Source organism: Odocoileus virginianus, unplaced genomic scaffold (assembly GCF_023699985.2).
Source record: "Odocoileus virginianus isolate 20LAN1187 ecotype Illinois unplaced genomic scaffold, Ovbor_1.2 Unplaced_Contig_23, whole genome shotgun sequence".
NCBI lineage: Eukaryota > Metazoa > Chordata > Mammalia > Artiodactyla > Cervidae > Odocoileus > Odocoileus virginianus.
The window spans coordinates 458,703-521,394 of record NW_027224340.1 but is presented as its reverse complement, the minus strand read 5'-3'; the positions used below and the strand labels follow the sequence as shown (position 1 = coordinate 521,394).

At 61.7% G+C, this 62,692-nt stretch overlaps 7 protein-coding genes across 19 annotated transcripts in view; 2 read left to right on the top strand and 5 right to left on the bottom strand.

The window, feature by feature from the left end:
- The window catches only part of DGAT1 (diacylglycerol O-acyltransferase 1), an 8,815-nt gene extending 947 nt beyond the window's left edge, over positions 1 to 7,868 (bottom strand). The window contains exons 1-13 of one of the 3 annotated variants that reach the window (XR_011486539.1): positions 7,457 to 7,868; positions 3,748 to 3,835; positions 1,778 to 1,818; positions 1,613 to 1,698; positions 1,468 to 1,520; positions 1,145 to 1,250; positions 942 to 1,055; positions 778 to 852; positions 604 to 707; positions 461 to 499; positions 336 to 377; positions 218 to 262; positions 31 to 143 (exon numbers count right to left, since the gene is read on the bottom strand). Coding sequence is in view for 2 of the 3 variants with exons in the window: in XM_070464403.1 (XP_070320504.1) it covers positions 31 to 143; positions 218 to 262; positions 336 to 377; positions 461 to 499; positions 604 to 707; positions 778 to 852; positions 942 to 1,055; positions 1,145 to 1,250; positions 1,468 to 1,520; positions 1,613 to 1,698; positions 1,778 to 1,818; positions 3,748 to 3,835; positions 7,457 to 7,647 (1,097 nt within the window). In the remaining variant the exon portion in view is untranslated. Of the gene's footprint in view, positions 1 to 30; positions 144 to 217; positions 263 to 335; positions 378 to 460; positions 500 to 603; positions 708 to 777; positions 853 to 941; positions 1,056 to 1,144; positions 1,251 to 1,467; positions 1,521 to 1,612; positions 1,699 to 1,777; positions 1,819 to 3,747; positions 3,836 to 4,656; positions 4,799 to 7,456 lie in introns of those variants that run through there. The other 2 variants (XM_070464403.1, XM_070464404.1) reach the window with 2 other exon arrangements.
- A 3,751-nt stretch (positions 7,869 to 11,619) lies between these two features.
- On the bottom strand, positions 11,620 to 18,199 carry SCRT1 (scratch family transcriptional repressor 1). The gene is made up of 2 exons (XM_020884535.2): positions 17,149 to 18,199; positions 11,620 to 15,192 (listed from the first exon to the last, which is right to left on the bottom strand). Exons 1-2 carry the CDS (start codon positions 17,261 to 17,263, stop codon positions 14,249 to 14,251), a joined length of 1,059 nt encoding a protein of 352 aa, XP_020740194.2. The 5' UTR covers positions 17,264 to 18,199; the 3' UTR covers positions 11,620 to 14,248.
- A 7,078-nt stretch (positions 18,200 to 25,277) lies between these two features.
- Positions 25,278 to 27,862, bottom strand: TMEM249 (transmembrane protein 249). The gene is made up of 8 exons (XM_070464287.1): positions 27,848 to 27,862; positions 27,465 to 27,694; positions 27,032 to 27,161; positions 26,807 to 26,957; positions 26,385 to 26,608; positions 26,085 to 26,280; positions 25,842 to 25,927; positions 25,278 to 25,578 (listed from the first exon to the last, which is right to left on the bottom strand). The coding sequence occupies exons 1-8, from the start codon at positions 27,860 to 27,862 to the stop codon at positions 25,393 to 25,395; spliced, it is 1,218 nt and encodes a 405-aa protein (XP_070320388.1). The 3' UTR covers positions 25,278 to 25,392.
- On the bottom strand, positions 27,782 to 31,184 carry FBXL6 (F-box and leucine rich repeat protein 6). 4 transcript variants are annotated; one of them, XM_070464365.1, is made up of 9 exons: positions 30,701 to 31,184; positions 30,280 to 30,438; positions 30,071 to 30,116; positions 29,626 to 29,757; positions 29,444 to 29,551; positions 29,244 to 29,357; positions 28,944 to 29,175; positions 28,615 to 28,856; positions 27,788 to 28,347 (listed from the first exon to the last, which is right to left on the bottom strand). In XM_070464365.1, exons 1-9 carry the CDS (start codon positions 31,096 to 31,098, stop codon positions 27,934 to 27,936), a joined length of 1,845 nt encoding a protein of 614 aa, XP_070320466.1. In that variant the 5' UTR covers positions 31,099 to 31,184; the 3' UTR covers positions 27,788 to 27,933. The 4 variants fall into 4 exon arrangements, with proteins under 4 accessions (XP_070320469.1, XP_070320466.1, XP_020740581.2 ...); XM_020884922.2 differs by having other exon boundaries at positions 28,102 to 28,347; positions 28,610 to 28,856; positions 30,053 to 30,116; XM_070464367.1 differs by having other exon boundaries at positions 28,102 to 28,347; positions 28,610 to 28,856.
- Positions 31,185 to 31,229: 45 nt separating this feature from the next.
- On the top strand, positions 31,230 to 33,849 carry SLC52A2 (solute carrier family 52 member 2). Of its 4 annotated transcripts, none has more exons than XM_070464390.1 (6): positions 31,230 to 31,686; positions 31,857 to 32,095; positions 32,180 to 32,352; positions 32,686 to 33,059; positions 33,153 to 33,276; positions 33,355 to 33,849. In XM_070464390.1, the coding sequence occupies exons 2-6, from the start codon at positions 31,966 to 31,968 to the stop codon at positions 33,826 to 33,828; spliced, it is 1,275 nt and encodes a 424-aa protein (XP_070320491.1). In that variant the 5' UTR covers positions 31,230 to 31,686; positions 31,857 to 31,965; the 3' UTR covers positions 33,829 to 33,849. The 4 variants fall into 4 exon arrangements, with proteins under 4 accessions (XP_070320491.1, XP_070320489.1, XP_020740009.2 ...); XM_070464388.1 differs by having other exon boundaries at positions 31,232 to 31,404; positions 31,577 to 31,686; positions 32,180 to 33,059; XM_020884350.2 differs by having other exon boundaries at positions 31,232 to 31,686; positions 31,870 to 32,095; positions 32,180 to 33,059.
- A 7,650-nt stretch (positions 33,850 to 41,499) lies between these two features.
- On the top strand, positions 41,500 to 55,123 carry ADCK5 (aarF domain containing kinase 5). Of its 4 annotated transcripts, none has more exons than XM_020884315.2 (15): positions 41,500 to 41,589; positions 48,247 to 48,350; positions 48,752 to 48,901; positions 52,537 to 52,612; positions 52,721 to 52,921; positions 53,002 to 53,142; positions 53,217 to 53,330; positions 53,402 to 53,533; positions 53,682 to 53,765; positions 53,877 to 53,958; positions 54,040 to 54,118; positions 54,212 to 54,303; positions 54,365 to 54,617; positions 54,687 to 54,803; positions 54,888 to 55,123. In XM_020884315.2, exons 1-15 carry the CDS (start codon positions 41,578 to 41,580, stop codon positions 54,994 to 54,996), a joined length of 1,746 nt encoding a protein of 581 aa, XP_020739974.2. In that variant the 5' UTR covers positions 41,500 to 41,577; the 3' UTR covers positions 54,997 to 55,123. The 4 variants fall into 4 exon arrangements, with proteins under 4 accessions (XP_020739974.2, XP_070320462.1, XP_070320464.1 ...); XM_070464361.1 differs by lacking the exon at positions 48,247 to 48,350 and adding an exon at positions 51,258 to 51,400 and having other exon boundaries at positions 41,519 to 41,589; XM_070464360.1 differs by lacking the exon at positions 41,500 to 41,589 and adding an exon at positions 51,258 to 51,400 and having other exon boundaries at positions 43,898 to 48,350.
- The window catches only part of CPSF1 (cleavage and polyadenylation specific factor 1), a 13,975-nt gene continuing 6,394 nt past the window's right edge, over positions 55,112 to 62,692 (bottom strand). Inside the window, exons 3-37 of one of the 2 annotated variants that reach the window (XM_020884081.2) lie at positions 62,549 to 62,691; positions 62,389 to 62,469; positions 62,157 to 62,308; positions 61,929 to 62,075; positions 61,699 to 61,838; positions 61,518 to 61,628; positions 61,346 to 61,439; positions 61,176 to 61,263; positions 60,981 to 61,103; positions 60,851 to 60,902; positions 60,662 to 60,756; positions 60,518 to 60,592; positions 60,352 to 60,432; positions 60,192 to 60,281; positions 59,913 to 60,023; positions 59,703 to 59,844; positions 59,441 to 59,619; positions 59,222 to 59,355; positions 58,966 to 59,140; positions 58,685 to 58,891; positions 58,524 to 58,613; positions 58,301 to 58,444; positions 58,060 to 58,212; positions 57,257 to 57,373; positions 57,093 to 57,183; positions 56,937 to 57,021; positions 56,715 to 56,856; positions 56,490 to 56,642; positions 56,229 to 56,405; positions 56,068 to 56,134; positions 55,949 to 55,996; positions 55,712 to 55,867; positions 55,512 to 55,641; positions 55,296 to 55,434; positions 55,112 to 55,224 (exon numbers count right to left, since the gene is read on the bottom strand). In XM_020884081.2, the coding sequence (XP_020739740.1) occupies positions 55,177 to 55,224; positions 55,296 to 55,434; positions 55,512 to 55,641; positions 55,712 to 55,867; positions 55,949 to 55,996; positions 56,068 to 56,134; positions 56,229 to 56,405; positions 56,490 to 56,642; positions 56,715 to 56,856; positions 56,937 to 57,021; positions 57,093 to 57,183; positions 57,257 to 57,373; positions 58,060 to 58,212; positions 58,301 to 58,444; positions 58,524 to 58,613; positions 58,685 to 58,891; positions 58,966 to 59,140; positions 59,222 to 59,355; positions 59,441 to 59,619; positions 59,703 to 59,844; positions 59,913 to 60,023; positions 60,192 to 60,281; positions 60,352 to 60,432; positions 60,518 to 60,592; positions 60,662 to 60,756; positions 60,851 to 60,902; positions 60,981 to 61,103; positions 61,176 to 61,263; positions 61,346 to 61,439; positions 61,518 to 61,628; positions 61,699 to 61,838; positions 61,929 to 62,075; positions 62,157 to 62,308; positions 62,389 to 62,469; positions 62,549 to 62,691 (4,160 nt within the window). In that variant the 3' untranslated portion in view covers positions 55,112 to 55,176. Of the gene's footprint in view, positions 55,225 to 55,295; positions 55,435 to 55,511; positions 55,642 to 55,711; positions 55,868 to 55,948; positions 55,997 to 56,067; positions 56,135 to 56,228; positions 56,406 to 56,489; positions 56,643 to 56,714; positions 56,857 to 56,936; positions 57,022 to 57,092; positions 57,184 to 57,256; positions 57,374 to 58,059; positions 58,213 to 58,300; positions 58,445 to 58,523; positions 58,614 to 58,684; positions 58,892 to 58,965; positions 59,141 to 59,221; positions 59,359 to 59,440; positions 59,620 to 59,702; positions 59,845 to 59,912; positions 60,024 to 60,191; positions 60,282 to 60,351; positions 60,433 to 60,517; positions 60,593 to 60,661; positions 60,757 to 60,850; positions 60,903 to 60,980; positions 61,104 to 61,175; positions 61,264 to 61,345; positions 61,440 to 61,517; positions 61,629 to 61,698; positions 61,839 to 61,928; positions 62,076 to 62,156; positions 62,309 to 62,388; positions 62,470 to 62,548; position 62,692 lie in introns of both variants that reach the window. The other variant, XM_020884073.2, reaches the window with a different exon arrangement.

Here is a 62,692-nt window from a genome sequence, read left to right as displayed (position 1 = left end):
CCGCGCCCCCACCCCGGCGGGGCCACCCACCACCAGTCCCGGTAGAACTCGCGGTCTCCAAACTGCATGAGCTCGGCCACGGCGTTCAGGCAGGAGTGGAAGAGCCAGTAGAAGAAGATGAGCCAGATGAGGTGATTGGGGACCTGTGGGGAACGGGTGCCAGGTGCCAGGACAGCCCCACCCGCTCCCACGCGCCCCCACCCAGCAGGCCACTCACCGCCAGTTTCAGTAGGCGCTCCACGATGCGGGAGTAGTCCATGTCCTGTGGACACAGGGCACAGCTGGCTCCCTCAGCCCTGCCCCCGGAACCCACCCTGCCAGGTCTGCCTGCTCACCTTGAAGGGCTTCATGGAGTTCTGGATGGCTGGGACCATCCACTGCAAAAAGCGCAGTGTCAGCTCCCCGACAGCCCCAGGCCCTGCCCCAACCCCCAGCCCCACCCCCTGCCCGGGCCGCGTACCTGCTGGATCAGCCCCACCTGGAGCTGGGTGAGGAACAGCTGCGTGAGGAAGCAAGCGGCCAGTGAGCTGAGCCCCCGGTGCCGGCAAGCCCACCCACCCTGGCCCGCGAGGCCCCGCGAGGCCCCGCGAGGCCCCGTCTCACCATCTCCAGGAGTCGCCGCAGCAGGAAGCGCTTTCGGATGCGGGGGGAGCGGGGGAAGTTGAGCTCGTAGCACAGGGTGGGGGCGAAGAGGAAGTAGTAGAGATCTGGAAGGGAGGGCGGGGCTAGCAGAGCAGGCCCCCGGGCAGCCCCCCCAGCCCTTGGCAGGGTCCTCACCGCGGTAGGTCAGGTTGTCGGGATAGCTCACGGTGCGCTGGGCAGCTCCCCCGTTGGCCTTCTTACCTGCCAAAGCTACGAGCAAGCGGCAGGGGGCGGGGCGGGGGTGAGCCGAGCCCCTGGCAGGTGGCAGCCCAGTGGCCCCAGCCCGAGGCAGCCCTCACCAGCCTTGGCCTTGGCCCCAGCCCTGCGCTCTCGGCACCAGAGATTGACGTCCCGGTAGGAGAACAGCTTGAGGAAGAGGATGGTGTAGACCATCAGGGCCAGCACGGAGCCCACTGTGGGAGAGGCAAGCTCAGGCCACGCCCCCGCGCTGCCGTGGCAGAGACAGCGGGGGGTGGGGCGGGGGGGGGGGGGGGGGGCCCACCTGGAGTGATGGACTCAAGGAGGAAGGCCACCGCCGCTGGGAAGCAGAGAATGGTGGCCAGGTTGACCCCGTGCAGCAGCAGCCCCACCTGTTCCGTCAGGGCTCCCTGGGGTGGGGGAGCAGAGCGCTCAGCCAGGGCCCCTCTCCCTGGTCAGAGGACCTCCCTGGGGAAGGGCCGCCAGGCCTGAGGTGCAGCCCGTCCCAGAAAGGCCATGCAGGACCCAACACCCTGAAGCACAGTGGGACCAGGTGGTGACCCACCCTAAGCCCGACTGGTAAGGAGCTTGAGGCAGGTCAGGGGCGGGTGTGAGGGCACTGCTTACCACGGCCAGGCGCTTCTCCACCTGGAACGCAGCCACGGCAAAGATATTGGCCACTGAGGACAGAAGCAACCCAGGGCAGGTTCAGGCCCAGGTCAGCCCTGTCCCGCCCACCGCCGGCCTGAGGCCTCCTGCACACCCAGCTCACCAATGACCAGGCACAGGGCTGGCCAGCTGTAAGGGTCCTTCAAGAACAGAGACACCACCTGGATGGGGTCCACCAGGATGCCGTACCTGCAGACGCAGGTGGGTGAGGGTCTGCGTGGGCGAGGGGTGAGGTGGCAGGGGCTGGGGCGGGCTGGGGCCCACTCACTTGATGAGGTTCTCTAGAAATAACCGTGCGTTGCTTAAGATCTGTGATAGAGAGAGAGGGGCACAACGCTGTCAGCCATGGCCCCAGAAAACTCACCCCAGCTCCTGCCAGCACTCGCAGCTCAGGACAGCAGCCTCCATCCTGCAGGCCTAGCCCTGAGGGACCTCACGCCAAGCTCCAAGACTCCCCACCCATGGCCTGGGCACCCACGCAGGGACAGGCAGCCCCTACCCATCTGGAGCCAACCACAACCTCAGGTGCCTGTGCTGCCATGACAGAAGAAACCCACTGCCCAGCGGCTGTCCTCCATCCCACCGAGTGGGTCAGCGCCCGCGGCCACAGCGACAGCCCCAAGCCCCAGCGAAGTCCAAGCCTGCCCAGTGCGCTGCCACCTGCTCAGGGCTCCGCCCTGCCAGCTGGGCCCATCCTCACAGGCGGGGTGTGCCCACGCCCTCAGTGGGGTGGTGGGAAGAGCAGGCCAGTCCTGAGGGGCCAAGGAAGCTGGGCCTGGGTCTCCACCCCTACTCACACCCCCACCCACCTCGGCCACTCCTGCAGCAACAGCAAAGGACGGGTCCCCTGTCACAACAAGCTCTTGCCAGTGGCCTGGAGCCAGATGCCTGGCTGCCCTCTGCAGGGGCAGGGGCCGCCTCCTCCACCCTCAAGGCTCAGGTCCCATGGAGGTTGCAGAAGGCTCTGTGGAAAAGTGATGCTTCTCCAGGCGACACAGGTGGAGTCCCCTACCCGGAAGGCTTCCCAAGGTGACAGGCTCAGAGATGCGGGGGCCACCTGCCACACCGTCCCCCAGCCAAACGCCTAACCATCCAGCTTACCAGGACACACGTGGTCCTGCAATGTCTGCCCACTGGCAGTTGCCTGTCCTGAGAGCCCACCGCAGGCAAGAGCTGGAGCTGCTAAGAGGCCCACCCACCTGGAAGCCCAGGCTGCAGAGAGGACGCAGCAGGCGGCCCCAGCTCCTGGGGGGGGGGGGGGGGGGTGGCGGAGCTTTGTGAGTGCACCAAAGGGCCAGGAGGCCAGGGGCTGCAGGAGAACAGACAGGCTGCTGAGGGCGTGCCCTGCATGACTGCCTTGCCACAGTCCTGGACCAACCGTGGCCTCCAGAGATGCATGGACCACTGGGTCTGGACCGGTGCACGGCCCCCACTGCTCCCCAGGGGACCACCTGAGACCACAAATGGAAGCGTGGGGGCCCCCGGTACACAGGCAGCCTCGGGAGCCACGCCCAGGGCAGGCAGACACGTTGGCTGGAGGGGCGAAGGCCTCGAGCCACATCAGCCCTGAGCAGTGGGGCTGGGCCCAGACGGGCCTCACCCCGCCCCGCCCTGAAGGCTGCCCCTGGGATCCCTGCACTCCAGCTGCTGCTGGACAGGTCTGCTGGGGCCCGGCAGCAGTGGCCTCAGCCAGGTCAGAGCGAGGCGGACACAGGACTCCAGTCCTGCTCCCCCTAGGGCTGAGGAAGGGGCCGGGGTCCCACAGAGTGTGGCCTGGAGCCGGTTCACAACCACCCAGGCACTCCACACCCACGAGGGCAACTTGGAACAGAAGAGGAAGTTCTGCATAGACTCCCAAGACCACTCACCTGTGCTGCCAGGGAGGGCCTGGGCCCACAGAGCAGCCATCCCCCACCCAGGGCCACCAGACCGTCCCTGCCTACCCTCTCCTGCCCTGTGCCCACCACAGAGCGCCTGGGAGACTCCAGTGCCCCCCAGGGCGCAGCCTCCAGCTCAGAGGCTCCCAGGCTGCCCTCTGCAGGCGTCTCCTGGGATTCAGCAGGGACGGGGTGAGCATGCTCCCCATGGGGCCCTGGGATACAGCTGCTCTAGGGACCCCCACGGCCAGCCCAGAGCTCCACTCACCCCAGCTACACGAGCACAGACACCCACCCTGGGAGCAGAGCCCATAGCCCCCCAGCCGTCAGGACCCCAGCTCCAAGGTGCCACTCTACATACCAGCATCACCACACACCAATTCAGGATGCCGCGGTAGTTGCTGAAGCCACTGTCAGAACTAAACAGAGAGTCCTGCAGGCGGTGACACCTGGAGAGCAGAGACGGGCACTTGGAGCAGAGCGTCTGGAGCAAGGCTGCCGCGCTGCGCACACACCCCCTCCCCGGGGAGGGTCACCAGGGGCCCGCCCCTCCCACTGGGGGAAGTGGTGTAGGGGGGCGCCACAGGTGCTGGCGATGCAGGACAGAAGTGGGGAGGGGGCAGACCCCCTGCAGCAGCGGGTCCCTCCTGGCACCCTGGGAGCCCAGGGGCCGCCATTCAAACCACCCATGCCCTCCGTTTGGCCCTTCCAGAGGGGAGGACCCGGCCTTCACGTGAGCCTAGGTGGAGGGCCACGCGAGCCACCCCGGGGGCTCGGCACCTGGAGTCCACTGCAGAAGCCAGCAGGGGACTTTCAGAGCCCACCTCTGACAGCCCCGCACCCAGTGCTGGGTCTGAGGGAGACGGAAGCCAACCCTCAGCTGGAGACAGAGGTGGAAGGGTGCAGCTCAGTCCAGGCCCAGCCCCACTGGCGGGTTCTAAGCGGCAGCCCCACCTCCCACCAACAGGCCCGCCACCAGGAGGCCATCCAGGGTGTTGAGCAAGGCCTCCAGTTTTGAAAGAGGAGAGGCCGGGGCTTCCCTTTCCCTTCTGTGGACACATGTCCCCAGGAATGGGGCACCAGAGAACAGCCAGCCTCCGGGGGCAGCTGGGGTCAGCACTCAGACGGCTGCACCCAGGAGACAGACGGCTGGGGAAGACAAGGTGCCAGCATCCTCAGCCGGGCAGCTCTGAGAGTCTGGCCCTGCCTCCCCACCACACCAGGTCCCCCCACCCCAGGCCCCGTTGCCTGGCCTGGCCTGCCCACACACCTCCTCCAGGTCTGTCCTGGGCTGCACATGCAGTGGGGCTCTGAGCCCCCAGGGTCTCTTCTTCGTGGCTCTCTGCACCTGCCTTTTGGCAAGGCGAGCAGGGCTCCCAGGCCCAACTATCCCCAAAGGACAGTCTGTGGGGGTGTCCACTTGATGGACCTGCCCAGAACCCCCCAGATCCAGCCCATTCACTGTGCCTGGAATCGTCCCAAAGCCACCTCATGCTACAACCTGCCAGTCACCATCTGCATGTCCAGGTCTGGCACCATACACCCAGGGGACGGTTTCACAACAGTGTGACCCCTGCCACCTTGGGGTCACCATGAAGACCACCCTGACCAGATGTGCAGCAGTCTCTAAGATGAGGGGGAGGGGGAAGGGGGGCATTTCCCAATCCTGACAAGTAATGTTATTAAAGCTTTTCCAGATCCCTGCTGTCAAGTTCCTGAGGCCTGCCCCCAGTCACCATACAGACCCCTCAGGTCTCTCCATTGGCCTTCTGACCATCCCACCTGGGCAGCGCCCTGCCCCCAGAGGTCAGAGGCCCCGAGCAGGAAGGAAGCCCACTGCCCACCAATCCCCACAGAGGTCCAGCCCCATGGCACAGTTCACTGCAGTGGACCAAAGGGCAGCAGGCATGGCCAGCGTGGAGGTGGGGCCTCACCCAGAGCTTCTCTGTCACCCTCTCCCTGACTGAGGCGTTGGCTGCGCCTCTGTGCCCCCCAGAGGTCCCCACCTGCTCCCCAGTCCCACCCAGCCAGCAGGGCCATTCTAACTCATCACAGTTGGCACCTCATTTGACCTGCACATCAGCACTGGGAGGCGGGCACATGGGGAAACTGAGGCTCACCAAGCTTCCCAACTTGCCCAGAGACACAGCCCCAAGTGGGGATCACACGTGTGGGACCATACGGTCCAGCTCCAGGGCCGAACAGAACAAAGAGGGACAGGATGCCAGTTCGCCTCCCCACTGCCACCTCCTCAGCACTTCCTGCACCCAGCCTCTAGACCCTGGGAGAGCCTCTGGACTAGAAAGTTGTGCCTGGAGGGCCCATGAACCAATGGCTGGAGGACGCACCAGGCGTCCGGGCAGAGGGGAGTGTGGGGGACCTGGAAGGGACACGCTCAGAGGTGAGGCAACAGCAGTGGCCCTCCTTCCGGCACACAGCCGCACCTCGCTGCCGGAAGGAGTGAGCTCACACCCGGCGCCTGACCGCGCCTGCCCAGGCCTAGGTGAGCAGGAAGTGTCCGGAAGGGCTTGAGGAGGAAGAGAGAGGAACAGGCAGGGAGGCGGGGAGGCAGAGGCGACACCAAGAGTAGCCAGACCAAGGCCCAGCCCTGCCCCAGGAGGCCCCCTGCCCTGTGGCATGTGGCCTGGGGAACAGGCACACACAGCTGCATGTCCTGGAGATCAGGAGGGGCTCTGGTGGCCCATCCCCACCACCAAATGCTCCTCTTCCCAAGGGCCCAGACCTCAAGGGTGGGCCGTCGAGAGGACAGGAGTGGCTCCTGGCCATCTGGCCCGTGTAGAGCAGGCAAGTGACGGCCCATCCAGGGTGACAGCTTGGCCCAAAGCTGGTACCTGCCCCCACCTCATACAAAGTGACCCCAAATTCAGCTCCCCAGGAGTGGGCAGAGGGGCCTCTGGGCCTCCTGGCCTTTGCAGCCGCCCCCTCAGGACCACCCGGGGCCGGTAGGAAGCCAGCGCCACGCGCAGAGCCACCCTCCCTATGGTGTCACCCTGAACTCTGCGACCGACCTTTGCTCTCACTCTCCAGGGCTGAGGCTATCTTATCTCTCAGGTGAACTGTGTGCCCCCCAAGGGCAGGGACAGTGCCTGCACCCCAGCTGCCCTTGTCCCTCCCCACCCCACAGCACCCAATGAAGAAAATAGCAAATCCTTGCTGACTGACTGACCTGTTGCCCACTTTCTCCTTGATAACCTTTAGCTCTGGAGCTGATCCCAAAGCCAGAGCCCCTGAGAGCCCTTGACCAAGATGAGGGTCAGAGCTTGGGGGAGGGGCATGGAGGATGACAAAGGGGGCGCCTGGAGGCAGCCACCAGGAGTTAGCCGACGCCCACATGGGTCAGATCCTCCCCTTCAGTCACAGCTTGCTCCCCCGACTCCTTCCCATCAATCCTTCAGCTAAGCAGGACGCCCACCTGTGGGTGTGCGTACTTCCAACTCCTCCCCTGTACCCCAACCAGGGGTGAGGGTCCCATTACAGGGCCCACTTTGACCCTAGAGCAGGCATTTGTGCTGGTAATAAGCAGGACCCCAGGCCAGTCAACCACCAGGTGACGGATGAGGGACCTTTGTGAAGACCATTCTCTGGAGGGTCTGCAAGGGATGAGAAATCCCCTCGCACTGCCCCTTCCCCTGTTCTCCGCCGGTCTACCCTCCTCCTCCGGGAGCTTTATCAACCTACAAGGCATCCCTCATAGCCCTCAGGAGAGACTCCCGTATCTCCTTCCAGGCAGAGGACACTGTGCATGGTGGGCTCACCCTGGGAAAGCCTCAGAACGCACCTAAGGAAGGCAGAGGGAGGGCGTCTAGAAGCTGAGCCACTGCCCTCCCCTCGGCCCCCGTACCCGGGTGTCCCGGGCAGGAGACCCTCCGCCCCCAACCTCCCGCTAAGTTTCCCCGCGAAGGCCCGAGGGGCACAGCTGTGCACGCAAAGTCCCGGCGCCAGACTCTCGGACTCGAGCCCAAGCTGCCGCCGACAGGCCTGGGGCTACAGGTTGGGTCGCAGGGGCCCCGTATCAGGGGTCAAAGGTTAGGGGTCACGCGCACCGCTACCTCAGGTCCCAGTGGCCGCTGCCCACGTCTACGTCTCCGTCCTTGTCTGTGTCCCGGACCGGCGCGTCCCCTCCGGCGCCCACATCCCGCACCTCCTCTTCCGCTGCCGCGGGCCCACTGCCGCCCTGGATTGAAGGCCGCGACCCCGTCCTCCGGCGCCGGGAGCCGCCCGCGCCGCCGCGGTCGCCCATGGCCTCAGCCCGCACCCCGCCGCGGCCAAGTCGTAGCCCGCCGGGCTGGCAGCACCCGAGACCTGTGGCCCCGCCTCCGGACCCTTGGCCAACTGCCGCCACCGCCTCTACTACGCCACTGCCGTGGTCCGCGCCGCCAATCAGCGCGTGCAAACCCGGGCCCGCCGGCCCCTCCCGAAGTCCTGGGAAGCGTAGCTCCCGGAGTCGCTAACTGGCCCGCGGCCGCGGCTCGCAAGCCTTTGTAGTCCGCTGGCTCGCGGTGCACCCTGGGAGTTGTGGTCGCCGCGGGAGCGCGGGGCACCCTGGGAGTTGTAGTCTCCTGGCAAATGCAACCCTAGACCGACGAGAAAGACGCGGGGCTTCCTGGCAGCTGCAAGCCTCTCCTGACCGCTGCCTGCCCCTTGTCCCGCTCTATAAACACAGGATTTCGTCATTTCTCAGCTCAGGAGCGGAGTGTGGGGTTGCAGTTATTTATGAAACGCCTAGTGCATTTCATAGTCAGGCTGACACCCAACGCGTCAACCGAACGTGCATCCCGTGGCGCGATCGTGCTCAGTGAACCCGCTAATTACCACCGTAGCCACGCGCTTTTCCTCCGCTTAGGCTGTTCAAACACGCGCCAGGTCAGAGGATGGAGGGGGAGAAAGGCCGCAGTCCTCTCATCCCGGGACTTGTGCCATGCCCACCTGTTCCCAAGGTGGCCACCTCTCCCCTGCCCAGGCCCCCACAGTAGACACGCCAGCCCGCTTCTCCACCCGCCCCGCTTCTGCCTTCATCCGCAGACTTGCAGAACTTCCCTCCTTTCCCACTTGGGCCAGTTTTGCCAGGGCGTTGGGATTCTGGGGTGTTGATTCTCAGGAACCCAGAGGTTTCTGTTTCATTGCACAGTCGGCAGTCATCCAGTCGCTGAATGAAGCAACCACTACACCAAAACAACTGCACAGTGCGCGGCAAGACCGATCTTACTTGGTTTCACAAGCATTTGGCAAAGAGCATGGAGTGTGAGCATCCTGGATCTCCAGATGCAAAAGTTCACCGGGAGTGTAGGCCTGGTTTACACAAGAAACACCCCTAGCCACAAAACCCACTCCGTTTACTCCCATGGGGTAAGTAAAGCTGGAAAGACCGCCTCTCTGAAAGCAAATAAACCAAGAGGCTCAGCCTGAGATCAAGCCTCCTTCCTGCCGGACTCGCTCCTAACCCCCTCACCTCAACCAACAGGCACCCGGGACCCTGGTGACATGTTCTCCCACCGGACCATTTTCGGCTGAGGCCAGCCTGACATCCTTACCTGGCAGGCTGGGCTACCTGGCCCGTGTCTTGGAGTAGCGTGCGGAAGGGCCCGCCCTCATCGGGCTGGAGAACCCCTCTTGCCTGCCCACAAAGCCCGGCCTCAGTGGGTCAGGAGCATCCCCTTAGCCAGTGTCCAAGCACCTTTGTCTATTCATAGGCGGAGTTGGGCCACTCAGTGCTACGACTCTCAGTATAGCTCCCAAGGGAGGATGGAAGGAGGAGAGAGTCCTCTCAGGAACCCGCAGCAGGGCTGAGTCCCGGGAGCTCTGCCTTTCCCTCCCCATTCCCTCTCCCAGGCAGCAGGTGGGAAGCCCCCTAACCCGCGCGCACCCGTCCCTGGGCGCCTTCGGGACTTGCCATCCTTCTGTACCGAGCCGTGACTAGAGGGCCGGCCTCCCTGGCACGCTGATTGGTAGAGGAGAAGATTGACGGCTCAGGCTGCCTGTTGGCCTGGAGAGGCAGAGCACAGTAGCCAATGACGAGTGAAGGTACGTGTTGGGGGCGACTCCCTGTGTCCGCGTCCAGGTTCCTTGCCGTCAGCTGACGAAGCAGCCGGAGTGAGGAGACCAGGGTGGGTCTAGGGTAATCAGAGAGAACCGATCTGCCCGGGGACGTGAGGGAACCAAGGCTTCCACCACTGGAGTTGAGCGAGATATCAGGGCCTCAAGTCAATGGGGAGGCACGGACTGTGAAGACACCAATCAGGAAGGGCCTCTGTACGAACGCGGGGCGGGGCCTGTTTGAGGAAGGCGGGGCCCATGGCTGATACAGGGCGGGGCCTCCGGGGAGGGCGGGGCCTATAGCCCTGGCACCTCGGGATCCTGGGTGAGGTGCTGCCAGGGCCACAGCGAAGAGGCACGAGGGGAAAGGTTAAGGTAGGTGGGGTCGTTTGGAGACAAATGTGTGCATGAGGCGTTGTTGAAGAAAGAAATCTCAATGAGGAATCTCCCCTTGGTGGAAGCAACATCTGGCTTGGGACGAGGAATCTGCAGGCTGGCCGAATGAAGAACTGGAAGGGTTTGGGGATTTAGAAACAGCCTTGGGCTGACTCCAGGTTGGAGGCGCCTTGGGCCCGTGAGAGATGACCCTGGACACAGTGGTCAGCAGCCTGCACCACACCACCCATCCTCTGGATTGCAAAGTCCTGTTCATGGACACCTGTGGAGACAAGGCTGGGCCTGTCCCAGGCACTGGGGAGGCAGCCTCTATCCGTCGTCCACCCCGGCCACCCATCAGAGTCCTGAAACAGTCAGTCCAGGCCCCAAAGCCGAGGAGCCTTGGGGAGGAGTGGGCTTCTAGGAGCCTCTCTTCCTGCCAATGGGACCCACTCAGGTATTCAGGTTCAGACGGGTGGGGCACTGGGGCAGAAAAAGTGTTAGTCGCGTCCAATTCTTTGCGACCCCATGGACTGTAGCCCGCCAGGTTCCTCTGTCCGTGGGATTCTCAGGCAAGAACACTGGAGTGGGTTGCCATCCCTTCTCCAGGGGATCTTCCCGTCCCAGGGACTGAACCCAGGTCTCCCACATTGCAGGCAGATTCTTTACGGCCTGAACCACCGAGGAAGCCCCACTTGGGCAGGGCTTTAGTCAAAGGCAGCCCTTAACGAGCTGCTTCTCTCCCTGAGGCTCAGACTCTTAATATGCAGACTGAGCAGTGATGCCTACCTAAGCTCTACCAATAACCAATAACCGGGGCTTTCACCCTGAGGTTGTTAAGCTGACAGTGCTCCCCAGAAGGGGGCGCCACCTCAGGTGGTCTGCCCTGAGCAGGTCTACTGCAGGTCAGGCCCCCCTGCTGTCCACACCAGTGGAGTCTGGTGGGCCTGTCCCCTGCCAGGGTGCAGACAGCTGTGCTGGCCCTGCGCTAATCCAGTTTGACCACATGTCACCAAAGATTTGGAGCCTCTTAGCTCATGCCTATCTACCTGGTTGCCAAGGGCATTTGCTGGGGCAGGGGTCTATGTTCCTTGGTTGTCTGAGCCCAGCACAGCCCTGCCATTCATCTTCTCAACTTGACTCAGCCTGTCTGGAGCCCAAGGGCTGGGGGTGGCCGTGGGAAGTTCTTATTCCTTGGTTATCTCCTCCTCACAACCAGCCTGGTCCAGCTACCAAGGAAGGTCTCCTCAGTGTGGGGACATGTCCCCTGAATCTGGAAGTCAGGATGTGGAGAGCAGGCTGCAGGAAGGGGTCTGCAGTCCCCATTTCTCCAGTGGCATTGAGGAAGGCTTGTTTGGCTGTCAGGCCTGTCGGGGCAGCAGCAGGTCCTACCAAAAGAGTGGGGATACCCTAGGCCACAGGATTTACAGGCCCTGCTGTACCCACTGTGGCAGTTCTAGATCAGTCCTGGGCTAGACTTGACTTAGGCACACTTCCTGGCACAGAGAAGATTCACCTGCCATGGGAGGAAAGCCAGCTGCTTTGCCTTCAGGAATGTCCTCCTGCATTTGGTCTGCTGAGCCGGCCCTCCAGGGTGGAAGACTGTCCCCTTGCCAAAGAAAACACATGTGCAAAAGGCAGCGGTATGACTCTAGGGCTGCGTGGGTAGACTGCCACTCCCAGTGCAGTGCCTGCACCTGCCTGGCCTCTGAGATGCTGCAGGCCCAGAAAGATGCCCCCCAGACTCCTCAGTGTCTCCTACGGCGCGGGCCCAGCCTTGTATACATCAGCCCGACACTCCAAGTTCTATCAAGAGTGGCATTTATTCTCCTCGTGGAGGTGCGGCGCTCCGGGGAGCTGGTGCTATTGTGCTTAGGAAGGAGGTCTGTCCGTCCGTCCGTCTGTCCGGCCGGCCCGGCCCCAAACGGGGGCGGAAGAGGGGCGCGGCCCGAGTAAAAATCCCGGCCTGTTCCGGGTGGGAGTATGTACAAGGCGGCGGGGTGCAGGCGGGGGTGGGGGCAAGGCGGGCCGGCAGCCGCAGCCCCCACCCGAGGGCCCCCGCATCTCGGGCCCTACTCATAGAATCAGTACAAAATAGGTGCTACCTAAACGTTCCTTCTACCTGAATTCGCTAAGTCGGTTATTGTGCTGCTTAGTTATGGGGGCGGGAGGGGGCCCATGGCTTTCCACGGCGGCGGGGTGTGGGGAGAAGCGGGAGACCCTGGCCGGCCCATGGCCCTCCGGCCTTCTCCTTAGGTAGGTAGGTAGATAGGCGTGTAGGTTAGGGTGGGGCACCTGTGTGTGCCCGTGCATGCGGGTGTGCCCAGAACAAGTGGGCAGGCCCCGGTCTGGGAGCTGTGTGAACACTGAGCTGGGATGGAGGGGTCTTGGACATGAGCCCTGCTGTGCCGGGCCCTGAGGCCCGGGTCCACCCCTGTGGGAGCCGCTGGGCCTGGTACCCACTGGGATAGGGCTGGCCAGGTCAAATGCTCCAGCATGCACCTTGTCCTCTGACCCGGGACCCTGGCCTGACGTGACAAAGCTGCCATTGCCAGGAGATGGAAGGAATGGGATTCAGTATGGGTGGCCCTGGTGGCGCTGGGCCTTGGGGCCCGGGTGTGTGCCACCTGAGCTGAGGACCCAGGCCCAAGTCAAAGCAGAGCCCCCTGTGCCTAGCACTGGTCCCACGCTGGGGCGGGGAGGGGTGAGGGCCCACACTTGGGTCTAGGGACCGCGGCTTTCTCTGCACCTGTGACCATCCCTGGCCCACCAAAGCCAGTTGGATTCCTCCACCAACATGCACCTTCCCTCAGGTCGTCGCACTCCTGGCGGACTCAGCAGTGGGCCTGGCACATAGTAGGTGCCTAATGCAGGATGAGTGGGTGATGGACGACTGAAGGAGGGGTCTTGGGGACAAACACCCCGCCCCGCCCCTGAAACCATTACACCCGCCGGCCTCTGCCGTGGGGGGGGGGGGGGGGGGGGAGGGAGGAAGGAGCAGGAGAGGGGGGAGAAAGTCTGCGCGTCCGGCCCCGCGCAGCGTCCCTGATCTAGGGGCCTATGGGGTGGGTAGGGCAGGGGAATACCTGATTCTCAGTAACTCTAGAGGCGGCGGCAGCTTCGCATGCAGTGCGCATTATTGCTCTATAGTCGGCTTCGGACTAACTAAGAGGGACTGGGAGCGGGCAGCTCCGGGAAGGGACGGGAGAGGGGCTGGGGCTGCATGCAGTGACGTCACAAAGGCGGCGGCCAATGGGGCGGGCCCTTGGGGCGGGGTCGTCGCCGAGGCTTTGGCATAGACGGGTGTAAGTTGGCAACAGAGTGAGGGCGGGGTCTGGGGCTCGGGGAGGGGGCCGGCCTCTGAGAGGCGAGGCCTGCTGCTCCCGAGAGGCGGAGCCCAGGTGGGCGGGGTTCGGGGGCGGGGAAAATGATTCTGGACATCCCAAGCCCCCGGCGTCGGCGGGAAGGATAGGGGCCTCTGCGCCCCTTCCCGGACCCGAGTGCAATCCGTTCATAAATAAAACGTACAAATACAGAAAGAAAACCCGACGCATCCGCAACCCCCCTAGGGGGCTTTACCCGCAAAGCGAATACAGAGAGGTGTGTAGAGGGCCGTGCCCAGGCCTGCCTGCCGGGCCCCAGGAATCCGTCCTCCAACACCGAATGCCCGGGTACGAGGGAGGGGGCCCCGGGGCAGGGCGGGAGCGGGGTCTGAGGAGGTCGGATAAGTCCATGCGGTTTGATATGCGTCATTATTATTCATTATGGAGGACAGAGCCTGGGAAGCTGGGCTGGAAGAATTCGGATTTGGCAGAGGATGAGAGACGAGGGTAGGAAAGCGGCTCGGACTGAGGCCCCGGAAGGAACCCAAGGGAGAGAGGTGCCGCCGTCCGCCCCAGTCCCCGATCGGCACGCGTCTAACACTCCAAGGGCTCAGCGGACACCGAGGAGGAGGCGCAGGTAGCCTCTGCGCCCCTCACCCTGCTCCTCCCCCGCTGCTGCTCCCCAACGTCTAGGCCGCAGGCCGGGCTCTGGAAGGCTTGGGAAGGGGTGGGGAAGACCTGAGTCTCTGCCACGCGATCCAGGGGCGCAGAAGAGGGAGGAGGGGGCGCTCCCTACCTCACCCCACCCCGGTCTCAGAGACCTAACTCGGAGATGAGGTTCGGTTCTGGGTCTCCTAGACCCTATTGCTGGGAAAAAGCCTGGGGCACCCTGGAGGGGAAGGGAGGGGGCTCGGGGTGGGTCTCCCCTCGGGACCCTATTGCTTGAAGGGGCCGGGAAGGCCCCTGGCGGGCGGGGCGGGGCCGGGCCCCCTCCCCCTATTGCTGTGAGGAGGGGCCCGCCCTCCGGCCCCTCCGCCTGGTCGCCGGCGGAGACCTCCCTGGGGGCCCGTATTGCTGAGAGCCAACCCGTCTGGCGGAGGTACCGCCGCCCTAGGCCTGCACAGGGCTGAGCTGCGGCGGCGCGGTGGGCGCAGGGGCCGGGGGACCGCCGCCGGCGGCGCCCTTGAAGCAGGCCGACTCGTAGTGCTTGTTGAGATAGGACTTGAGCGCGAAGCTCTTCTTGCAGCGCTTGCACTGGAAGTGCTTGAAGGCGGAGTGCGTCTGCATGTGCGCGCGCAGGTTGGAGCGGTCGGCGAAGGCCTTGCCGCAGTGCGCGCAGCCGAAGGGCTTCTCGCCGGTGTGCGAGCGCATGTGGCCCTGCAGGAGCCAGGGCCGCGAGAAGGCCTTGCCGCACACGCCGCACTTGTGGCGCAGGTTGTGCGTGAGCACATGCATGGCCAGCGCGGGCATGGACACGTACGCCTTGCCGCACGTCGGGCACTTGCGCGCCAGCTGGCTGTCCAGGCTGCGGTGCGTCTGCTTGTGGCGGCTCAGGTTCGACGACGTGGCATACGTTTTGCCGCACTCGCCGCACGCGTGCCGGCCTCCGGAGCTGCCGGCCCCAGGCCCCGCGCGCGCCTCGGTGCCCGCCCCCGCGCGCGCGCCGCCCCGACCCCCAGCCCCCGACCCCGCACCGCGCGTGCCCGCCCCGACCCCGCCTCCGCCGTCGCCGTCCGGGGCAGCCGCCGAGGCTGAGGAGGGGGCGGCGGCGGCGCTGGCGTTGGCTGCCTTACGACGGGAGCGCCCGTCGGTGATGAAGAAGGCGTCAGCTGCGTAGCCCTCGCTGACCGCCGCGTCGCCATTAATGTATCCACCCGCGGCTGTGGCCAGCTCCGGGCGCGGGGTGGGCGGCGGCGCCGAGCCCGCGGCCGCCGGGCCCAGCTCTCCCCGCACGGCCGCAGCGTACATGGGCTCCGGGGATGGCCCTTTGAGCAAGGCCGCCTCGGCATCGCCATCGTAGACGGAGGCGGGCCCCGCGTAGTCGTTGAGGTATCCTAAGGGCCGAGGTGGACAGACAGGCAGACAGCGGGAGGGGAACCGGGCAGCAGGCAAGACACACAGGAGGGTGGCGAGAGACACCGGGGCCGGCAAGAAGGGAACGGGGAGGACAAAGGATAAGGGGCCGAGGGAGAGTGGGGCAGGGAGGATGGCGATGGCAGGGAAGGGAGGAGAGAGAGGAAAGATGAGCCAAGGCCTGGCCGGGCTGCACCCCGCCCTCGCTGGAGGAGGAAAAGACTCGCATCTTCGGGCGCGGCTGGCCCCCCCCCCCCCCCCCCCGCTTCCGCGGAGCTTCAAGGTCAGGGGGGAGGGGCGGCGCTTCCCTCGCCCTTCTTTCCCTCCTCCCCTCCCCCTCTCCCTCCCCCTCGGGTTCTCCCCACTTCAGCAGTTTTTCTTGATTATGCAACACACTGCAGAACCGCAGCGCACAAAGCCAGGACCGCCTGTCCAGGGACCCCGTCGCTCCTGCTCTCACGGTTCCCACTGGCTCATCCACCGTGCCCAGCGCCTGTGTCCAGCCTCGGTGCTGCCCTGTTCTGGTGCTCCGGGTCTCCCAACAAGCCTCGGAGAATTCTACCTCCCTTTCATCTTCCAGGTCTCCCACTGCTCACTAGATTTGACCACCTTCCATTCCAGCTCTGTCTCCCTCCATCCACTCTGTTTCTCCCCACTCCACTCCTTTCCGTCATCCTGCACCGTTGGGTACCACCTTGTTCCACATTACCCCCTCCCCCCAGGCCCTAATCCTTTGTGGGGCCTTCCTGAACCCCAGGAAAGGTGACCAGGGAGACACTGTGTTGGAGGCGGTGCCAGGGCATGCACCAGTGGACACCTTCACAGGGACAAGCTGCAGGCAGGCAGCATTATTCATGCCTGCAACTGCAGTTGTTCTCAAGGCATGAGATGGATCTCACAACCTCAAAGTCTCAAATACACGCCCCACACGACCAAAGAGTCTGGCTTCTTCAGAGTTACCCTCAGCCTCTCAGACTCTGTCAATTCTGGAGTCCCCTCAGGGTGGGCCGCACCCTGAGCCAGGCCTGCACCACCTACTCACGCAGGGTCAGACATGCAGCCAACCAGACACACTCTCAGCTGGGGTTGCCAGTCACATGGGCACATAGCGGCCTCAGAGTCACATGGTCCCATGTAGTGGCACACAAGACAGGCACACACTCATACAGGGTCACACACAAGTGAACATAGTCACATGGCCACACGCAGTCACATGGGTGCACACAGGCTCGCACACAGGCTTATGTTCCTGCAGGTCACACTTGTTTTACCACCCCAGGCTGCTGGCACTCCCAGCCCCCTTGCCCACTTGCTAGCAATTGTCCTTGGATTTGGGCGCCCTGACACAAAGAGCCTCCCCCTGCCTCCAGCACTTGGACTTCCCTGCCCACAGCCCACCTGCCCACACCCTTCTCCCTGACCCTGCTCCAGGGACAGGGGCACTGCTGCTGCCTCTGCCCCGACAGGTGGGCGGCCCCCACTGGACCACATGGCTATTCCCTGGAGCTCCTAGCACTTCCTAGCAGGGGAGGCTAGAGGTGCAGCCAAAGAAAAGAAGAGGGCTCTGAGACAGGCTGTTTTCTGAGTGTGGTCTGCATACATTGCTGGGTCCTGTCATGTCAGCAGGGTCCATTCTGTGTTGGTCAGGGCGTGGGTCAGTGTGTTCTTCCTGTTCCTGACCCCTGTTCCCCTCGTTCTCTCCTGCATCCATGCTCTCCCTGCCCAGCCTTGGCTCCGTTCTGGCCTGCCTCTGCGTTCCCCTCTCCCTACCCCCATCCCCTCCCAGGTCCTCTTCAGCCACTGCCTCCTGCTGGTTCTGGTTCCTCCCGAGCCTATTGCCTGGGGTTCCTGGTCCCTCCAGCCCCACTCTATGACCCTCTACCCCTTCCAGCACTGAGCCCCTTGCCCGCCACCCCCAGCCCCATCCCAGCTCGCACCTTTCTCCTGCAGTCGCACGCCGAGGTCGCTCCGGGCGCGCCCGTAGGAGCTCTCGAGGTCTGCCGAGGAGAATGTGTCAAGTTTGACCTTCTTGACCAGGAAGGATCTGGGCATGATTCCTGCGGGGCTCCGGCGCTGTGGGCCTGCGGAGCCGGGACGCGGGGGGGCTGCGGCCGCGGCGGGGCCCTGTCACCATCCGAGGAGCGGCTGAGGCAGCGCGGGTCCCCACTCTGGCCTCTGGATGCTGCCGCGCGGTGCCGTCCTCTCTCCTGCCTGCCCGTCCTGCGTTTCCTCCTCTGCTGCTCCGGACCCCTTTTTCTCCTTCCTTCCTTTTCTTCTATTCTTCACTGCTCTTCTCTTCTCTCTTCTCTTCCTTCGTTCCTTCCTTTCCTCCTCTGGTCCCGGCTTCCCAGCCCGCAGTGCCGCCCCTGGACAGGCGGGGGAGGAGGCTGGGGGGGGGCGGGGAGGGGGGGAGCGGCTCCGTCCCGGGCCCGGAGGCTGCGAGTGGGTGCAGGGCTGGCCCGGCTCCGCGGCCCCCTTCCCCTCCCCCCCGCCGCCGCGGCGGAGCCTCAGTCAGCGACCCCCCATGCCCCCGGAGGTAGCGGCGCGGGGCCTGGAGAAGGCGGCGGCGGCGGTAGTGCCGGCAGCTTCAGCACCGCGGCCAGCGCCGGCCCAGCCAGCACCTCGGCCAGCGACCGGGCGCGCACAGCCCGAGCGAGCGGCGAAGGGCGGGCCGCGGGGGCTCGGCCGCCGGGCGGGGGTCCTCGGCGGGGGTCTCTGGGAGGCTTGCTTTATTGTTCTGCAGCCGGAGCGAGCGGCGGCGGCGACGGCGGCGGGCGGGGGGCGGGGGTCCTGGGGGGGAGGGGTGCTCGGGGAGGGCGGGACGAGGGAAGGTGGGAGGGAGGGATGGGGGCTCCGGGGGCGGGGCTCGGCGCTCGGACAGCTCCCGGGCCCAGCCTCCTGCGCCCGCGGCCGCCTCTGCCTGCGGCCCGGCCCAGCCTCCGGCTTTTAAAGCCCAGGAGCGACGGCAGGGGGAGGGAGGGGTGGGGGAGAGGACGGCGGAAACGGCTGCGCGGGGCCTGGCCCCCGCCAGGGTCTCCTGGGAGGGGTCTTGGGGATGCCACGGTCCCAGCTCGTGTGGAGTTCCCCCGAGAGGCTCCGGGAACGGAGGCCCAGACGTCTGCAGCATTGTGCGGCGTGGGAGGAAAGGTGGGAGCAGACCTAGGGCCCACGAGCCCGGACTCGGGATCTTTGAGGGAAGAACACAGGGCGGACCCCAGAATGGTCGGTCCGGCCAGCCCAGCTGTCGGGTGTGGAGGCGAGGGATCTGCGGGGGCAGGTGGGGGAGGCGAGCGAAGAAGCAGCGAATGCTGAGGCAGTGAAAGCGCTGTGTGGAAGTGCTGCGCGCACCCTGTGCCGCAGTGTGTCCCTGCCCCTCGGTCACCCGGGCTGACCCCGTGCCTGCTGGAGAGGCCTTCTGCACCCCCGCCCTTCCCCCAAGGGGCGGAGGTCGAGTGCAGCTGCGACGCAGCGAGCGGAGTGTGAAGGCGGAGAGGGGGGCTGTTGTGCCCTTGCTCCAGAAATTCGGTTTCACTTGTGGTTTTCCGCCCTCCCGCGCGCCTGCAGCTCCCCCACGCGGCCCCGCAACCAGGCGGATAACCCTTCCCCCGGCCGCCCGCCCAGAGTTTACAGCCCGCATGACGTCTGGCCCAGCGACCAATGGCTGGCGCGGGGGTGCGGGGAGTTCCGGGCCGCACAATGGCCGCGCGCGGGGACATATGTCCCCAATTAGGGCCTGGCGCCGCCATTGTCCCCTCACGCGCCCCCGCCCTTGGCTCGGGTCTCCCTGCTCCGAGCGCGCCCCCAAGCGGCCGGCTGTCTCTGGGGGCCAAGGTCGCAGGGGCGGCCTCGGGACTGTGCGGGCGCGCCGCGGCCGGGAGCGCGTGCGAGACGGGGGCGCGCGCACCTGTCGCGGCGCGCGGTGACCTTGTGCGGGGCTGCTCGGCGGGCCCGCGGACCCGGCCGGACGCGCGGCTAGAGGGCTGCTCCGGAGGCGCGCTTTCGGCGGCGCGCCGCCACCCGCCGATCTCTCGGCTTCACCTAGCGTCGCAACACAGGAGCCGAGCGAGCGTGGCTGTGAGCGAACCGGCCCGGCGCAGGGCGCGGGGCGTGGCAGGGACCGCAGACCCGCTTTGTGGCGGCGGCGGGATATTCATCTTGCGTGGCTGGTGCTCCCGAGGGGCGGGAACGGGACGCGGCCGCCCCCTTATCGCGGAGCCGCAGCCGGCGGGGTCCGCAGTGGGGGCGGGGGCAGGGATCCCGCTTGGCCGAGCGGCTCATCCCTGCGCCTTCCCGGGGGGCCCGGCGGAGGCGCAGCCGGAGGCGCAAGTCCAATTAGCATTTTGATTGCGGGACTGGGGGCCCATCTGGACCGAGGCCTAATTACCGGGCGAACCCTCGGGGCGCCAGCGGGACGTGCCAGGCGCAGTCCCTTCAGCCGGAGCTCCCCACCTCCCGCAAAGTCCGCCCCGACACTGCGGTCGGACCGCGTCCCTGTCCACCTCTGTTGGTCCCATCGCCCCGTCGTCTGTCGTGCGCTTTTGTTCCTCCACCTCGTCCTCTTTCACTCCCTTTACCCGTCCTTGGCCCCACTCCGCACCTCTTTCCTCAGTCACATTCCTCCATCGCCCTCCACTTTCCCCTCATCTCTGTCTTCATTCAGGCTTTCTTCAGCCAACTTCTCTGTTTCTCCTTCCCCGGCTCCTGGTGCCAGTTCCTGCCTCTCTGTCAATTTCCCATCCCCTGGCTCCCAACGCTCTTGATGACAGGGCAGTGTCAGAGCACGACACATGTGTCCCCCCGCCAGGCGCCCCCAAGGGGATCATCTGGGCCGCCCTTGCTTGCCCTCGCGTGGGTAGAGCCTGCAGCCCCTGGGGCGCTCAGCAGGGAGGGGCAGCTGGGCCTAGGCCCTGGCCATCAGTCCAGAACAGTCAGAGTGTGGAGTGCACATGGGGCCCGTGAGCAATTACTCAGTCCTCCTCGCCTGCCTCCTTTCAGGCACCCTGAGGTCGAGGTCACTGTGTCCCACGATGGGGTCCAGCCCACCAGGGAGAAGCTCGGAAAGGACAGTTGGAGATACTAACGCTTTTGGAAAGTTGCAGCCCCTTCCCCTCGGGCCACCATGAGTCTTCCACTGGGGCCTTTCTGCGGAAGAGGAGACCGGGGTCTCAGTGGCAGACCCAGTGGTTCCGAGCACTCCAGCATCCCAGGTGTGTGCACGCACTGCACCCCGAGGAGCCTCTCAGCCTGAAGGTCTCAGTTGCCCCATCCTGCTTCACATTGCAGCAGCAGCTCCTCATCCATGTCAGATGGGAAGGATTTGGTGTTGGTTCTGTGTTTCTCTGCCTGCCTCTGCTTCTAGGTGTGTGCGGCCTGGCAGGTCCCAGGTAACCAAAAAGTCAGACTTTAGGGGGAGACTCGCAGGTATTTTACTACACAAGAAATGAGGCTTCACCAGAAAAGACATTAAACAACAAATATGCAAATTCAGATTTTGGGGTTTGTTTTGGGTTTTTTTACATTTCATTATAGAAAATATCAAATATGCACAAAAGTGTAGAGCGTCAGACTGTGTGCCTGTCACCACCATCACCTAAGACCAGTTCACAACCAATCTGGGCTCATCTCTGTCCCTCCCCCCATCACAAACTGCCACTTTTCTCTTAGGAAATAAAGACATGAGAGCAGGTGGGCCTGGCTGTTGTATCAGAGACCCCCAGCCTCCTGCTCTGAGTTGATCTAGCCCTGCCTGGGGATACCAGGAAGTCCCACTAGGCTCTGCCTGCTTCCTTTTTGGGGAGGAGCATCCCCTTAGCCTGCTGTGTCCAGGGTCTCCAGCTGGCTATTGGTGAGGCCAGCCTCCCCAAAGTGGCCCAGGTCCCTCCTCAGTCCAAGGGATCCAGCTGCCAGAACCACTCACAGTCTCCGTCTCTCATCTTCAGCCTAAGCTGTAACTCGCAGAGAATTGAAACACCTTTGTGCCCGAGTTCCACGTGTTAACATGGAGTCTGCCCGATCAAGTCACCAGGGACTTGAGTCCAGGAGTGTTCTTTAGGGAGTTTTAGAGGAGACTCCAGAGCAGGGACAAAGTGAGCCCTGGGGAGGAGGGAGAAGGTGACCAGAGAAAGGCCAGCGCCAAGGTCGGCTCTGGCAGAGGGCAGCCGGCTGCCATCCTGCCTGCACTGCAGAGAGGCTTGATGGGTGGTGGCCTGGCAGCCTGTACTTCCTGATATAGTGTGGGCCCCGTATGCTCGTTTCCCTGACCTTGCCACGGGGTTGCCACTTTCATTCAACATCTGCTCTGGAACTTGGTGCCCATGGCCTGGAGCAGGCTCCTCCCCTGGTCTCCCCAGACCGAGGACAGGCTTGCGGCCCCCTCTCTGCTGCCCATTTAACCTTCTCACTCTCACAGGAACCTGAGACCACACTTCCTCACCAAGGGCACTGGTCAGTCTTCTAAACACTTGCTGGCCTACGTCCCACCCTCCATTGCCACTCCTGGGACTTTTCTGTGGGGTACACACATGACACATGGCCTCTATTGTCCTCCTGGGAAGGACTCTGGTTCCATTGCCTACAGGGGACACCTTCAGCTGTCAGAGGCTCCAGGGGTTGCTCCTGGCCCCACATTCCAGCCTTCTAGTGGTGACCAGCACCCAACGGCTGATCAATGCAGAAGGCAAAGACCTGGGGTCTCAGCCTGATGCGTGATGTCTCTGGTAAGCCATCCTGACACTGGAGCCCTCGAAGGTGCTAGGCTGGCCTTGGCCCTCCTGCTTTCTCTCTTTCCTCCTCGGGGTTGACCAAAGGGCATGTCCTCACACTGCTGCCTCAGTGGCTCCCTTTTGGAGAACCTAGACAGGCGTCAGGAACAAACGGTCCAAGAAGGCAGGCAGCAGGAACTTGGGCAGACTCACCCACTGCCTGGCTGGCAGTGAGGACCCATCAGTGGTACAGGCAGAACTCAGGCCGAAGCTGAAGGCCGAGGTCTGATGGTTAGACCTTTGGCCAGCGGTGAGCAGGGATCACACAGCAGGGAGGAAACGTGGCAGCAGGCCCAGGACCTGGTGTTTGGGAAGTGCAGGAGCAGCAATCACCGAAGGGACTAGGGGTGGGATGGCTGTGGTTCAGCTCTATTGATGCCCCAGAGGGAGGACAGCAAGAGGCGGAGAGCTTTGTCTAGCTGCTGAAGGCCCAGCCCCTTGGTCACATGTACTGAGGCAGGCTCCCAACTCTGCAGCCAAAGTGCAGAGGGTAGTGAGGGTCAGGCCTTGACTTAAGCATCAAACTAGTTGAACTCCAGAGAAACTGAGGTGGATGTCACTTCCAGCACAGAGTGCAGTTACAGGAACCAGATTTACCACCCTACCTGGAACAACTAGAGAACTGGACAAAATAGGGCTTCCCTGGTGGTCCAGTAGTTAGGAATCTGCCTTGCATGGGACATGGGGTCGATCCCTGGTCCAAAAGGATCCCATGCGCCACAGAGCAACTAAGTCCATGCAACACAACCACTGAGCCTGTGCTCTGTAGCTCACAAGGCACAACTACTGGAGTCTGGCACCCTAGAGCCCATACTCTGCAACAAGAGAAGCCACCGCAATGAGAAGCCTGAGCACTGCAACTAGAGAGTAGCCCCTGCTCTCCACAACTAGAGAAAGCCCACACACAGCAACAAAGACCCAATGCAGCCAAAAATAAATAGCTTTTTAAACTGGACAAAATAGATGAAACAATGGGCCTCAAGACATTGGTACTGGACAGCAAAGGACAGTGACCCCTGAGAGGGCCATACCCAAGAAAGGACACCTGAGGAACCTCATTTGTATGTGGACTTGACTTAGAAGCAAGATCCTGGACTTGCAGTCTGAGCTGAGTTCTGGGATGGGAAGAGACGCTGGAGGTCTTGGGAGGAGCCAGATGGTGGACTGTGGTGGGCTACTTACATTCGTGGCTCCCAGGATCCTGCTGGTACTCACACATTTGGTAGATCCTTCCCATTCTGGCTCTGGGTTTGGCCACATGACTTACTTATCCATTGGGATATAGTATGAATGATGCATGCAGATGGTGCACACTGTAGCCCCTGGATCTTGTCCTCTTAAAACACTCCCTCTTGCAAGCCAGCAGCAAGATAGTCTGCTGAATATTGAGACACTTGAAAAGCGGCCCTGGAGGATGGGGGTCATCTTGGACATTCTGGCCCCAACTGAGATCCCAGCTGATGTAGTCATATGAGCAATTCCAGCTACACATATGGAGTGGAACCACACAGCTGAGCCCAGCCAGCCCACAAAACCATGACAACAAGTACATCATTGCTGTTTGAAGCACTGGAGATCAGGGTGCTTCTTTGTATCCACTTGTCTTCCACCCTTGAGTCCTTCCTTCACTGTTCTGCCTGCCCAACTCAAGTCCCACCCTGGATTCCTTTCCAGCCTGCATCCAGCCCACCTGCAAATCCTGTCTGCTATGGCCTCAATGGGGCTCAGACCTGCCCACGATCCTCTCTGTTCCCCTGTGCCCTTCTCTCCCTGCACAATTCCGGCAGCCTTCCTTCCGGTCCTTCCCCACACCCTCCTCAGATGGCAGTACATCTGTGCTTACAACTCCCCAGAGATTTCCCGAGGCCCCGGTCCCCTTCCTCAGCCCAGCCTGTCTTCTCATGTCTTCTCCTACACGTCCAGTTCCACCCTGCATCACACCTTCACACTCCCTCTTCCCAGAAGTCTCTCCCCAAGAGCTCCACACGATCGCAACTTCTCATATCAGCTCAAATGCTGAATCCTTGCAAAGCCCCAATCCCCTAGCTGGAGGAACCCCACCCTCCTCCAGCCACTTTGCCAGCAAAGAAGTATGCGCTTCAACCTGGGTCACCCTTAGGTCATCAGCTCCAAGTAGGTAGAGGCTTTGGGTCACTGGGTGGAAACAAAGCCCACCCTAAAGCCTCACTGACTGACCGAGTGGAGCCCAAGCTTCTGGAGCCCAGGCAGCTGGCATGCCTTTCTAACCCCTGTCCACATCTGACAGACAGCCTGGGCATCCCAGGCCTGGCTTGGTCACAGGCACTCACCCAGGCAGCTGAGCCCCTGGCTCACATTCCACACTCCATACCTCCCTGCTGCACTGACCCCCAAACTAACCCAGTACCTCCACAGCTGGGCTCTGCCCAACTTCTTGAGCCCATCTCCTGGTAGAACCCCTCCTGAGAGGTAGGGGTTCCTAGCCTTGAGCCATGAACAACAGTTGCTCCCTGGGATTGCCTAAAGCCATCCGCCTAGCCTCCAGACTCCACTCCAGAGACGGGCAGAGATGCTGGAAGCCAAAAAGTGAGCAACACTGAGCCAGGGGTCCAGGCAGTGTCTGGGAGCCAGTGCTTGGTTTAATGCTCTAGTGCTGCCATCTGGAAATTAATAACTTTTTAACAAGGACCTCTGCATTTTCATTTTGCATGGGGCCCTGCAAATAATGCAGGTGGTCCTGGTTCCAGGGACACTAAGCTGGCATGAAGCACAAAGACCAGACTGGGGTCATGGACATGGCCCTGAGGAAAAACCCTGACAGGAAACCGAGGTGACTTCTCTGCTCCCACAGCAGCCTCCAGCACCCAGGAAGCAAAAACACCCGCTGCTCAGAGAACGTGGGACTGGGGCCCCACAACTCAGGCAGGAGCATGCTCCAGGGGCACTGTGGGTCTGTCCCCAGCAGGCCTTGAGCTCTGGCCCGGGTGCAGCAGCAACAACTCTGGGGAGTGGAGAACACCAGAAGACACAGGGCTTGACTTTTGGCTGTGCCCTTGTCTCATTTCTGATTGGACTAGAAAAGGCATCTGGCCCAGACTGGACCAATCAGATTCTGACTCATTGGTCAGCACTTCTGAACATGGAAGGCAGTGTGTCCCACACGTGTCCTAGATGCCTGGCTGCTTGTCAGGCTCAGTCCCACTACTACCATCTTCCAACCCAAACTCCCCGCTGCTGCCTGGAAGCCTCCCTGAGGCCCTGTAGGCTGTGCAGGAGGGAAGGATCCTGGAGAGGCAGCCCCTACTCGCACAAAGAAAACAACCTGCTCGAAGCAAGAGGTTGCTTTATTGAGAAGGCCAGTGGTAGGGTGGAGGCGGGGGATTGGAGGGGAAGGCAGAACGCCTCTTGGGGTGGGAGAGGGGTGGGTGCCTGCTGGCAGCATCACACGTCTGGGTCCCACTGAGGGTTCCCCCCGTCGTAGGCCCCGGTCTTGCGCAGCACGATGCCTGGGCTGAAGGCGGTCCCCAGCGGCCAGTGGCGGACCACGTGCCGGTATGACATGGCCAGGCAGTCAAAGTAGTTAATGTTGAGCTTCCTGGCAATGTACCGGCCCAGGTATTCCATTTGCTGCGTGAGCAGGTGGCGAGTGGAGGTCAGGTCAACTCTTGCTCGTCCCTCCCCTTGCCAAACCGCACCTCCAGCCCTGCCCATCAGCCCTGGCACCCTTTCTGCTGGCTACCAGCTTGAGGGCCCGGGCCAGGAGCCCACTGTATGCACCATCCAACTGCGAAATGGCCTCATCTTAAGAGCCTAAACAGTGGTCGGCGTCCCGTTGGACCGAGAGGGGAGAGAAGCGTATCTGCGCCCGCGGCGGGTTGGGTCGGACGCACCTCGTAGCGCTCCGACAGCTGCACCAGCACTAGAGGCTCCAGCTTGTGCCCGCACAGAACCAGCTGGAAGAAGCACCTTCGGTAGGCTAGTAAGGGGCAAGTTGCTCAGCCCCGGGACTCTGGGGAGCGGGAGCGGAGCTCCGGGGGCGGGGCGTGGGCCCGCGTGTCCACCCCTCCCCACTCCACGTGACTTCCCGTCCCTTGCGCTCCCTCCCGTAGTCCGCGGCCCTTCCCTCGCATCACCGTCCGAGTTGAGCGCCAGGCGCACGTAGACCAGGTGCATGGGGCCCTGACACACGGTGCGGCCCTGGATGGAGAAGTGGTACACGCCGCGCGCGTGGTTCAGCACTAGGCGGCGCCGCGGCAGCGACGAGATCATAAGCCACAGGCCCACGCCCACGCCGTAGGCAGGGAAGCCCCAGGTCTCCTGCTTCTGCACCTGCGGGCGCCGCAGGGACTCCCTGAGCCGCCGCGGGTCCGGGCGCAGGGTGGGGCCGGGTCCCCGGGGTAGGAAGGTCGTGGGGCGCGCCTGGGAGCTCAGACCTCGCTCACGAGGCCGAAGCTGATGAGCAAGATGCAGACTATGAAGAGCAGCGTCCCCTTCCACAGTGTGTCCAGGTAGTACTCGAGCACGAAGACTGGGGGCGGCGCGGCGAGGACGCGTGAGGACACCGGGCTCCTGCTCGCTGCCCGAGGTGGCAGCGCCAGGGCTCGGGCCCGGAACAGCCCGCCCCACGTAGGGCCCGGGCTCGAGGTCAGGGTCCAGCCTGCGGTTCCAGCGCTTAATCGGGCCGCAGCAGGCCGGGCCCGGGGCTCTGGCCCGGCCCCGCCCCGCCCCGCCCTATTCAGATTTCAGGCCCCGCCCCGCGTCACCCCCCGCCCCCCCCCACCCCCCGCCCCCGCCCCGACCCCCCGCCCCAGTTTCAGCGTTGGAGTCCCGGTCCCTGACTTCGGTCCGCGCGCACCGTTGGGCTGCTGCTGCGTGAACGGGTAGAAACTGTTGTTCTTGAGGCGCCTGGCGAGGCTGCGCTCGGTGCAGAAGAGTCCTTGGGCCCAGAGCTGGAAGGGCTTACCGCTAGAGGTCGTAGGCAGGCCGCTGATCCGGCCCTTCGGGGCCTGGGTCGGGTACGGACAGTCAGATGGGCGGCTCATCTGTTGCCACTGCCCACTGCCCACAGCTACGCTCATACCTGGGAGAATAATGCCTCCAGGGCCGCGGTCAGGAAGGAGCAGGAGCTCTGAGACGAAGACAGGGGAGCGACACCAGGTGGCCGTCTAGGCTGCGCGGCGCCGGGTTCTAGAAGCTCTGGGTAGTTGGTTCTAGAAGGGACCTTTCTGTTGTGGTGGGCGTGAACTTCTCGGCTAGCCCCTGCCCCACTGGAGGCCCCCCTATACAGCCTGGCTCACATTACGTGCTCGGATCATGCCTGCTGGCCTGCACGATGTGCCATGTCAGGGTCAGTGCTTTATGGGTGGTAGGTGGGCAGGCAGGATACAGGGATCCTTGCCCACCCAAAGCTCATGCTCACTGCTCTCACCTCCAGAGCTGGAGCGGCTTCACCTGGGCCTGTACGGCATGTCAGACCGGCTGACTCTAGCCAAGGAAGGCAGCCCTCTGCTCACCCAGAAGTGGTGTCACAGTCTGCGGGAGCTGGACTTGAGTGGCCAGGGCTTCGGTGAGAAGGACCTGGAGCAGGCCTTAGCTGCCTTCTCAGGCACCCCTGGGTGCTCCCAGCTGGCCTGTGCTCCCTCAGGGCTCCGGCCCAGAACGGCCCGCCCCACGCAGGGCTCGGGGCGCCTTCGGGCGGGTTCAGCCTGGATTCCAGCGCCAAATCTGGCCGCAGCCGGCCAGGCTAGGGGCCCCTCGCTTCGGCCCCGCCCCCACCCCCGCCGGATTCCAGTCCCCGCCCTGCGTCCCGGCCCTTTAGTCCCTGACTGAGGTCCAAGTCAGCCTTAACAGTGAGGCATCCCAGGCCTAAGTTGGAGAGAAATCGGCAGGCAAGTGCCCACAAGGAGCCCATAACTGAGCGTGATCACCCTCTCTCCATTGCTAGCTCTGTCCTAGTCAGCCTCACATACTATCAGAGGCAGCTCACCTTAGTGCCCTAGGGTGGGTCACACATGCACACACACTCAGTCCAGGAGGTAACTGGCAAGGCACAGCCACAGGCAAACTCAGGAACTCTGGGGGATAACCCCAAGTAGTTCCCTCAGGGACAACCCCTGTCCCCTCACTCTGATCCCAAAGACCACACAAGAGTTCCAGAAAAGGTTTTATTATAACAAAACACTCAAATATCCAAAACTGGGAAAAGAGGCAGGGCAGGGCTGGCTGGCAGAGGGGCCTGGAGCTGCCTAGCTGGGGGAGGGGAGGCTGGTGAGCAGCTGCTCCAGGCACCATTGGACTTCCTCTGGGCCTCTGTAGGCCTGCTTCAGGCCCCGGGGAAGGCAGCGGCAGGATTCCAAGTTGAGGTACAGCAGACCTGGGCAGCTGCTTATCACAGAGCTGTGGAGGCAGGGCAGGCCATGGCAGGTTAAGCACTGGCAGGGCTGAGCCAGTCTAGGGAACCCTTGCTACCCTTGCACCAAAGCTGGCTACGCCCCCTACACCCATTGAGGCCCACCCTGAGTACCCTGGGTGTCCCTAAGGCCAACCCCAAGCAGGGGCTTGGCCTGTATGGGCTCCCTTTTCTGACCCCTGGAGCTGGCAAGCCATGCAGGACGGGAGCTAAGCTATACTGGCTCCAAGGAACTAGGGGGTTGCTAACCTAACTGTGCCCGGTGTGACTCGAGTGCCCCTGAGGTTGAGGGAGCACAGGGCCAGCTGGGAGCACCCAGGGGTGCCTGAGAAGACAGCTAAGGCCTGCTCCAGGTCCTTCTCACTGAAGCCCTGGCCACTCAAGTCCAGCTCCCGCAGACTGTGACACCACTTCTGGGTGAGCAGAGGGCTGCCTTCCTTGGCTAGAGTCAGCCGGTCTGACATGCCATACAGGCCCAGGTAAAGCTGCTCCAGCTCTGGAGGTGAGAAGAGCGGGTATGAGCTTTGGGTGGGCAAGGATCCCCGCATCCTGCCTGCCCACCTGCCACCCAGGAAGCACTGACTCTGACACGGCAGATCATGTAGGCCAGCAGGCGTGATCCGAGCACAGCCGCGCAGATCCAGCAAGCGCAGGTGAGGGGAGCCGTGGAGCAGGCGGCCCAGGACTTCGTTGCTCACAAAGTTACAGGTGGAGCTAGCAAGGCAGAGCTCCTCAAGGCTGGGGAAACCTGGGCCAGGAGTTATCACTCGCCCGGAAGGCTTGGGCAGCCATGTCAGGTTCAACAGCCGCAGCACCTGGGAGCAAGGCCCAGGCTGCAGATGGGGAGGGGGATGACAGGTGCAAGAGATGGGGCGTCAGGTACCTGCAGCTGGGGGCAGCCTTTCTGCAGGGCCTCGACAGGCAGCTGGAAGGGAGTGATGTTGTGGCTGAGGCCAGTGCTCACCTCCAGGACCTGGAGCTGTGGGCAGCAGCTGCCCTGTAGAGGTGGGGAAAACACGAGGTCGGGTGTTTGGCAGTCCCTGGCTTGGCATCCAGCTCTGCTCCTGACTGTCACCAACCTACCAGCAGTGCACCCAAGATGGCTGTTGTCTGGGGGTTGTAGGTCAGCCACAGCTTCCGCATTCGGGGTCCAGCTTCCTCCAAGAAGCTTACCACAGCCGTGGACTTCACCTAGGGACCCAGCACAGGGGTACCTGCCACCTCAGCCCAGGCTTCCTTGGGGCCCCTGGGGACATAGGGCTCACCATTGAGTGCTGTATGTCCAGGCTGTGGAGCTGAGGGCAGGCTTTGGCTAGCATGATAAGAGCTTCAAGGGTCACACCATGACAGTCAGAAAGCTTGAGGAAGGTGAGCCGAGGACAGGACTCACTAACCAGCTGTGGAAGACAGAGGGCCAGCTGGGGGTTGGAGAAAGGCAAGGGAAAGAGACCAACGGCTGGTGCCAGCGCCACTTCACTGTCTCAGCAATGAGCTCCTTTCTGGCCATACCAGGCCTACCTGGGTGCTCCCACTTTTCACTCCTCCCTCCTGGAGGAGATGCCAGGAAAAGAAAACCAAGCAGGCATCCTCATGGGGCATCACTGGGCCCCCACGGTACCTGACTCACTTCCTGGAAGTACTGGGCAACCCAGAGTGTCATGGCTGATGTGCAGGGCAGCCTCCCGCTCTCACCTTCAACACAGGGTGTACCTGGGACTTCCAATGGATGAGAGTCAGCCTCTGGAGCTGTGAGAACCTGGGCGGACCGCAGAGGCAGAGCTGCAGGCTGTTTCCTTGCTTCCCTTCTGCCAGCGTTCTCCCCGCCCATCCCCTTGGTGCAGGGATGCAGGAAGGGGCCTGGGGCTTTCAAACAACACAAAAGTGACGTGAGGGAGTAAGAAAAACATGGATTTCCTCACCGATTAGGCATAAGCCACTCCAGGGAAGAAAGGAGCTTCTTCTCAGCCTTGGCCCCACTCTTGGCAGGGCGGCCAGCCAGCGGGGGAGACAGGGTCAGGGTGTGCCAGAGTGCAGGCTGGGAGGCGGCCTCGTTCCAGCGGCGGCACACGCGGGCAGCCCTGGGAGAAAGGATCTGCTGAGGGGCCGGGCCTTCTGCGGCCGACGCTCGCCCTCATTGGCTGCCGCTATGGGGTTACGTAAGAGGGACCTGCCCCCCGCAACTCTCACAGCGCCGCGGTCAGTTCAAAGTGTGGCCCCGGGGGTTCCAATTAGACCCTGAGAGACTGCTGCCGCGGACGCGTTTGTGGGCGCTAGGGCCCCCGCTGCGTGCCTATTCGGTCGGCCTGAGCTACGGCGCTGCGCGCAAAGGGCCTAGGATACCTGCCGAGAAAGGGTATAGGCCCATCCGCCGCCACCAGCAACCCGAAAATCTGCAGCAGGATTTCCAGGGGAACGCGGTCGCCCCAGCCCGGGTCGGGCTCCTGCAGCGGCGTGGGCGCGGGCGCGGAACTGGGCTTGGCCTCGGCCGCGCGGGACCCCGGGGACCGCAGCCGCCGAGCTTGGCGGGCGACGCGTCTCTGCGCGCGGAGGCGGGCGGGCCCCGGACCTGGCAGCACCAGCAGCATGCTGTCCGACTGCAGCAAGTGGTACCCTGAGCCGCTCGGAGCAAGTCGGTCCCACCACCAGTCTTCCGCCGAGCGGGTCTGCGCCGCGGCCGGGTGCACGAGCCGGACTCGGCGCCGGGCCGGGCGGGCCAGGCCTGCAGCCCCTGAAGCCATAACCGTTCGCCGGGATCCAGGTTCCACCGGGGGGCGGAAGAGGCGGGCCCCATGGCGGAAGGGCGGGACCTGGGCGGGGCCTGGAACTCGGGTCGGCCCTTCGCTATTGTTAGTACCTGACTTCCGGGGCAGGGCTTCCGGCGCTGGGCCGGGTCGGCAAAGCGCGTTCGCAGAGGTCCGGCGGGTGAGTTGCGGCTCTCGCTCCGGCTCAGCTGCGTCTTACCTCTACTGTCGTGGCCCGGGGCGGAGGCGGCGCCCTCAGACTGTGGCTGGACGGACGGCAGCGCTCAGGATCAGGACCGGGAGGTGCGGGACCTGGGCGCACCGGTCGGCACTCCGCCGCTCCCCGACGTAGGGCGGGGCGCTTCCCGCCGCGGTCACACCCCTAGCCCCGACTCGGCTCCGACTGTCCCGCGGCTTGCAGAAGCCGCAGCGGTGTGCGGCGCCCTGTCCCGGAGTCCTTGTTCCGTGTCCGTAGGTGCGAGTGTGGTGGCGGCGGTCTCGGCCACTCAGACCCGAAGGTCATCTCTCTCTTTACTCCTTCTGCCCTGGGCTTCGACGCTTCCCGCTACCCTGCCTGTCTGCGGGGTACGTGTATCCTGGTGTGTCCCGGGTTTGCCTGACCCCTCCTACCTCCCATACCCCACCCCTGGCACCCCACTCAGTATCCCTGGTCTTGGCCGCCTGGTGCTCTCCTTACTCCGGTTTTGTGTTTTTCTGTTGTGATCCTGCATGAGAGTCTGTTCCCTTCCAACCAGACCAGGTTTTCAGTTCCCAGAGCCGAAACATCTTCTTTGGACCTTGGTGGGGAAAAGAAGAGCTGGCTGTGACCTTTGCCCTGTCCTGGAGGCTCCAGCCTTGGCCTGAATGGCAGCACCCCCGCTGGGCCGTCTGGTGCTGACCCACCTGCTGGTAGCCCTCTTTGGCATGGGCTCATGGGCTGCAGTCAATGGTATCTGGGTGGAGCTGCCTGTGGTGGTGAAAGACCTACCCGAGGGTGAGTTGGGGGGCGAGGCTGCAGCTGCTCTCCTTCCCTGGGCGTCCTGCCCCTGACACGGCTGCCTTCTTTCTTTGCTTGCAGGTTGGAGTCTGCCCTCCTACCTCTCTGTGCTTGTGGCTCTGGGGAACCTGGGCCTCCTGGTGGTGACCATGTGGCGGCGGCTGGCCCCGGGCAAGGGCGAGCGGGTTCCCATCCAGGTGGTGCAGGCGATGAGCGTGGTGGGCACGGCCCTGCTGGCCCCCCTGTGGCTGCAGGTGACCACAGTGGCAGGGCAGGAGCACTCTGTGGCCTTCCTGGCTCTGGCCTTCGTGCTGGCGCTGGCCTGCTGTGCTTCTAACGTCACTTTCCTGCCCTTCCTGAGCCACCTGCCGCCTCCCTTCTTGCGGTCCTTCTTTCTGGGCCAAGGCCTCAGCGCTTTGCTGCCCTGTGTCCTGGCTCTAGTGCAGGGTGTAGGCCGCCTCGAGTGCCCACCAACCCCCACCAATGGCACCCCTGGGCCCCCCCTCGACTTCCCAGAGCGTTTTCCCGCCAGCACCTTCTTTGGGATCTTGTCCACCTTATTGGTCATTTCAGCTGCCGCCTTTCAGGGTCTCCTGCTGCTGTTGCCATCGCCACCGTCTTTACCCACGGGTGGCCCAGGGCCTGGCCTGCGGGTGGGAGCCCCAGGAGTGCAGGAGGAGGAAGAGGAAGAGGAAGAAGCCTCACCCCTGCAGGAACCCCCCAGCCCAGCTGCAGACGCCACCCCCAGCCCAGAACCTGCGGCCCCCAGGCTGCTCTCCGCCCACGGTGCCTTCCTGCTGGGCCTGCTGGCCGTCACCAACGCTCTGACCAACGGTGTGTTGCCCGCTGTGCAGAGCTATTCCTGCTTGCCTTACGGGCGCCTCGCCTACCACTTGGCTGTGGTGCTGGGCAGTGCTGCCAATCCACTCGCCTGCTTTCTGGCCATGTGTGTTCTGTGCAGGTACACAGGGAGCCCAGGCCCCTCGGGACGGGATTTAGGGGTGAGGGCTGGGCGAGGCACAGCCAGCTCTGAGTTTTGACTTACCCTTGTCAGGTCCCTGGCAGGGCTGGGCGGTCTTTCTCTGCTGGGCATGTTCTTTGGGGCCTACCTGATGGTGCTGGCAGTCCTGAGCCCCTGCCCACCACTGGTGGGCACCTCCGCAGGGGTGGTCCTTGTGGTGAGTAGTCTGGGAACAGGGCAACAAAAAGGGTGGCAGTCGGGAGGGGTTTGCTCAGAGCGGGGCATCTCCGCTCAGCCTGCTGCTGTGTCCACCCTCCTAGGTGGTGTCGTGGGTTCTGTGCCTGGGCGTGTTCTCGTACGTGAAGGTGGCTGCCAGCTCGCTCCTGCATGGTGGGGGCCAGCCGGCGTTGCTGGCCGCTGGCGTGGCCATCCAGGTGGGCTCCCTGCTCGGCGCCGTGGCCATGTTTCCTCCCACCAGCATCTACCAAGTGTTCCGCAGCGGGAAGGACTGCGTGGACCCCTGTGGCCCCTAAGCCTAGTGTGGGGGACGCACTTTGCTCCCCCCACCTGTCTTCAGGGTGCGGCTGCCACAGAGACTGCTTGTCCACTGCTTGGGGAGGCCCGCCTCACATGCGGCCTGCTTATGGACAGTTGCACACTTCATAGGCGAACCTGGCACTGCAGGCCAGGTGGGGGACACAGCAGGCTCAGAGCCAGGGCCCAGCTGGGGACGTGGACTTGGCCCAGGACCTGTGTGAGATTTGTATAATAAAGCATTTTTATTCCATGAGTTGGAGTCTATCCCAGGAACAACTTCTGCTGTGCCAATAGACCTCCTCTGATTTGGAGCCATAGTCTGACCTATTCAGGAGGGGCTGCCGCCCCCTGGGGCAGTGTCTGGAGATCCCAGGTTCATGGAACCCTGTCCTCTGCACACAGAGAAGTGCCCAGAGGGACAGAGAAGACCTGCTCCCAGGACCTGGGGTCCGGGCCAAGGACCCACACAGGTTGCAGCAGCCAGAGGCTGTGTGGTGGGCCAGGCCAGCCAGACACGAGGGTCTGGCTGCATGGGCTGCCTGCTGGTTGCCGGGTCTGTGGCCCAGGTGTGGCAGCATTTCCCTGCTGCTTTATGGAGGATCCTGCGGGGGGCGGGGGCGGGGGGGGGGGGGGTTGTGGATTTACACCAGGGGCTTGTTGCCAGGTCCCTATGTGGAAAGGGCTCTGTGAGTGGGACTCAGAAGACTGGGGTGTGAGGGTTCGGCCAGTCTTGGGATCCTTCTGCCCAAGGATGTTGCCCACTCCCCCAAGCCACCTGTCTTGTTTTTAGCTCCTGTGATCAAAGCTGCCAGGCCCCAAGCCGTTATTCAGGTGGACGTGACAGCGGCTGCCTTCTCTCTGGGCTGCTGGCAGATGGCCCTGGCTCTGCACAACCCACACTGCCCCCAAGGCCCCAGGACAGCGGTCCGGGTCTCTGCTTATTGGCGTCTGTAGGGAGCCATGCTGTCCCGGACTGGCGGGCTCCCCTACTGAGGGCTGGCACAGCCTGCAGAGAGCCCCGAGCCGGGAGGGGCTGGGCCTGGGCTTCTGCTGTCTCCTCTGTGCCTCCTGGGCAGTTGGGGAGCAGAGAGAGGCCTGTTGAGGACAGGCTCCCAGCGGGGCCCTGAGCTGTGGTCCAGTGGGACCAGCCTGGTACAGAGACCCTGTTCTCACAGACAAGGCACCTGCTTCCACAGGGGGCCGAGGCCCATGGTGTGGACTCTGGGGGCAGTGGTGCCTGCCTGCCTTGCCACCCAGCCCCCTCTGGATGCCCTTTCTTAACTTCAGACGCCGGCTGTCCTTGGCTTAGGGAGCATGTGGGCCTCTCAAGGCCTTCCGCCCTGGCCTTGGCCGGATCAGCTGAGCAGGAGGAACTTCCTGGCGGGAGAGAAGGATTTCCAGGCCTTGACCATCCAACAAGCATTCAGCTGAGCCAGGCTCCTGCAGGACTCAGACAGCCCAGCCCTGAAGGCGGGCCCCAGTGGCGCCAACTGCCGGGCCACTTGACCTGACGGGATGGGGGAAGAGGGTAGCAGCAGCTTGACTTTCTTGCATTTGGGAAGCAAGGTGACAGGCAGCTGTGAGTTAGGAACATTGCCTTTGGTTGCAGTGAGCAGAGGCTGAGGGCATGAAATGGGTGGTGTATCCCACCCCGCACTCCCTGACACTGCCCTTGTCCCTCCCTTGCCCACCCTGGGGTGGCTCCCTGTTCCTTCCTGCCCCCTTCTCCTCGCGTTGGGAGTCCAGGGAGCCTCTGCTCTGCCTGCCTGTGTGTCTGCCAGGTGTGCCAGGCTCCGTGGAATGTGCATGGTCTGAAGGCAGGGCGGGCAGGGGGACTGGAGGGGGTTTGAGGAAGCTGCCGCCTTTTGAAGTCTCCAGGACATTCCGGTCAGCCTCCCCAAAGGAAACAAGCGGGGGCCCAGATGACAAGGGGAGGAAAGGCCACGGGGCCAAATCCTGGAGGGCCACTCGCTCGGCACGCCCTTCCCGCTCTCAGCCGCCCAGCGATGAGGCCGGGAAGCGGGGCAGCCCACCATGCCAGCCCCTCAGAGCACAGTGTCCCCCAGGACTGCACCCGGGTGCCATGCCTCCAGCTAGATGGCATGTGGCCAGCCATTTGGCCTCCCAGCCCTGCCCAAAGGGTCTCTCTTTAAAGGAGACCCCCCCAAAAAAAAAAAAAATAAATAAAGGAGACCCCAGACATTCTGTCCACTGCACTTTCCAGGGGTCTCAGAAGCATCTGTCGTTCTAGTGGGTTATTAATCACAGACCCCTCTGGCCCCCACCCTGTGGCTGGGTGCTTGACCCAGCTGATCCAGCCGTGGTGCCCACACCAATCGAAATGAGGGAGGAGAGGTGGCCCTGTGGAGCACATGACAACCCAGTAGATTGGTACTGGGTGTGTCAGTTGTCCCAAGAGTTATAAAAACTACCCAAACTACTTGGTGCACACCAGACGGTGAAGACACCAGATAGGGAACAGGGCAAGGGGTAGAGAGAGCCAGACCCTGACAGCATCCTGCAGTCACCTGGATCCAGCTGTACCTGAAGCTAAACCCCTTGGCCTTCCAAGTTAGTCAGCCCACAATTTTGTGCTTATTTGAGTTGGTTTCTATCTGTCACAGTTGCAAGAGTTGTGAGGTCCTCTTTCGTCTCTGAGCATCTGGACCATTCAGAAGTTAGCACGCCAAGCACTGGCTGACATTACCATGCCTGGAGGTGGATCAGTCACCGTCCTGCAGATTCTCCCATCCTACTCTCCATGTCAAGAGCCCTAGGCTTTCCTAGGCGCTCCCACCAGCTCCTGAGCAGGATGCTTCACTGACCACTTCCACCCTGCAAAGGAGAGTTTCCTGGAGGTCAGACCCTCTCAGAACACCTCGAGCCAGGCTAGGTGGGGAAGGAGGCAGGACCTTCAGCTGGACTATCCAGACAAAGCCCTGGAGGAGGTTTCTGTCTTCATATTTCCTCTCCTTTTGAAAGCGTGGCAGGAGAACTGAGCTCATTAGAAAGCAGATTGCAAAAGAGCCCCTACCTGACCCCTCACAGGTGTCCTGCTACCCATGTCCCCCCCAAGCGCCCACGCCACCCCACATGGACTTAGGTCAGAGGGATGTGAAGAGATGCATACACCAGGGTACTCAGGCATCCAGAGGAGAAGCAGGCAGATCCACACATGAAGGTGTTTGCTCTCTGTTTCTATTCAATGTTGCACTGCGGGTCCTGGCAAGGGTTGTTACACAGGAAAAAGAAATAAAACTATCCTCAGATGACATGATTCTATGTATAGAAAATCATAAGAGTCCACAAAGAACTTGTTAGGACCAAAAACAAATGCAACCAAAATTTGCAGAATACAACATCAATATACAGAAATCAGTTGTATGTTTATATGTGGTCAGCCAATGAGCTGAAAGTGAAATTAAGGAAAATTTTTTTCACAGTAGCATCAAAAAAATAAAATACCTTAAAATGAATTTAACAAAGGAAATGCTAAACTTGTACATGGAAAACTACAAAATGTTGACAACAATGAAAGACATGAGTAACTATTCCTAGATCAGAAGACTTCTGTTGTTAACTTGGCAATGCTAATCTACAGATTCAAGTAATCCCTATCAAAATTCCATCCAGCTTTTTTTGAAAAATCAACAAAAAACCAAAAAACTAATCCTAATATTCATAACAAAACAAAACTCAGGAGACACAGAATAGCCAAAACAATCCTTTTTGTGTGTGTGCCATGCCACAGGGCTTGCAGGATCTTAGTTCCCTGACCAGAGATTGAACCTGGATCTTTGGCAGTAAAAGTGCTGAGTTTTAACCACTGGACCATCAGGGAATTCCCCAAAACAATCTTTAAAAGAATATAGTTGGCTACAAAACTACAGTAATCAAGACAGACATAGATCAATGAAACAGAATAGAGAGCCCAGAAATAAACCCACACACTTAACGATCAATTAATCTACAAGAAAAAGAGACAAGAATATTCAAAGGAGAGGCGGGGCTTCCCAGGGGGCAATAGCTGTAAAGAATCTGCCAGCCAATGCAGGAGAATATACAAAGGGGAAAAGACAACCTCTTCAATATATGCTGTTGGGAAAATTAGATGCTACAAATATTAAGACTCAAAACTGGAGTACTTTCCCACTCCAGATACAAAATAAACCAAAAATGGATTAAAGACTTAATGTAAGACCTGAAACCATTAATCTCTTAGAAGAAAACATTGTCATCGGCCTTGGCAATTTTTTTGAATATGTCTCCTCAAGCAAGAGAAACAAAAGTAAAAATAAATAAATGGGACTACATCAACCTAAAAAGCATTTGTACAGTAAAGGAAACTATCAACAAAATTAAAAACCAGACTACTGAATGGACAAAGATATTTGCAATGGATATATCCAATAAGAGATTAATATCCAAAACATTCAAAGAACTTACATGATGCAACCTCAGTAAAACAAACAAGGCAGTTAAAAAATGGGCAGAAGACCAAAATAGACAAAAAGAAGACATACATATGGAGAGCAGGCACATGAAACGATGCTCAACATTATCAGTCATGAGAAAAATCAAAGCCACAGTGAGATTTCACCTCACACTCATCAACAAGAAAACAAATAAGTATTGGAGAGGGTGTGTAGAAAAATGAACCCTTGTGTGCTGTTGGCGGTTATGTAAACTGGTGCAGCCACTGTGGACAACAATATGGAGTTTCCTCAAAAAGTTAAAAATAGAGTTACCACATGATCTAGCAATTTCACTTCTGAGTATAACAAGAACACTCATTAGAAAACATAAATGAACCCCTATGTTAATTGCAGCATTACTTACAATAGCCAAGATACAGAAACAATCTAATTGCCCACTGGCAGATACATGGATAAAGAAGATGTGCCACATACATTACACACACAATGGAGTGTCAGCCACAGAACACTGTCCTTGGGCTTCCCTGGTAGCAGAGTGGTAAAGAACCTGCCTTCTGATGGAGGAGACACAAGAGGCGCAGGTTTGATCCCTGGGTCGGGAGGATCCCCTGGAATAGGAAATGCCAACCCACTCTCATATTCTTTGTTTTTTCCACTCCAGAATTTTTGCCTGGAAAATCCCATGGACAGAGGAGCTTGGCGGGCTACAATCCATGAGGTCACAAGGAGTTGGACACAGCTGAGCAACTGAGCATGATTAGCCACAGAACAGAATGGAATCTTGCCATTTTGACAACATAGATGGACGTAGAGGTTATTTTGCCGAGTAGAGTGAGTCAGACAGTGAAAGACATACCGTATGACTTTTCTTATAAGTGGGATTAAAAAGTATAACAAATGAACAAACATATGAAAACAGAAACAGACTCATAGATGCAGAGAACAAACAGGTAGTTGCCAGAGGGGAGAGGTATGTGGGATGAGTGAGATAGGTGAGGGAGATTAATAAGAGGTACAAGCTTCCAGTTACAAAATAAGTGAGTCAACAGGTATGAAATGTACAGTGGGGAATATAATCAATAATATAGTAGTAACTTTGTGCAGTGACAGATGGTAACTAGATTTACCCTGGGGATCGTTTTATAATGTACAGAAATATTGAGTCACTACATTGTTCACCTGGAACTACTGGTATTGTAGGTCAATTATACATTGAGAATAAACTCATAGAAAAGGAGATCTGATTGGTGGTTACCAGAAGCAAGGGGTGGGGGGAGGCAGAATTGGATAAAGGTGGGTAAAAGGTACAAATTTCCAGTTATAAGACAAATACTAAAAAAAAAAAAAAAAAGACAAGTACTAGGGGGACTTTCCTGGAAGTCCAGTGGTTAGGGCACCATGTTTGACTGCAGGGGGTATGTGTTCGATCCTGAATTAAGATTTTGTATGCCAAGCGGCAGGCTTGTCAGGTGACACTAGTGGTAAAGAACCCTCCTGCCAATGCAGGAGACCTAAGAGACATGGGTTTGATCCCTGGGTCAGGAAGATCCCCTGGAGAAGGGCATGGCAACCCACTCCAGCATTCTTGCCTGGAGAATCCCATGAACAGAGGAGCTTGGTGGGCTACAGTCCATAGGGTCGCAAAGAGCTGGACATGAGTGAAGTGACTTAACATGCACACATGCCGAGTGGCACAGCCAAAAAAGGTAAGTATTAATACTAGGGATGTAATGTATAACATAATTAATTAACTGCTGAATGTTATATATGAAAGTTTGTCAGAGTAAATCCTAAGAGATCTCAACATAAGGAAAAATTTTTTTAAACTTTTATTTTGTGTTTATACAAGATGATGGATGTTCAGTAAATGTATTGTAGTGACCATCTCATGATGCATGTGAGTCTAATCATGCTGCACACCTTAAACTTACACAGTGCAGCATCAGTTACATCTCAATAAAATTGGAAGGAAAAAAAGCATTTATATATATATATGTGTGTGTGTGTGTGTATACATATGGGCTTCCCTGGTGGCTAAGACAGTAAAGAATATGCCTGCAATGCAGGAGACTGGGGCTCGATCCCTTGGTTGGGATTTACAAGATAATGTAAAAATACGTAGTCATATATTTCACATAATATATATAGATGCAATAAAATTTTAAAAGCACTAAAAAAAAAGGAATAAAGTTGCAAGAATCTCTCACACTTCCCAATTACAAAACTTACTACAAAGTTATACTAGCAAAGCCTTCCCTGATGGTCCAGTGGTTAACACTGTACTTCCAAGCAAGGGGCAGGTTCGATCCCTGTCTGGGGAACTAAGATCCCACATGCCACAGGGCAATGGAAACACTCCGGCTGCAATGAAGACCCGACTCAGCCAAAAAAATGGAATCAATCAATAAATAACAGTTGCTTCTCACCAACTCACCTCCCTGATTCTGATACTGAGACTTTTACTGAGTCTTACTCTTCGCAGCAGCATAGATATTTGCACAAGTTCCGTTAGAGTCAATCTTCCTTTTTACCAAGACAGAATTGGAGAAATTTGCTGTGTGCTGGAGGCCTTGTAAATGGCCACACCGAGAGGGTGGCTCATTAACAGGTGTGAACCACTTCTAGGGAATGTGGGTCGACCTCCTGGAGTGAATGCTTACAGAACACTCCCAGGGTTTCACACTCCATGCCTTACAGGCAGTCGGGAAGGCCTCTTCCTAGCAGGCTCACAAACAGAAATTCCCTCATATGATATACATTATGTTTCTCACCTGGGATAACAAATAACGGAGGCCTTTGAAAGTCCAATCTGAGAGTTTTTATAATAACTTCTAGCAAAGCAAACTTACGGCGGCCTGCGTGGTATCTTAGAACCCTTAACTTGTGAGCCAGGACTTCATTTTGCAGCAAGAAAAGCGAGACTTGAGCAGTCAGTCACCCTAATCCATCGCATGGAAGTGCTGGGCTGGAAAGGCTGCCCCTTCCCCGCCCTGGGTTCCGCTCCAGCTGTCGGCGCTGACCCCCTAGTGGGGTCTCTTCTCCATCCCGGCTTCTGCCCTTGCTGTGAAGTCCTGGGGGAAGAGCTGAGCTGACCTCCCCAAGCCTCAGCTTCCACTGGGGGTGGGAAAAGACCCCAGCAGCAGATTCTGGGGACGACAGAGGAGGAGATGGTTGATGGCATCACCAACTCGATGGACGTGAGTTTGAGCAAGCTCCGGGAGTTGGTGATGGACAGGGAAGCCTGGCGTGCTGCAGTCCATGGGGTCGCAAAGACTCAGACACGACTGAGCGACGGAACTGAACCGAGCGGTGTCTGACCGCGTGCCTCGACGGAGCGCCGGTCCTGGCCCTAAATCTAGTGGGTCGGGAGCCGCCAGGGGGCGCCGCTCCACTGCGGCAGCGGGACTACTCGGGGCGTGGCCTCCAGTCCCCGCCCGCCCGTCGGGACGGCAAGCGCGTGCGCACTGCACCCCTCCCGCAGGGCCTGCTGGGCCGGCGGCGGGTGTGCGGCGTGTGTCGAGCGGGAGCCGAGCGGCGGACAGAAAATGTGGAGACCTGTGAGACCCCGCGCGCTCGCGCCCTTGCCGCGGCTCGGGTTACCCGGCCGGGACCCGCAGGGCCCGAGACTCTCCCCCCCGGGATCCTCCCGCCTGGTCGGCACCCACAGGGCTCTAGGAGGAGCCCGTCACAGCCCTCAGGCAGCCTGTCCTCGGGTTCCCGCTTCAGCCCCCAGGCCCTGTGGGGGGGACGTCGGGCCTTCCCCGCCGCACGCCGCAGCTCCGCTTCTCAGAGGCTGCTTCTTGGTGCGGGAGTCTTGTCTCAGAGGCGGCTCTCCACAGCCTCCTTCGCCGCGAGGGACGACCCTCTTGTCCCTTACGGATGCCCTTCCCCAGGGAGACGCCCTTTCCCGAGGCGGCTGCCTGGCGCCCATCGCCTCCGTCTGCCCCATGTCTGCCTCAGACCCCTCGCCGCTGCAGGCTCTGCCCGACTCGCAGAGCGGATCCCCCGCCCTTTCTTCACCTGCTCCCTTGGGCACCCTTTTCCCCTTGTCACCAACCCAGCCCGGGTCATCCCGGACTGACCGCTGCCCCCCGGCTCTGAGGAGACAGGACTTGCGGGGGCGGCAGGTGGGCTGACAGCTGCTGCGGCCCGCCTCTGTCTCAGGGTCACCCCTCCTCCCGCCCTGTCTCAGAAAGCCCCTCCTCTCAGGCCTTCCTAGGTTTCTGCTTGGCCCTGGGCTGCCCTCCTAACTCAGCTTCTTTTGATCCTGAACACGGCACCTGCCTTTCCAGTCCCCCCCCCCCTCCCGTTTTATTGTCTCTCCGCCCTTTGAATTAGTACCTTTCAAATTGGGTGTCATGGTGGTTGACCCTAGTCTTAGCCACTCCCTCTCCAAAAACCTAGCCCTTCTCTTGTGTGGTTTGTTTAGAGGTGAGGAGACTGAGTGGGGCTCATCACCATTTTCAACATGGAATATTCTGTACACCTCGTAGTTTTCTAATAAGCCTAGCCTTGTGGGTTTAGGTGTTAGTTCAAATGAATGTCCATTAGCTTCTGTGGCTTGTAGAGCGGCTCCATTACACAGAGGTGTTTTGTGGGTGAGATGATGAAGCAGTGTTAGTCTGAGAGTCAGGCAGAGACAGTGAGTTGGTCTTTTATAGTTTATAAAGCTGCTTCACTCATTCAGGTCACTCAGTCCTCTAGGCAGCCCTCGGGAGTGGGCAGGCAGGCTTTGGCTCTTGAGCAGGAGATGCTCATGACCAGTAAGTAGAGCAAGGCCCAGTAGGCTTCTGAGTCCTGAGTAGTGCTGAGAGTGTCAGAGACCCTAGAAAAGCAAAGGACAGGGTGTTGAGGGTCATCTCCACTACCTTTCCTGGGCCCAGATGCCCAGTCTCTCTTCCTAACCTTGAGAACAATTCAGGCCCAGTGCTTTGGTTTACTATCCTGCTATGTGTGCAGGGCTGTTGACCTGCCGTTACATCGCCCAGATTCTTGTCACCTCTTTGTAGTTTCAGGTCTCATGAGATTCAGCAGTTGCTTCTTTCTCTTGGGGCCTGGCTTATCTGCAGTGACTTTTCAAATCTGCTGTGTTTAATCTACACTGTGTTAGAAAAACCAACAGCTCAGCTTGTGCCTAAAACATGAATGCAGGTGTTCATGGTTCTGTGTTGATGTGCACACGGAGTTTGTGAGCTCTGTAGTGTCTGTCTGAGTGACACTGCTTGATAGATTGTTAGCTGAGTTCCAGATGAGCACAGTGCACCCGGGCTGAGAAAAGGCCCCCGTCATCTTGTCCCAAAGCAGGAGGCTTCAGGAGTGAGAGGACCATCCCAGGAGGGCCTCGCGTGCCGAGGAGGCAGCCTCTCTGTACCTGTTTGCTGCCGCTCTGGGTGTGGTGCGGGTCACATGTGATGCATAGGTATTGCCCTGGACTGGTTCCTGGAAGGTCTGGCTGCTGGCTCTGCCGCATTTATAGCTCTGTGACCCCCGGGTGTCTCCTGGGTGGTGGGGATATTTGGGGAGTTGCCGGCATCCAGCTGGCATGAGCCAGCACGCTGGGCCCTGTGAGGGCTCTGGTGTCGTCAGCAGAGGCCTCCTTCTCTCTCCCGACTGTGGCCTTCCACCTGTTGCTCAGCAGCATGGCCTAGGCCATGTGGGATTCTGGCTTTTTCTCCACTTAGCCACTCCACTTATCTCAGTTCAACAAGTGTTTGTGATAAAGAATTTCTGCTGTATCTCGGAGATGATTAAGAGATGGCCCTGCCCAGCCTGATGGGGAGAAAGCTTGCAGGCTAACCTGGGCTCCTGTGATAAGGACAGTGGAGTGGGGTGGGGTGGAGTGGGGGAACAAGGAACCCTGAGAATGGGGGGGGGGGCAGTTCAGGCAGAACAGCGGCCTGGAGAGTAGGCCTGGGCCAGGCTCCTCACGGCTGTGCAGGGTCTGCCAGAGGGACATTCGTCCCAGGCGATTGAGTGAGGGGTCAGGGCTGGGAATGAGGCAGTGTGGCCAGAGCACCTGCTGCGGTGCTGACTTCTCAGAAAATGACAGCTGCTCTGGGGGCTGTGTTCAGGGGCCGTTACTTTTCTGGCTGTGCCCCCTTGGCATCGGCCATGTGTCCGGAGGCTATGGACACTGGTCTTCAGCTTCCCTTCCAGCCCCAGCCGGTGGTGGACAGTGGTCAGGAGGCTATGGGAGCAGCCAGGGCCCTGAGCTTTAGAGTCAGTAATTCAGGTTCAGCCTTCTCCTGTGAAGAGAACTGTGTGTTTAATACGAACATGATGTGTAAACTTACTTGTTAGGTGACTTGCCTTTTTCTCACTGGACTCTCCTACTAACGGCTCCAGGGACGGTGTGCTCCGCCCGATGGCTGGTTTGGGGATGGGAAGGGTGCGGGCTGGGGAAGCGGTTCGGTGTCCCAGCCTCTGGCTTCTCTGCTGTGCTGTGGGCCATGTGAGGAAACAAGCCCCACCATCAGAAGTGTCTGTCTTTTGTTGAGCACCTGTTAGGTGCCAGGGTCTGAGCAAGGCACTTTATTTCTGCCATCTTTCACCTTTCCAGCTTGGCAGGGGTCAGCAGGGAGTCGCCCCCCAGGCACCGAGTGAGGTCGGTGAGGCGGGTAGACAGGCCCGTGTTGCGGTGCAGGGTTCAGCCCTCAGGGACTCGGCCCCGCTCTGCAGCACCTGTCGGCCCAGGGGTGCCGTTCCCCTGGAGAAGGACCGACTAGGGCTGCACATGCTTCTCCTTTGGCAGTGTCCTCGCCGTGTGACCCGCTGAGTCTCCCTGATGGACTCTGGGCCTTCCTCAGGTGGAGGCCTTGATGGCAGTGCCTTCTCGGGGCACCCTCCTCGCTCGCAGTCTCCTGCCGCCCCTGAAACACACCCGGAGCCCATGTGTGGGGTCCCTGGCGGAGGAGGTGTGACGCTGGGCTCAGCTGTGGTCTTGGAGCCGCTGTGCCTGCCCTCTGGTGTGGCAGCCCCTTCAGGCCTCACCTCAGCCTTGGTGCCGGCAGCCTTGGACCTGCAGGTCGTTGGCATGCTGGCTAGAATAACTTGTGGATCTGTCCTTTCCTTCTCTCTGAATGGCAGCGTCTCTGGGTAATCATTAGCAGTCAGCTTTGGCCATTTTCCTTCACTGTCTCAGGTGTGTCCCCACTGGGACTTGGCAGTGGCCATCGCTCCAGAGCTGAGTGTTTCTTTATCTGCGTATATAATCTGCTCCATGCTTTCTACGTGTTGATCCCTGACTCATGATGGTGTGGAAGTGATACATGTTCAGTAGAAAGTCTACATCCAGCTTTGAGTCTGACCTTTTTCTGGACCAGCGGCAGGAGGTGGATGCCCTTTTGATGTTGGGCTGCAGCTGCAGCAGCTCCCCGTCAGCCTACAATCGCCAGGGTGCCCTGGCAGTGTCCTGTTTTCACTGTTAGTGCCATGTGCAGTCAGTTACAGAAGATGGTCCATGCTTCAGTGTAAACAGGCTTTGTGCTAGATGGTTTTGCCCACATGTGAGTGTTCTGAGCAGGTTTCAGAAAGACCAGGCTAAACTTCAGTATGTTCAGTGTTTTAAATGCATTTTCGACTTCTGACATTCTCAACTTACAATGGGTTTAACCCTAACCCCATCATAAATAAAGAAGATCTGTATTCTGTTTTCTCAGTTTAGTTCAACCCAGCAAATAAGTCCTTGTTTGTGTTAGGGGTGGCCTGCGGAGCTGGGAGGGCAGGGTCGCTGGGAGGAGGGTCCCCAGGAGGGCACTGGGGACCAGCAGGCAGTTTGGCGCAGTGAGGAGCACCTGGAAGGGCCTGCCCACTCCTCGACCACAGGCTGGCCTTGGCGGTGCTTCACCTGCCCCCACACTGGGCACTGCCCAAGGGCTTTCCAGATGTCAGTTCATTCACCCGCACTGCAGCAGTGCCATGGTCCCAACCCTGCAGACAGGAAAACTGAGGCACAGAGGGAAGGAACTTACCCACACGGCATGGCTGGCAAGTGCTGGAGCCCAGATTCAAAGTCTGCCCCAGCCAGCTGGCTCTACCCGCGGCCTCGGCCTCAGCTCAGCCTGAGGCTCTGGGGAGCCCACGCGGTGGCTGGTGGCGAGCGGCCCCCTCGATGCCGGGAGCGCCTCCGCCCCGGGTTGTGGCCACTCAGCGTCTCCAGGTGGTTCCAGGTCTGCCTGGACCCACTGCAGCTGCCTTGCCTTCCCGGTCGGGCTGGAGAGTGCGGCAGATGCACTGTCCCTGCGACTGCGAAAATGGTCACGTGTAGGTCCCCCAGAGTTACTTACCCAGGTGCTATCACCTCGGTCTACCAGTGTTAGCATCTGGCTCCAACTGATCTGGGTCTATTTGAAACCATACGTATTTTGTTGTCGTTGCACCATTTGAAAGTAAGTCACAGACCTTGACGCATAATCTCGACACTTCATCATGCACCCCTAGAGGAGGAGGGTATCCTCTGATGTAACCACAGAAGCCATCTCACCTCAAAATCCTGACTGTGGCTCTCTGCTGTCTGTGGTCCCACAGGTGTTTCATAGGCGTTTTCTTTCAGACTGAGGTTCAGTCAGTGTTCTTGCTTTGTATGTGGTGCAAGTCCACCCAGGTTTTTTCTTGCGACTCTATAAACTTCTAATGAAAAACAGGCAGTTATTTACAGGAAGGAGAGAGAATTGACAAGGGCCGGTACTGAGTACCTGTGATTCTCAACGCGTGGACCTGAGCAGCTTTCCGGAGAGGCCAGAGTGCTGTGTGAAGAGTGCCCCACGCTCAGGAATTCTCCCGGTCACAGAAGCCCCAGGGCTGCAGGCTGTCGTCATTTCTTTTTCTGTGGGTTTATAGTCTCTTTGAGAAGACTGAGCCGCAGCAGACCGCTCCCTGGCCGGAGGCGCAGCCGGCTGGTGTGAGGGGAGTGGCGGCCTCTCGACTTGGGCACTGGCCTTGGCCCACATGCTGGCTCCTCATGCCGCCCCCCTGAGCGCCCCCGAGCTCTGCCTTGGGCTGCAGCCGGTCTTGCTGGGCATCTGGCCCTGCCTGCTCCTGCGCCCTCCCTGCACGAAACCCCTGGGTTCCCTTGGGACACCCCACCTGGCTGCAGCTCCAGTGTCCCAGGACTCGGCTTCACAGCCGGGCCAGCGCAACACACGTGGGGCCCGCGCCTCCTGCTGCAGGACAGTGGCGGTGGGAGGGCCTGGAGGAGCCTGCAGCCAGTGTGTCTCCACTGGGCCTGGCGCAGAGGGCACTGCTGGGGAGGACACGGGCTCGTGTTGTCAGCCGGCTGGGGGCGGGGGCTCGGAAAGGGTGGGCCCCGTCTCTGGCGGCCGGCCCTCACTGCCCATCTGCCCGAGGCTCCCTCTGTGGCCCCTGTGGGGTTTCCTTAAGGATCTACACTCACTGAGGGTGGCCTGGGGGAGCAGAGCTCTCTGTCAACCCCTGGTCTCCTCTGAGCACAGTGGGTCATGGACCTTTTCCTTTGACTTTGGTGTTGTTTTGTATCCTTGAAATTGTCTCCAGGGCTGTGTGCTTTGGCCAGAAAGTGATTGGAAAGTCGGTTCCTTGTTTGGCTCAGATTTCATTAGAATAATGTTAACATCTGTGCTCTGGGCTATGATTTAGTTTGCGAAATCTTTTTTTGTCCCCGAAACTGAGACTGTTTACAGTTGGGGAACCTGAGGTTGAGAACCCTTCAGGTCTTACTCCAGTAAGATCGGGAGACCGAGGATGACTGTGGGCTTGGCAGTGCCATGGTTTCTTCCGTGCCCCTCAGCCAGGGCAGCTCATGGGGCCTTGACTTCTCTGCCTGCCCCTGGCTGTGCCCCACCCCAGCCCCCCACCCCAGGTCTCACCATGGGGGGCTCAGAGACACATGTTCTTGTGTTTGTTTACTTGCCCAGTGCCAGCCCCCGAGGCCCTGCCTCCTTTCTGATCCTGACTCTTCCCTGGGAAGCTGCTGGTCTCAGAAGGGGAAATAGGCAGTGAGGGCGCCCAGGACCCCACAGGGAGCCGGGGGCAGGGCCTGTTGGGGGCGGCCTCCGGGGGCGGCCTCCTGGTGCGGACGCGGCCTTGCTTCCCTCGTGCAACACCTGGCCCTCGCCCGCGCTCTGAACCTGGAGCCATCGCTGCTCTCGAGTCAGACGCACGGGCCCAAGAAGCACGGATGCTCTGCAGGGGGCGGGGCGGGTTCCTGCCGCCAGCCCTGTGCCCTCTGCTCCTTGCAGGCACAGCTCTGCCGCTTCCACTCAGCCCTGCTGCGGGGCAGGGCCAAGCCCTGGCCGTCCCCTGCCACCTTCTTCCAGAGGAACCTTGCAGCCCTGCCAGCAAGGTGGGGAGCTCGCCACAGGCACCCTCTGGCACGTGCCCCTCACCATACAGGGCGCCCTCCGTTGGGGGTCGTGAGGCTGGACCTTCTCTGCGCGTCTCCCCACAACAGGCTGTGCCGGCCCCCCACCGCCAGGGCCCCGGTCTGGGACCTGACGGGGGCTGTGGGCTGAGAGTGGTGGGTGGCGTGCCTGTTGGAGACCCAGGGGCAGCGAGGGTGCAGGTGGGAGGGTCCAAGACCCGGTGGACAGTGGGCAGGATGGAGCCCACGTGGGGTCCAGGCCTCTGTGGGGCTCAGTGGGGTGACCTGGACCTGAAGTCGGTGCCGCCTGCCGAGGTCCTAGTGCAACCATGGTGCCAGGGGCAGAGCCACCTGGTGACTGGACCGCACCCGTGTCCCTGCAGGCCCCTGAGGCCCCAGCCACTGTGGAGGAAGGTGCTGTCAGCCGCAGCCCTGGGGGCGCCCCTGCTGCTCGGGGCACGGTACCTGATGGCGGGAGCCCAGGAGAGGAGGAGGATGCGGCTGGTGGTGGACGGCGTCGGGCGCTTCAGCAGGTAGGGCGGGCACGGCCGAGTTGGGGGCTGGGGCTGCAGGGTTCTGCTGGGAGCTCTGGCGCTGCACGGGGTGTGGCCCCCACAGACCCACCTCTGGCCACTGTCTTGTCTCCCTTCTGACTGCCCCTGCGGAGAGCTCGGGGTGCGGGGAGCTTCCTCCTCGCCTCCACTAGCAGTGGCCTGGACCAGCACCACGCCCTGCTGGTCACTAGAGACTGGGGCTCCTTAAACTGAAGGCTGCCTCACGCTCCTGCATCTTCCAGGCAGGATTCTGGGGGCAGCGGGGGCGGTCTTCCTTCTGAGAAGCCTGGGCAGGCGTCTTGCTCCTGTCAGGTCCAAGACTCCTGGTCACAGAGGCCTGAGAGCCAGCTCCCGTAGTGGGAGACCTCACCCCACCCATCCCTGCCGAGGGGCTGGGAGGCGATGGCCCGAGGCGGCTCTTGGGCGGCAGTGGGTTGGTGCCCAGTGGAGGATTAGGATGCCTAGGAAGTGGGGCGTTTGGTTGCCGCTTCATTGAGATTTACCCCAGCGGCAGCTACAGGTGGGTGGACAGACAAGCACCTCACCTCCTTCCACCTGTGGGTTTGCCTGGAGCTCCTGGTCGCCCTTCTGGGCAGGTTCCAGGCAGCGGCCTCTGTGTCCTGCCATGTTTCCCAGTCTCCACAGCCCAGAGGTGGGTGGGGCCAGCTCTCCCCTGAGTGGCCCACAGGATGGCGGGGACCGTCCCCGCAGCCTCAGTGGGTCTGGGCCGTTTCCCCTTCCAATTCGTGTGCTGCTGTCCCCCGCGTTAAGTGTAGGTTTGGCACACTCACCCACTCCTCCTCCCACCTTCAGGGGGTTTTCACAGCCAGTTTTCAGAAGCCGAGCTGGGACTGAGTGGCGGGGTGCTAGAGCAGTTACCTTCCCGACCAGCTGCGCGGCCTCCTCAGCCTTCAGCCTGGACAGTTGCCAGAATGGGTGGGCTTGGGCGAGCCCTGGTGGGTGCAGAGCCACCACGGGGCCCCTGGAGAGCTGGGAGCCTGCAGCGTGCTGGCAGGAGCCCAGGATGTCGGGCCCAGCTCTCCCGAGGGCGGCGGGCTCGTCCTGCTGTGGCAGGGAGACTGGGATGCAGCGCACACGCCAGGCCTGCTCACGGGGCCAGGATGCTTGAGGGTGGTTTCTGACCCCACCTCTTCCTTAATTTTAACTTTACAAATTCTGTGGGGTTTTGGTTTTGGTTTTTTTGGACACAGTTTTAAACGTCCAAAGAAGTTAGACTAATAATACAACTTTTTTCTTTTTGAAACATGGACAAGTATGTTGTCAACGTGCCCCATTATTCCTGAAACCTTGAGTATTTCCTAAACAAGGACATTCTCCTCCACAGCCACAGTCAGGGAGCTGACAGACACATTGTGACCCTCTAGCCCTCAGACCCTGTCCTGTGTCATCAGGCCTTCCAGTAACAGCCTTTTCCACATGAGAATCTGTCTGGACCCATATCTAGCCTCCTCCAGCCTGGAACAGCCCTGAGTTTCCACGGCTCTCGTGGCTAAACTCAGGCTCAGGGCATGGTCCCCAGACCCCGCCTTGCCCAGGGTGTCTGACGGCAGCTGAGTCCCAGCGTCCCCGTGGGTTCCCTCCTCTCAAACCACAGGCTATACATGGGGCGGTCCCCACCCTCCCTCAGTTTTGATAGTTTTCCTAGGATGGCTCAGAAAATGCCATATTGATTTTGGTGTTTTTACTGAAAAAAGGTTAAGTTAGACTCCACAAGAACGAGGTGCCCCGAAGAGGTCTGGGCAGCCCTGCCTCAGAGTTTCCGCACTCTTGCCTCTGGCCCCCGACTGTGGTGTCCAGAGTCTCTGCCGGGGCTGCGTTCCATAGGCCTGACTGAACGAAGACCCTGAGTTCTATGCCGCGGTTGTCCTTTCTGGCCAGCATCAACTGCCTCACTCAGGAAACCTCTGGGTTTATAGGAACGGGGTCACGTTAGTTCTGCATCATATGATGACCTTGACCTGTCTGTGGGCCATCAGGCCTTACCACACCCTGGCCCTGTGCCATATACACGGTCCGAGGTGCTGTCCACTCTAGAGTGAGCTCCTTGGAGGACAGCCCCGCCCCCTCCCCTGCTCAGGCTGCCCCCCGAGGCCCAGTGTTCGCTGTCTGACCTTTCCAAGAAAAGCTTTGCTGAGCCCCGACGTGCGTGTGTCTGATGTGTGCTCGTGGTTTGTCTCACATTTGGCTTTTGGCTTCCCTCGTGCTTTGACGCGGGTGCCCTGCCCCCTCCTGTGGCTGCTGGTTTAGGGCCTTCCCTTCTGGTGTTTCTCCAGTGAGCTCGTCCTCCCGGTTCAGCCGTCCCATCCACCCCTAGGGGCTGTTCCTCCATCAGGGAGCTCTGTCCTCCCGTGTGTTCCCCCAAACCTGGTCGCATCAGCCTGGACTGGACACATGGTGTCACTGCCGTCTCGCTCTGACTCTTCAGGCTTGGTTCCTAGGAGCCCCTGCACCTGACTTGTGAGCCTCTATTTTAATCTCTACAATTTTATTGTAAATAATTCAAATGTACAGCATTTTATCTCTGACATTTCTGAATCCTTCCAATGTGATCCATCCTTCGAGCATTTTACTCCCGCTGGCGCCACAGTCACTCCAGGCTCAGCCTTGCAACCATCCACCCTCAGGACAGGCCCGGACCCTGGCGTGGCGCCAGTGTGTGTGCTGCTCCTTGCTGCGTGTGCACTCCAGCTTCTGTAGCCCGTTGTCAGTGGTCAACGTGCTGTTCCATTTTCAACACAAGTCCTCCGGGTTTCTGCTCTTTCTTGTCTGTAACCTCTTCTTTACCTGGGAGACACCCGGCTGCCCTTGTCCCTAAAGTAGTGACTTATTAGGTCACCTCCCTGAGTGTAGACGTCACCCCACCGCCTGCACCACACCGTCAGCCCCTGTGCAGACCTTGCGTTAGCTTTTGGACCGAGTACTCAGGAAGGAGGGCAGCTCCCTCAGGTCCTGGGAGCTCAGAGAAACCTGTGTCCTTGCTCACCCGGCTGTGTTCAGACAGTCCTTTTTGCTGGAGTGGCTGGGTGGACCTGGTTTGTGGTGCTCAGTGAGGGTCTGGAGCCTGGTTTCGGATCCTCCCCTCTCCAGATCCAGGGCTCCCGTGTCCACAGCCTGGGTTGCAGAAGGGAGCGATGACCCCAGCCTGCACCAGAAGGCCGGGGCCTGTGGGACTGCTTGAGGTGCGCCCGCGGCTCCGGGGCTTGACCCAGGGCTCCAGTCCACAGAGCGCAGCTAAGTGCCGAGGAGGCCAGGCTGCTGTGCAAGGGCTGAGTCAGCATGTTCACAGACAGGGCGGCTTTGCTCAAGGCTGGGCTTTCCAGTGTAACAGGTGCTATCAAAGAATGAAGGAACATGCCTGCTCATTGGGGTCTGCACTGCCCTGCTGTCCTGGGCCCTCCTCATCTGTGTGCAGGGACCGCGGGGTGGCATGCGTGCAGGCTGCCCAGTGTCCAGCCCAGGCGCTGAGACGGACCTGCTAGCCGCGCAGTCCCGAGAACCCCATGGCACCCCCCAGGTGCTCACAGCTGCCCGAGGCGCTGGTGGGGTGCCTGCTCCGTGGGCCAGCTGGGGCTGAGGGCACCCTCTGCCTGCAGGTCTCTGCGGGTCGGCCTGCAGATCTCGCTGGACTACTGGTGGTGCACGAACGTCATCCTGCGTGGGGTGGAGGAGGTTTGTGCCTGCGTCCTGGCCAGCCCATCCTGTGCCTGCGGGGTGGGCATGCCTGGGGGCAGCAGGGGCCTGCCTGCCCCCATCCCTGCCCTCTCTACCTGTGGTCAGAACAGCCCGAGGTACTTGGAAGTGATGTCTGCGTGTCATCAGCGGGCAGCTGACGCCCTGGTGGCGGGGGCCATCAGCAACGGGGGCTTGTACGTGAAGCTGGGCCAGGGGCTCTGCTCCTTCAACCACCTGCTGCCCCCCGAGTACATCAGGACGCTGCGGGTGCTGGAGGACAGGGCCCTCACACGGGGCTTCCGGGAGGTGAGCCCACCCCCCACGGCGCGAGGCGGGCAGTGTGGCCCCATGGCGTCCCACATGCTGCTCAAGGCCCGTGCCTCCAGGTGGACCAGCTGTTCCTCGAAGACTTCCAGGCCCCGCCCCATGAGCTTTTCCAGGAGTTTGACTACCAGCCCATTGCCGCAGCAAGCCTGGCCCAGGTGCACCGTGCCAGGCTGCACGATGGTACCGAGGTGGCCGTGAAGGTACGAGGGATCCCTGGGGCGTGTCGGGGGTGTGGGGTGCCGGCGGCCGGCCCTCCCTGAAGCCTCCCATGCAGGTGCAGTACATCGATCTGCGGGACCGCTTTGACGGCGACATCCACACCCTGGAGCTCCTGCTGCACCTCGTGGAGCTCATGCACCCCAGTTTCGGCTTCAGCTGGGTCCTCCAGGTACTGCGGGCCAGGGGGCTGGGGTGGGCTGGCTCCCAGGATGGAACCCCAACTGCCCATATGGTCCCCAGGACCTCAAGGGGACCCTGGCCCAGGAGCTGGACTTTGAGAACGAGGGCCGCAACGCTGAGCGCTGTGCACGGGAGCTGCAACACTTTCGCCATGTGGTGGTTCCCCGCGTGCACTGGGGCATGTCCAGTAAGGTGGGCTGGGCCCCCGCGTGCACTGGGGCGCGTCCAGTAAGGTGGGCTGGGCCCCCGCGTGCCCTGGGACACATCCAGTAAGGTGGGCTGGGCCCCCCTGGGTAGGGGTGTGGAGGCCCACGGAGCTCTGACAGCTGATCTCTCCCAGCGCGTGCTGACGGCAGAGTTCTATGAGGGCTGCAAGGTCAATGACGTGGAGGCCATCAAGAGCATGGGGCTGGCGGTGCAGGACGTGAGTGCTGTGTGTCCCGGGCTGTGGGGCTGGACTGGAGCGTGTGGCCCGAGTCTGGGGTGATGGCGTGTGGTCTGACCCCATCCCCACCCCGGCCTGTCCTCGGCCCAGATTGCAGAGAAGCTGATCAAGGCTTTTGCCGAACAGATATTTTACACGGGTTTCATCCACTCTGACCCCCACCCTGGCAATGGTAAGGAGAGCCCCAGGGCTAGGGGTGGGGCGCTGGGGGCCGCACCCCAGAAACAGGGAACTAGAGCCCACCCATCCCCAGTTCTGGTGCGGAAAGGCCCAGACGGGAAGGCTCAGCTGGTGCTGCTGGACCACGGGCTCTACCAGTTCCTGGACGAGAAGTAAGCTGGGTCTGTGGGCTGGGTGGGCACGCCCCCCGCCCCCCGACTGCGCCCCCCCCCCCCCCCCCCCCCCGCTCACTGCTGGGCCCGCAGGGACCGGCTCGCCCTGTGCCAGCTGTGGCGGGCCATCATCCTGAGGGACGAGGCGGCCATGAAGGTGCACGCGGCCAAGCTGGGAGTGCAAGGTGAGGCCGGGGGGTGGGTGTGTGGCCCGGAGGGGGCACAGCCTGGCTCAGGCCCCCCCAGACTACCTCCTGTTCTCCGAGGTGCTCATGCAGCGGCCCGTGCGCCTGGGGCAGCTGTGGCGCTCGCGCCTGCTGAGCCGTGAGGAGACGGCCTACATGCAGGACATGGCCCGTGAGCACTTCGAGGAGGTCATGGCCGTGCTCAAGGCCCTGCCGCGCTCCATGCTGCTCGTGCTGCGCAACGTCAACACTGTGCGCGCCATCAACAACGCCCTGGGTGCCCCGGTGGACCGCTACTTCCTCATGGCCAAGAGGTAGGGCCGCGCACCCCGGGATGGGGGGGGCGGGCGGCTGTGCTGACCTCACGCGTGGTCTCCATGCAGCGCGGTCCGGGGCTGGAGCCGCCTGGTGGGTGCCATGTATCAGAGCGCCTACGGCGCCAGCATCCTGCGCCATGTCAGGATCATCTGGGAGACGTTCAAGTTTGAAGTGGCCCTGAGGTGAGCTGGCATGTGGGGGCTGGAGGACGGGAGGCCAGGGCCCATTCCCCACCTACCTGCCCCACCCCGACCCTCCCCCCACAGGCTGGAGACCCTGTCGATGCGGCTCACTGCCCTCCTGGTTCGAGTTCTGGTCTACCTGGGCATCGTGCCTGACACCAAGGAGGGGCTGTCAAAGTACCTGGAGACCTAGGGCATCCCGGGCAGGACCAGAGAGCTCGTCCCACCACGTGCCCGGCCAGGGCCAAGTGACTGTGATTTGTTGGAGTACCGGATGCCCTGGGGCCCCCGAAATAATCACAACACTCTTCTGAAAACAAGTGTTTTTATTTTGTACAAAAAGGGGGTGGGGAGAGTGGCCGTATCCAGGGGTCTAGAAATGGGCAGTGACTCGGTCCGTCTCCAACAGGTCGTCCAGGATCTGTAGAGAGAGAACTGGGTGAGGGCGGGAGGCTGGCTGAGGGCAGGCGGGGGTGGGTGGGGGTGGCTCACAATGTCGGGCGTGGTGCCGATCTTCTTGGCCAGCTCCCCGCGCTCCATGGTGCTCAAGTACAGGTAGCGGTTGAGCAGCTCCCCGTCCAGCACATTGCGCACGGCGTTTTGTAGGACGCGCCTGTCCACGTGCAGCATCCTGGGGGTGCGGAGGGCATAGGCCGTGAGGGGTCTGGGCTGACCCAGGCGGTCTGGTCGGGTTGGGGGTGCGCTCACCGGAAGGCGCGGGGGTTGAGGCCAGCATGGTGGGGCAGCATGGTGGTCAGGGCGTTCTGCAGCATCAGTAGCCGCCGGTAGGTCTTCTCCTGCATGGGCAGCAGCAGCCCGATGCCACCGTCCAGTGTGGCTGAGGAGACAGGGAATGAGCCCAGTGCCCCCGCCACGGCCCGCTGCCCCCACCCCGGCCCTGTGCTCACCGAACCACGTGATGTGCTTGTTTTCCCACACGACAGACTTCTTGCTGGGCCCCTCAGCGGCCCCCCGGCACGGGGTCCTCCAGAACGTGTTCACGTGGGCACCCACGTGGAAGTCCGCCCGGCGCAGCAGTCGCATGCCCCCAAAGCTCTCCTTGGCTGGGCCACAGGGGACCTCAGGTCACTGCCTGCCTGGCCCCTGCCTGACCCCGCCCAGCACAGGAGGGAGGGAGCACTCACCTTCCGGCAGGTACATGTAGACCATGAGGTTGCGGTCACGGTCGGACACTGGGGAATCAGAGCCAAGTCAGCCCCTGTGCACACCCAGGGGTTTCAGGTACCCCAGGTCCCAAACTCACCCAGGAAGCCCAGCTGCGCGTTGTCCACCATGAAGTCCACACTGTACACTTCCAGGGGCTTGGCATCCTGAGGACAGGAGGGCCGGGGAAGGTGGCCATCAGGACGGCCTGGGCCTGGGCCAGCCCCCAGCCCCTAGGGTGTGCCACGGCCCCCTCCGCACCCGAGAAACGAGGCTCAGCGTCTTGCTCTCCTCCTGGTAGCGCAGCAGCGAGATGCTCTTCATGACATCTGCAGCCAGGATGAAATTCTTGACGCTGATCATCTGGTGGATGTAGAGCTGCGTGTCGATGAAGGCCATGCCCGTCAGCTCGCTGGCCCGCAGGCTCCACAGGAAGATCTGGGGGTGGGGGGTGGGGGGGGAGTGAGTAGCTGAGGGCTGCCTGGAGGGGCGGCAGCGAGGGGGGTGCTGGGGGGTGCACACCTTTTGACCGATGGCCGACACCAGATGGCCGTTGCAGTGGCACAGGGCGGTCACGGGGCCCTTCTGCTCCTTCTCGTACAGGACCTTAAACTTGTTCTTGGTCAGGGGCTGGCCAGGCTCAGGCACCACCTCGATCACATCCATGATCAGGATCTGCCGGGGAGGTGGGTGGCTGAGTCAGGGTGCCAGGCACTGCCTGCCTCAAAAGCCATGCTGGCCACTTACCCGCCCTCGGCACGTGACCTCCTCCCCTTGCATGAGGCAGGTCCCGGCAGCCACGTAGCCCTTGAGGCCCGACACGGTCTCCTCGCTGCGCAAAGACACGGTCTTCATGCAGGTCACGTGCTCCCACTCCTCCAGCTCGATCCTGCGGGCGGAGCCCCAGTCAGGGCCAACCCCGGCCCGGCCCGGCCCGCCCCGCCCCACCCCGCCCGGGCGCAGCCTCACCTGGCGTTGGGGATGGCCTCCCAGCTGACCGGGGAGATGAGCTGGATGCAGAAGGCCTCCTGCTGAGGGTGGACGTACCGCTCGTCTGTGAGGACAGAGGGGGACCGTCAGGGAGGAGCGGCCCCCGGGACAGGCCCAGCCTGGGGCCCCACGCACCTCTCTCGATGGTCTCAAACTCCTTCTCCTCGCCCGTCATGCGTGGAACGCGCGTGCAGGGTGTGCTGGTGCTGGTGGCGACGGCGTAAACCTTGGGGAGAGCAGGGCGTCAAGAGCCAGAGCCCACCCCAGCCCCAAGGGTCCCTGGCCGAGTGGGGGCAGACCTTGGACTCCACGTGGTAAGCCACGTAGTGGGCGGTGCAGCGCAGTGGGATCTTCCGAACAGGCCATGGGGCGTCGTAGGACAAGTAGGCGGGCAGAACGCTGATCCTCAGCTCGCCCTGGGTGGGCACACGGGTGAGGGAGGCCTGGCACCCACTGAAGGCCGAGCCGGTGAACCCAGGCACAGGGGCAGCGACAGAGGCTACGGCCTGCTGTCCTGTGCTTCATGGGCTTCCCACGCATTCACCCAGGTTTGCCCAGGGCTGGCCACGAGTGTGGCCGAGGCTGGGCTCAGGGGGCGCTGGAGGCTGCAGGCACAGGGTGGGACACACACGCGCACGCCACGCCAGCGTCTGCACACAGGGCCCGCCCAGCGGCTCCCCTCCAGCCCGCTCCTAAGTGCACCGGTGCCTGCCAAGTGCTTGGCGGTCCACAAGGGCCACGGCTGTCCTCTTTGTGACATGAGGAGGCTCAGGGTACGTGAGCACCCTGGACAGTCACCCGCCACCTCGGGCAGAGCTCGGTGCCCAATGGGCAAACCAGTGACTGAACCCGGCTGCAGCCCTCATGGGCCACACCCTGCACTGCCGACCTCCCTGTCCCCCAAGCTTCTCCAGTGTTCAGCCCCATGTCACCTTGATCTTGGCTCCCACCACCCACCGGACACCCCGACTCTCCATGCCAGGGTGCCCCCATTCCCAGCCATGGGTTGAGGGCCTCTTTCTTGGGCCCCAGCACCTGGTCCTGCCCAGTTGTCCTCAGAGGGGGTTGGCATGCCTGGCCGGGCCTCGTGGGGCCTCCCTACCTGTCTGTTGAAGTACAGGAACCCTCGGGGGCAGTTGACGTTGTGGAACGGGGCAAAGGAGTCGATGGGGCCATCGATGCCCATGGGGTGCAGCCGCAGGGCCCCCCGGCCAGTCACCAGCAGCCAGTGGGGCGAGGGACCGCAGATGAACACCTGGAGGCAGACAGTGTGAGGAAGCCCCTCACGCTGTGGGGGGAGGCCCCATGCTTGCCAACCCTGCCCTGCAGAGCAGCCGGCCTACCCCAGAGTAGCCATAAATGTCCTCAAAGTAGCGGAATCGCGCCACGCGGCCGCGGGGCCCTGTCCCCTCCTCCACGCTACCCCCTTCCACCTTCTTCTTGGACGGCTTTGGCTTCTTCTCCCGGAAGTTGATGTTGTGGGGGACCTGGGGGGTGCTGCAGTAAGGGCCGGGGCCCCCAGCCTTGCCTCACCACCCCCACACCCAGCCCTGCCAGTCACTGCACCTTCTTGAAGCGAACTTTGAGGTTCCCCTGGCCGAGCTGTGAGTCGTGGGGGAAGGCCTCGTAAATGAGGAGCTCCTGGTCCACATGCACCTGGGGACAGGGGATGTCAGGAAGCAGGGCCTGTGGGCGGGCCAGGGTGGGTGGGCAGGCAAGTGACTCACCAGCAAGTAGGGCCGGCGCTGGCGACTCCCCAGCGCCACCAGCAGCACCTCCTTGACCAGGGGCAGCTCGCCCTGGCGCGTGGCCTCCTCCTTCCGGGCTTCACCCTGGGTGGTGGGCTGGCCAAAGGAGCTGTCCACCAGGACGCGCTGGCCCACAGGGAAGTTCTTCACCAGGAACACGAGCCGCCAGTCGGGGAGCTGGTAGATCTGTGGGGCAGCGCAGTCAGTTGGGGGCGGGCGCCGGGCAGGCCTGGGGGGCATGGGCGTGGGGCACCACCCACCTCCATGGCACCGTTCTCCCGCACCAGCAGGCACCAGTGGGTGGGCTCAGCCCGGAAGGGCGCAGGGTCGCGGTCAGCGGGCGGCTGGCTGCTCCTGCGCGCCTCCTCCTTGCTGGGGCTGAAGAGGGAGCCCGAGTCCCCGTAGAGCATCTCCTCCTCATCGTCCACCGTGGGGCTGTGGTGGTGGGCATCACAGGTCACAGCCCGCAGGCGCGTGGCCCACCCGCCCCACCCCCGCCCTGCCACCCTCACACACCTGGTCTCCGCACCCTGGCCCTCAGCCTCAGGGCCGCCGCGGCCCCCCAGCTCGTCGCGGACTCCACCCAGGCGGCTCTCGGTGGTGAACATGCCACTGACATCCCGGTACAGGCACAGGGTGATCACCTTGGACTGCTGTGGGGAGGGCGGGCACTCAGCTGGGGAAGGGGCGCGCGGGCAGGGGCCAGCAGGCCCCGGGACAGAGTGGGGCACCTACGTGGTGCAGGGACGGCTTGTGCAGCGCCAGGCGGTGATGGCGGCCCCCGTATGAGTCACTCTTGAGCAGGAACATGGTGACATGGCCCTCGGCGCTCATGATGACCACGTAGGGGTCGGCCACAGCGCACTGCACGATGGGGGAGCCCAGGTCCACGGGGATGAAGTGCAGCTGGTTCACTGCAGACACAGGCCAGTCAGCACAGGGCAGGGAGCATGCATCAGCCCCGGGCCTGGGCCCACCTGCCCGAGCCCTGGCCCACCTCCTTCCAACAGTCGGATGCCGAGCGGCGACACCTGCACGATGTAGCGATTGTCCCCAATGTTGCCAGCAAAGACTGTGGGGCCCTGGGTGGCGAAGCCACTGGTGTCCAGCTCCATGATCTCCTGCCCCGTCTGGAGGATCTGTGGGCAGCAGTGGGTGAGGGGCATTGCTCACAGCAGGGCCCCAGCCCGGGCTCTGGGAGCCTCACCATGGTAGAGTCTTCCCGGCTGAGAATGAGGAACCCGTGCCTCCGCCCGTCATCCTCGGCTTCAGGGGCACCAGGCTCTGGCTCCGTGCCCTCCCCCTTGAGGGTCTCCTCCTGTGAGGGCAGAAGAGGGCAGGGATTCCCAGCCCAGCCCACACCACCTGAGCATCAAGCCTGAGCAGCACAGAGCCGGGTCCCAGGCCCCGCAGCCGTGGGTGCCCGCCACAGGCCAGGTGCAGGCCAGCACCGCTGGCTGGATGTCGCCATCCTGGGCGCACTCACCTGCTCCTTACGCACCGGGGCGATGACGGTCCACATGTCATAGCAGCCAGGAAGCTCAAAGGTCGTCACCACCTGGGGCCGGATGCTCTTCTGGAAGGACGGGCAGGGGTCAGCAGCCCGCCCAGGCCCCGCCAGGAGGCACCCCCTGACCGCCCCTCACCTGCAGCACCGACAGGGCCCCGTTCTTGCCATAGCCGGAGCACACCACTATCTCCAGGTCTGGCTCCAGACTGTTCTGAAACTGCGCGGGGCAGGGGCAGGGGTGAGGGCCGGACCTCTGCTGTGCAGCCCGCCCCGCTCGCCCCCCTCCCCCGCCCCGTGGGCACCTCTTCAGAGAGGAAGGCGGGCTCGCCCATGGCGGCGTTGGCACAGGGTCCAATGTTCAGGATGCTGTCGCACACCTGAGGACACGGCAGCGGTCAGGTGGCAGGCTGGCCAGGACCAGGCGACCGCTCTAAGCCCCACCTCACCTCGAAGGAGTACGTGGCCAGCTGTGTGCCTGACTGCGCCTCGCTGCCATACACTTCAATCTCGTCCACCTCATCCTGCGGCACTGACTTGCCCCCTGGAGCATGGTGAGAGCCCACCTGAGCCCACATGCTGGCCCGCACCTGATGCTCAGCCCTCACCCGACCAGCCTGCACCTGACCAGCCCGTACCTGACCAGCCCGCAGCGGCGTCCACACGCTTCTTCTTGGAGGGAGGCTCTTCCTGTGAGGTGGAAGGGGCAGGGGGTGAGTACCCCGGAGGCCACCTGCAGGGGCCATGTCCCCATGGGCTCACGCCCACCTTGTCAGCAGCCTCACGGGCAGTGCCAGCCGGGGGCTCCTGCAGCTTCTCCGTGTACTTGAGGAGCAGGGAGTTGCCAAGACGAGAGCCGAGGAACAGGTACCCGGGCTCCATGGTGACCATCTGGGGGTGGGACAGGTAAGGGTGAGGCTGGCGCGGCCCGAGCCCGGGGCCACCCCCCGAGACCCCACTCACGCTGCTGGTGAGGACGCTGGCGGCAGCCTTGTCGAAGTGGAAGGCCCGGACGCTGCGCATGCCATCCGTGATGAGCGTCAGCACGTAGCTGCGGGGGGGACACTCAGCTGGGGCACGGGGACCACCCCCCACCCCCGCCCGGGAGGACGGGGCCCAGAGCGGGGACTCACATCTCACCGCCCTTGAGGGAGATGACCATCTTGTCATAGGAGATGAAGGCCGCCTGAGCACAGTCCAGGGTGATTCGCACACCTTCCTGGGTGCCTGTGGGCAGGGGTGGTCAGCCAGGCCCAGCAGCAGCCCCTGCCACCCTGGGCCCCCTCCCCCCTCGCCAGCACTCACGCAGGGGGAAGGCAGTGGTGCCGGTGGTGAGGCTGTTGAGAGCCACGCCGTAGGGAGGGACGCTCTGGTTCAGGTACAGCAGTGAGTTGACCGCGAAGACCACCACCCCGCCTGGAACAGACATGCTGGTGGCAGAGCCCAGCACGCTCCACACCCCACCCCCGGCCCAGGCCCCTCGCACCTATGGGCTTGGGCACCGCCAGGGCCTGGGTGCAGTCGAAGGGCAGGCTGGTGAGGGACCAGATGACAGGGTGCACCTTCTGCGTGATGTTCAGGGAGATGGCCACAATTGAGCACGTGTCCTGCCGCACGGCCACCCGCCTGGGGGCCAATAGGGGTCAGTGTGGGGCCAGCACAGCAGGCCCGCCCCCTGGAGACCAGCCGGGCTCCTCCCCCGTGGCGGGCCCTCACCCAGGCCATGTCTGGTTGGGCTCAAACAGGATGAGCAGGGTGGGCTCGTAGTAGCCATGCAAGAACTGCAGGTCGACGATGTTGAGAAGCTTCTCGTCCAGGGCCCGCACATCGATGATGTAGCTGGGCAGGAAGCTGGACCTCTGCCTGGGGGCAGCAGGTGTCAGCGGGGGCAGCGTAGGGCGGACCTGGGCTCTGCAGGGCCCCCTGCCCTGCCCCCAAACTCACCCCTCCCCCACGAGCCCTTCGTGCTCCTCGGCCAGGCTCTCCCTGCGGAAGGGCAGGACCACCAGCCGCGTGCCGTAGATGAGCATGGCCGCGCAGCGCCCGTCGGGGTCCACACGCACCCGCGGCGTGTGCACGTTCTGCACGAAGCCGTCCTGTGGGAGAGGGGAGTCAGGTAGGAGCCCCCCCCCCCCGAGGCATGGGGCTGGGTTGGGGGTGGGGAGGCGAGCCCTACCCGCAGCTCAGGCTCCTCGAAGTAGTGCAGAGACAGGGTCTTGAGGTCGTGGGTGCCCGGGTCGTACTCCACCACCGAGAGCTGGGGGCGGCAGGTCAGAACGCGGCCCTCCCCTCACACCCCCCAGACCCCACCCCTGCCCACCCTGCCCCCACCCCACCTTGGCATCCTTGAAGCTCAGGAGCAGGGCATCCCTCTTGGCGCCCGCCAGCTGCACGCTGGCCATGGACATGACGTTGCCAAAAAAGGAGAAGGAAGCCGCCAGCTCCAGCTTTTCCCGGTGCTCCCGGTGGGCCTTGCCCTC

Coding starts and splice junctions, on each gene's coding strand:
- SCRT1 (XM_020884535.2), bottom strand. CDS start 17,263: ATGCCCAGATCCTTCCTGGTCAAGAAGGTCAAACTTGACACATTCTCC. Junction 15,193..17,148: donor CGTGCGACTGCAGGAGAAAG/GTGCGAGCTGGG, acceptor CTCGGCCCTTAG/GATACCTCAACGACTACGCG.
- TMEM249 (XM_070464287.1), bottom strand. Junction 27,162..27,464: donor GACTGTGACACCACTTCTGG/GTGAGCAGAGGG, acceptor GGTCCCTTCTAG/AACCAACTACCCAGAGCTTC. Junction 26,958..27,031: donor TGGAGGCATTATTCTCCCAG/GTATGAGCGTAG, acceptor TACCCGACCCAG/GCCCCGAAGGGCCGGATCAG.
- FBXL6 (XM_070464365.1), bottom strand. CDS start 31,098: ATGGCTTCAGGGGCTGCAGGCCTGGCCCGCCCGGCCCGGCGCCGAGTC. Junction 29,758..30,070: donor TCATCCATTGGAAGTCCCAG/GTACACCCTGTG, acceptor TGTCTTCCACAG/CTGGTTAGTGAGTCCTGTCC. Junction 29,358..29,443: donor CCATCTTGGGTGCACTGCTG/GTAGGTTGGTGA, acceptor CCACCTCTACAG/GGCAGCTGCTGCCCACAGCT.
- SLC52A2 (XM_070464388.1), top strand. CDS start 31,966: ATGGCAGCACCCCCGCTGGGCCGTCTGGTGCTGACCCACCTGCTGGTA. Junction 33,060..33,152: donor GCCATGTGTGTTCTGTGCAG/GTACACAGGGAG, acceptor TACCCTTGTCAG/GTCCCTGGCAGGGCTGGGCG. Junction 33,277..33,354: donor CCGCAGGGGTGGTCCTTGTG/GTGAGTAGTCTG, acceptor ATCTCCGCTCAG/CCTGCTGCTGTGTCCACCCT.
- ADCK5 (XM_070464360.1), top strand. CDS start 48,186: ATGCTCTGCAGGGGGCGGGGCGGGTTCCTGCCGCCAGCCCTGTGCCCT. Junction 48,902..51,257: donor GGCGTCGGGCGCTTCAGCAG/GTAGGGCGGGCA, acceptor ATCCACCCCTAG/GGGCTGTTCCTCCATCAGGG. Junction 52,613..52,720: donor TCCTGCGTGGGGTGGAGGAG/GTTTGTGCCTGC, acceptor ACCTGTGGTCAG/AACAGCCCGAGGTACTTGGA.